Source organism: Mustela putorius, unplaced genomic scaffold (genome assembly GCF_011764305.1).
Source record: "Mustela putorius furo isolate JIRA1106 unplaced genomic scaffold, ASM1176430v1.1 tig00537291_pilon_pilon_pilon, whole genome shotgun sequence".
In the NCBI taxonomy this organism is placed as follows: Eukaryota; Metazoa; Chordata; class Mammalia; order Carnivora; family Mustelidae; genus Mustela; species Mustela putorius.
Genome location: NW_025422429.1, coordinates 420,605 through 492,360, shown reverse-complemented (window position 1 = coordinate 492,360; position 71,756 = coordinate 420,605). Strand labels below are relative to the sequence as shown.

General features: G+C 44.1%; 3 protein-coding genes and 1 pseudogene across 3 annotated transcripts; all 4 read left to right on the top strand.

Moving 5' to 3' along the window:
- Positions 1-5,192: 5,192 nt before the first annotated feature.
- IFIT3 (interferon induced protein with tetratricopeptide repeats 3) lies at positions 5,193-18,211 on the top strand. Its single transcript, XM_004780756.3, has 2 exons — positions 5,193-5,327; positions 16,284-18,211. The coding sequence occupies exons 1-2, from the start codon at positions 5,299-5,301 to the stop codon at positions 17,731-17,733; spliced, it is 1,479 nt and encodes a 492-aa protein (XP_004780813.1). The 5' UTR covers positions 5,193-5,298; the 3' UTR covers positions 17,734-18,211.
- On the top strand, positions 5,208-25,898 carry LOC101675223 (interferon-induced protein with tetratricopeptide repeats 1B). Its single transcript, XM_004780757.3, has 2 exons — positions 5,208-5,327; positions 23,256-25,898. Exons 1-2 carry the CDS (start codon positions 5,299-5,301, stop codon positions 24,673-24,675), a joined length of 1,449 nt encoding a protein of 482 aa, XP_004780814.1. The 5' UTR covers positions 5,208-5,298; the 3' UTR covers positions 24,676-25,898.
- Positions 25,899-37,416: 11,518 nt separating this feature from the next.
- On the top strand, positions 37,417-49,206 carry LOC101675733 (interferon-induced protein with tetratricopeptide repeats 1). Its single transcript, XM_004780758.3, has 2 exons — positions 37,417-37,531; positions 47,462-49,206. Exons 1-2 carry the CDS (start codon positions 37,527-37,529, stop codon positions 48,903-48,905), a joined length of 1,449 nt encoding a protein of 482 aa, XP_004780815.2. The 5' UTR covers positions 37,417-37,526; the 3' UTR covers positions 48,906-49,206.
- Positions 49,207-66,371: 17,165 nt separating this feature from the next.
- LOC101676027 lies at positions 66,372-70,859 on the top strand (annotated as a pseudogene).
- The last annotated feature ends 897 nt before the right edge of the window (positions 70,860-71,756 follow it).

Sequence of the window (71,756 nt, the reverse complement as noted above, 5' to 3'; positions counted from 1 at the left end):
ATCAGGCTCTCTGCTCAGCAGGGAGCCTGCTTCCTCTTCTCTCTCTGCCTGCCTCTCTGCCTACTTATGATCTCTATCTGTCAAATAAATAAATAAAATCTTTTAAAAAATAAAATAATGACTGCAAAAGCAAACATTAAGAGACCCTAACAAGAAAAAGAAGGGCATTACCTAATGATAAAAGGATCAAGTCAACAAAAGGATATAACAATTGTAAATATCTACACACCCACTGGAGCACCTAAATACATAAAGCAAATATGAATGGACATAAAGAGAGAACTGATGGTGATATAATAACATCAGGGGACTTTAACACTCCACTCACATCAAAGGATAAATTGTCCAGACAGAAAATCAATAAGGAAACAATGTCTTTGGATGATAGACATATTATGTCACATGGACATAACAGGTATATACATACAGAATATTCCATCCAAAAACAGAAGACACATCTTTTCAAGTGTACATGGAACATTCTCCAGAATAAATCATATGTAAGGCATTAAACAAGACTTGATCAATTTAAGAGGACTGAAATCATACCATACACTTTTTCCAACCACAATGGTATGAGACTAGAAATCAATCACAAGAAAAAAGCTGGGAAAACCACAAACACGTGGAGATTAAACAATATGACACCAAACAACAAATGAGTCAATGAAGAAATCAAAGAAGAAATAAAAGAAATACATGGAGACAAATGATAATGAAAACACAGTCGTCCATAATCTTTGGGGGATAGTAAAAGCAGTTCAAGAGGGAAGTATGTAGAGATATAGGCCTCCCTCAAGAAACAAGAAAAAACTCAAATTAAGAATATAACCTTACACCTAAAGGAACTAGAAAAATAAGAACAAAACCCAAAGTAAGTAGAAGAAAGGAAATAATAAAAATCAGAGTGGAAATAAATGACACAAAGACTAAAATGACAATAGAGAAAATCGATAAAATTAAGAGCTGGTTTTTCAAGAACATAAACGAAATTGACAAACCCTCAGCCAGACCTATCAAAAAGAGAAAGTACCCAAATAAATAAAATAAAAAATGAGAGGGACATCATGACTCACATCACAGAAGTACAAAAGATTATAAGAGAACACTATGAAAAATTATATGCTAACAAACTGGACAACCTATTAGAAATGGATAAATTCCTAGAAACATACAATCTTCCAAAACTGAACCAAGAATAGAAAATCTAAACAGATCAATTATAAGTAACAAAATTGAATTGGTAATCAGAAAACTACCAATAAGTAAAAGTCCAGGACAGGATGGATTCAGAAGGAAATTTACCAGATATTTAATGAAGAATTAATACTTACTCTCCTCAAACTATTCCAAAAAAATAGAAGAGGAAGTAATGCTTCCAAATATATTCTATGAGGCCAGCATTATCCTGACACCAAAGCCAGAGAAAGACACCACAAAAAAAAGAACACTGTAGGCTAATATGCCTTATGAACATAGCAGCGAGAATCCTCATCAAAATATTAGCAAAGAGCCTACAACAATACCTTAAAAAGATCACTTTCCATGAGCCAGTGGAAGTTTTTCCAGAGAGGCAAGGATGGCTCATACTCAGAAGTCAATTAACACCACACACCATATCAACAAAATGAAGAATAGAAATATCTGACCATCTCAACAGATGCAGAAAAAGCATTTGCAAGATTCAACATCCATTCATGATAAAAACTCTCAACAGAGTGTGTTTGGAAGGAATATAGCTTAACATAGTAAGGGCCATATATGAAAAATCCATAGTTTGCTTACATCATACTTAATGGTGAAAAACTGAGAGCTTTCCCTCCAAGGTCAGGAACAAGACAAGGATGTCTACTCCCACCTCTTTTACTTAACATAATACTGGAAGTCCTAGCCACAGCAATCAGACAAGTAAAAGAAATGAGGCATCCACGTTGTTAAGAAGAAGTTAAACTGTCATTGTTTGCAAATGACATGATACAATACATAGAAAATTCTAAAGACTCTGCAGAAAAACTACTAGAAGTAATCCACAAATTCAGTAAAGTGGCAGGATATGAAATTAATACAGAAATGGATGGAGCTTCCACACCCAAATAACAAAGTAGCAGAAAGGGAAATTAAAAAAAAATCTAAAATTGCATCAAAAAGAATAAAATACCTAGGAATAAACTTAACCAAATATATGAAAGACCAGTACTCTGAAAACTATAAAACACTGATGAAAGAAATTGAAGATGACACCAACAAATGGAAAGACATTACATGTTCCTGTATTGGAAAAATTGACATGGTTAAAATGTCCACATTACCCAAAGCAATCTACAAATTCAATGCAAGCCCTATCAAAATATCAACAGCATTTTTTCTTTCTTTATTTTTTTTTTAAGATTTTATTTATTGGGGCGCCTGGGTGGCTCAGTGGGTTAAAGCCTCTGCCTTCGGCTCAGGTCATGATCTCAGGGTTCTCGGATTGAGCCTCGCATTGGGCTCTCTGCTCAGCAGGGAGCCTGCTTCCTTCTCTCTCTCTGCCTGCCTCTCTGCCTACTTGTGATCCCTATCTGTTAAAGGAATAAGTAAAATCTTTTAAAAATATATTTTATTTATTTATTTGAGAAAGAAGGAGGGAGGGAGGGAGAGAGAACATGAGCAGGGGAGGGGCAGACGCAGAAGCAGACTCCTCACTAAACAGGGAGCCTGACACTGGGCTCTATCCCAGACCCCTGGGATGATCACCAGAGCCGAAGGCAGACATTTAACTAACTGAACCACACAGGTGCATCCCCCCACCAAACGGCAGCTTTTGCAAAACTAAAATAAATATTACTAAAATTTGTTGGGAACCACAAGAGACTCCAAAGACCCAAAACAATCCTGAGAAAGAACAAAGTTGGAGGTACCACAATACCAGATTTCAAGATCTACTATAAATCTATAGTAATCCAAAGAGTGTGGTACTGTCACAAAAATAGACACATAGGCCAATGGAAGAGAAATGAGACCTCAGAAATAAATCCACAATTATATGGTCAATTAATCATAACAAAGGAAGCAAGAATATTATAAAATGGGGAAAAGACAGTTTCTTCAACAAATGGTGCTGGGAAAACTGGATGGCTACTTACAAAAAAGTGAAGCTGGACCACCTACTATATACAAAAATGAACTGAAATTGGATTAAAGATCTAAAGGTGAGATCTGAAAACATAAAAACCCTAGAACAGAGCAAAGGCAGTAGTTTATCTGACATCAGCCACAGCAACATCTCCTTGATATGTCTCCTAATACAAGGGAGACAAAAGCAAAAATAAACTCTTGGGACTACATCAAAATTAAGAGTTTTTAACATAGCAAAGGAAACCATCAACAAAACAGAAAGATGACCTACTGAATGAGAGAAGATATTTGCAAATGCTATATCTAATAATGGGTTCATATCCAAAATATATAAAGAACTTACACAACTCAATACTGAAACACCACACAATCCAATTAAAAAATGGTCAGAAGACCTGAACAGGCATTTTCCCAAAGAAGACATACAGATGGCTGACAGATACATGAAAAGATGCTCAACACCACTAGTCAGGGAAATGCAAATCAAAACCACAATGGGAAATCACCTAATACCGGTTAGAATGGCTAAAATCAAAATGACAAGAAATAACAAGTGTTGGTAAGGATGTAGAAACAAAGGAACCCTTGTGCACCGCCGGTGGGAATGTAAACTGGTACAATCACTGTGGAAAACAGTATGACATTTCCTCAAAAAATTAAAAGTAAGATAGTATGTGATCTAATAATTCCACTGCTGGATATTTACCCAAAGAAAATGAAAACACTGATTCAAAAAGACAAATGCATCCCCGTTCACTGCATCATTATTTACAATAGCCAAGATATGGAAGCAACCTGAGTGTCCATCATTAGAGGAATGGATAAGGAAGATGTGTACCCGCACACACACGCACACACACACAGAAGAATATCACATAGCCACGAAAAAGGATGAGATCGTGCCACCCGAGACAACATGGATGGACCTATAAGGTATTATGTGAAGTGAAATCATCAGACTTAGACAAATACCATATGATTTCACTCATAAGTGGAAACTTTAAAAAATGAACCAATGAGAAGTAGAATCGGGACTATCAACACAGAGAACAATTGATGAGATTGTCAGAAAGGAAGGAGGTAGGAGGTTGGGCCAAACAGGTGGCGGGGAGAGGGAGACACAGCCTCCACATACGGAATGCCTAAGTCATGCGAATAAAAAGCAGAGCATAAGGAATACAGTCAGTGACTTAGTCATGCAAGTTAATGGGACACATGGAAGCCACACTTGTAAGCATAGTGGAATGTGTGCATTTGTCAAATCAGAGTTGTACATCTGAAACTAACGAATATTGTGTGTCAACTACACTAAAAAAAAGTTTTGGGGGTCCCTGGGTGGCTCAGTCGGCTGAGTGGTCGACTCCTGACTTCGGCTCAGGTTATGATCTCGGGGCCGTGAGATCGAGCCCCACGTGAGGCTCTGCACTGGGTGTGGAGCCCAGTGCTCAATCTCTCTCTCTAGGGAAAAAAAAAAAAAAAAGTTTTTGATTTTGAGAGAAAAGTCAATTGAATATGTCATGTTTACAAAATGCCTTGAAAGTAATACCTTGGTTGGCATATGATTCAATACTAGGGATTCAATGCTACGGATAGTCAAGGTGACACACAAACACCATAAGATTTATATTTTGTGATTCCTCATTCTAGGTTTTTCACTAAATTTTTCTTTTCATTTTCAATAGAAAAACAAGTTATTTAAAAAACATTTTTCTTGTGTCTTGTACCTGTATGATTTTATTGTATTTAATGTTTTGTTTGTTTTCAAACAAGGTAAATAAAACAAAGTGTTCACCTGCAAGAAAAAAGCCGTTTCCTGGGACTTGCCCTAGATTTACGCTCAGATTCCTGGGAGTGCTTTCACATTCTCTCCAACTGTAAGTTTCAGGGTCATGTTTCGAAACGACATGCTTTGACTGAATCAGCCCAGATTTCCACATTAAGTTTTCTTTTCCTCCTCTTGCACTCAGTCAGTTTCACTTTCCATTTCCCCTCCCTGTCACTGAGGTCATCGCTCAGAAGCCCGGAGAAAACATCAGCTGAGGTCCCTCCCACCCCCACCACCCCTCACTACCGCCACCACCCCTCACCACCCCCAAAGTCCTTATATAGCTCCTTCAGCATTGACTTCAGGCAGACGCTGAAATTTTCGGAAGAACGAATCAGCTGGGAGCTCTGCTTTTCAGAATGGAAGAGGAGCAGGTTGCAGACAAGAGGTCAGTGACAGGAACGCGTCAGCATCCTTGATCTTGCATCCAGCTTGTAAACCAAGCTTCTCGGTGCAGGCAGGGTCTGTGTGGTCGGGCTGCTCACAGATGAAACATGCACTTTCTCTTTCTGTGTTTTTTTCTGGTGGACATACTCAGGCTCTCGGAACTTCTCGAAATGCTCCCCTAGCTAGCTGGGAGCCCAGACCAGCAGAAAGGTTTGGCAGGACTGTTAGACCCACTGTAGCACAGTCTACAGAGTCAAAGTGTGACCTCGAGGGAATTACTCATTATGAGCTTTTGATGATTGTTTACTTTTATTTTTTATTTTTTTATTTTTTATTTATTTTCAGCATAACAGTATTCATTGTTTTTGCACCACACCCAGTGCTCCATGCAATCCGTGCCCTCTATAATACCCACCACCTGGCTTCCCCAACCTCCCACCCCCGCCCCTTCAAAACCCTCAGATTGTTTTTCAGAGTCCATAGTCTCTCATGGTTCACCTCCCCTTCCAATTTCCCCCAACTCCCTTCTCCTCTCTAACTCCCCATGTCCACCATACTATTTGTTATGCTCCACAAATAAGTGAAACCATATGATACTTGACTCTCTCTGCTTGACTTATTTCACTCAGCATAATCTCTTCCAGTCCCGTCCATGTTGATACAAAAGTTGGGTATTCATCCTTTCTGATGGAGGCATAATACTCCATATTATGCCTCCATCAGAAAGATATCAGAAGATATCTTTCAGATATCATATCATATCAGAAGATATGTACCAAATCTTCCTTATCCATTCGTCTGTTGAAGGGCATTTTGATTCTTTCCACAGTTTGGCAACCATGGCCATTGCTGCTAAAACATTCCCTATGACCCTGCAATTGCACTACTGGGTATTTACCCCAAAGATACAGATGTAGTGAAAAGAAGGGCCATCTCTACCCCAATGTTTTTAGCAGATGATTGTTTACTTTGAAAGGACTAAGAGGTTAAAACCTTCTTGCCGTTTAAAAGGAAGCATTTCTTTTCAGCAGATATTAGTATAGCTGGAATTGGTAGTGCAAACTCAACTCCTTTTGTCCTGAAACGTATGATCAGTCTAAGGTGGGAAGTGGAAGAAACAATTCTTACAGATGGGCATTTTTCCAGAAATCTTATATAAAAACAAAACAAGAAGCTTAGGGTTTGTTTTCATTTCTGTGGTGAGAGCTGGGGAGCAGCAAGCAATCTCCCTTCAAAATATAATGACCTAATCTCTTTTTTAGTACTGATGTCATCTCTAGTGATGGAAAGCAGGTCAGTGGCTTCCCAGGGTGGTGGAGGCCAGTGGCCCTGGTCAGGAGGGCACACTGGGGAAACTTTGGGGATGGGACTGAGTCTCTAAGGAGCAAGTGTGGTGACTGCTTGGGTGTATACATTGGTCCAAATTCATCAAACTATACACTTCAAATTTTATTGAATGTAAAGTATAGTCTTAGCAAACTTTTTTTTTTAAAGATTTTATTTATTTTTATTTATTTGAGAGAGAGAGACAGTGAGAGAGAGCATGAGCGAGGAGAAGGTCAGAGGGAGAAGCAGACTCCCCATGGAGCTGGGAGCCCGATGTGGGATTCGATCCTGCGATTCCGGGATCATGACCTGAGCCAAAGGCAGTCGTCCAACCAACTGAGCCACCCAGGCATCCCAAACTTTTTTTTTTTAAATGCATGTAGACATGCTTAAATTCTGTCATCAGATAGAGCTGAGAAAAGAAGCTGTTCCCATCAAATACTCATGGGGAGGGAGGATCCCAGTGACCACTCAGGGAGTGAGGAAAGAAAGAGCAACACCCCACCCCCAAAAGGCTCTGCATGCTTGTACTTGGGGATAGGCTGCGTTAAGGACAGTCACTGCCGAGTGCCTTTGGTTATGCTTTTCTGTCTCTATGAGTGGGGCTGATCAGAAAACATGACCCTGGCCAGTGCCTTGTTATCCAGTTTGCCCAAGAGACTTTACAGAGGCCTGTGCTTGGGTGTGTCCAGAGCCCCTGACTGGAGGAAGCCTGGGGGGCCGGGGGCTCTGTGGACTCTGCTGGACTGATGCCCACATCAAGCTACCCAGTTCCCAGAGGCTGTATGGACAGGGCCGGGTGGGGCTGCTCCTCACCAGCAGGGCTTAAAATTGCCAAAGCAGCTGGGAGGGGGGGAACCCCTAGTTCCTGGGGGCTGGCTGATGGGCGCCCTCCTCTGCCCCACGAAAAATTCACTTAGAACTAGGACACTCATATGCCGGCGATCGTGGCGGTCAGCAGTCGGTAGTGCTACTCTGTTAAGTCCTTTTCTTGTTCATATCATGTTCCCAGTATCCCGAGGAAGGAAGAACTGTGATTTTTTTTATTAGCCCCATTTTCGAGATGAGCAAAATGAGGCTCAGAGGGTGAATTACTTGTCCAAGAGAGTAGGTGTCATTAGTGCTGACCGTCTGGCCGGAAGGGTGGAATGTCTTCAGGCTATTAATTATGCTCCTGTTGGAGAGAAGGGGCAGGGCCAGAAGGACTCAGCTCTCAAAGCCACACGGAGCCACACCTTAGGAGAAGGAAAGGTGGACCTCCCCAGGGCATGGTTTCCTATAATTTGGATGGAAGGAAAAAGGAAATTCATTCAGGAATAATTTGAATGTAAGGAAATGAGGCTTAGTAACATGATTTTAAGAAATATTCCAGAGCAGATCAGAGAGAGAATAGAAATCTGGGTGTCTTGCGGTCATTTCCCTCTGTTCTAGATTGCCTGACTCGTTGGTTGATACATTCTCTCTGACAAGTACATGGGAAACTGCTTTCCAAAATCCCTCTGGAACAGTGCTTCTCAAAATGGGGAACAGGGAGGGGCTTCTGCAGGTACAGAATTCCCAGGAGGCTTGTACAGATGCAGATCCCTGAGCCCAAGCCCACCCCCAGATTGCAACAGGTGCTCTGGGACTAGGGCCTGTTTCTAGAATGCCCTTTTCCAACCCCCCAAACAGTTTGTGTGGAACCCTGCTCCCAGCAGAGGGTGACCTCAGCTCTGACACATTCAATTTCAGCTTCTCCTTGGAGAGGACCTCCTCGATAGTATGACATCAGGCTCATTGTCCTTTCCCATTTGACAAAAGCACAGACCTCAAGGCTAGCTACCCCAGGGGTGGAGATGCGGGGGTAGGGAGGTAGCCTCTTCAGCATTTGCTTCCGATCCACCATCCACGGGCAGAAAATAAAATCAGCCCAGACCCCAGCTTTTCAGAACTGAGAGAAATAGCCATCATGAGGTAAATCTGCCCAACTTTTCTGAGAGGAAGTTGGGAATTTCTCACAAATCTTGTTCCTGCGAGCAGCTTCCCTGAATGATGCCGATTCGGTGTTTGCTTATGGATTAAATTCACATTGATCCCATTCCGTCATAAATCTACCTTAACAGTTCCAGCATTCTTATGTCTGTGGCCGGTTCTGATTTAAAGACACTGGGGAAAGTGCTCCCAGGGGAGCTGGACCGGGCAGGTGGGCAGGGGGAGGAGTTGTTGCGAGAGCCCTGAGGGAGATCTTTCGGGCAAAATCCTGTCTGTCAAAAGGGCTGGGGCCTCCCTGCATCTGTTATAGGAGGTCCTGACCCCTGTTTTGTCTCTTGTATGAAAAGACTGAGTCCGTGAGGTTTGTCTTGGTGGTTGTGGTTATTTCTAAAGTGTGCTTCCTTCTGTGCAAAGGTGCTGAGGCCCAAGTCTGAGCATGACACAGCTCTGGCTCATAACGAGGTTGCCCTTCCCTGGAAATCTACTCTTTAAGAACTGAGTAAATATGTCGAAGGGGAGGGAGAAATGCCGGCCCAAAATGCGCCCCTTTGGACTGGAGGTTACTTCGAGCCAAAGGCAATCAAGACCCAGCAGGCTCCAGAAAAACTCTGGCCTCTCCCTTAAACGCCTGACAGATAGGCCCGCCCCCCAGAGGAGCTGTGCCCAGAGATAACTTTTTATCTGAAAGACTGGCCTGCACAGCAGGGCAAAGGCTGGTCACCAACGCTGTGTGCTCATCTTCCTGGGAATGCTTCCCCACTGCCTTGAAATCCCAGGCCCCCGTCCACTCCTCAGCTGAAGGTGGCCGTGAGCCCCAGCGGCCTGCCTTTAGGTTTTATACTTTATGGGGCTCCTGCACATATGAAATTGAAGTTTTTCTCCCTGTTCATCTATCTTAGGTCAATTTAATTACTAGACTAGCCAAAGAACCTAGAACAGTTCTGAGTCTACCTGAGGCACCCTCTTCCTGACCTGCCATCATCCCCTGCGGACGAGGAGCAGGGAGAAAGTGTGCAGTATCTCCAACTGCAGCAGATGGCGGGTATCCCAGCCGAGCGAGGGGGGGGAAAAAGTATTTAAAGAGGACCATGGGTATTTCACCTACACAAGAAATGCTCCTTGCACCATACTTATGTGCAAGTGCAAGACACCCAGAGTGGGTGGGGAGTGGGTGGCCCAGGAAGGACGTTGATACAAAGCATGGCTTGCCCACTGAAGGGGTGTTTGCAGGTAAGAACCTGGTGATTGGAAATCTCTGCCAAAAAGGGAAATCTTCCTGGAGCCTCACTACTCCTGCTCACAGTGTGGTCTGAGTCCGACATCCCTGGAGGTTGTTAGAAAGGCAGCACCCCACCCCTGCCGATTTCAGATCTGCATTTGCACAAGGTCCTCGGGTGATTTGGTCCCTGTGCACATCAGAGGGGGAGCAGAACGGCTCTGGAGAGTTCCTTGGCTCACTTTGCAAAGTGATGGGCTCCCCAAGTGGTACCTGTTCTGACCAACTAATTGGGCATGAGACCTGCCTGTCCCTGCCCGCGGTCAGCGAGACTATAACCAGAGCCTCCCAAGTGACAAGCTGCCTCAGAAATGCCCTGGAAACTCCTGCTCTTATCATTATGAGGTTAAGAGTCTCTTTCTGAACATTTCAAGGTTCTACTCTAGTGATGGCTTTGACTAGGCCTTGGAAAGAGAAGTGGCGTCTACACTGGGGTCTGTGGGTCCCGCCAAAGATGGTCACCATGCAGGAAGATGGGAAAGAGAAGCAAGGGGTGTCAGTGGGTTAAATCTGGGGATTTCCTAAGGACTAGTACTGCCGGTTTCACCTGCTTTCCTCCGCAAAACCTCACGGCTGCAGCTGGAGGCTGTGAGGAGTCTCTTCCTGGGCCACAGGGCCTGCCCCCTCCCCACAGTTTCTAGTATATGAAGGGCAGGAGGGAGGGCATTCAACTACCCTTGTTTCACGTGAACTTAGACGTTTTCTTTATCAAGTTTCTGCAGCAGTCATCCTACCCAATTGCTTTGTTTTCCCCTTTAAATATCCAGATTTAATTATTGCTCAGTAATTTCACAAATTGCACACATAAACATATAAGGAACATTTAGAGCCACTTTCTAAAACACATATGAGCTAAACTGCTAAGTGAGAAAGGCTGACAAATGGGTATTGGTTTTTGTTTTGTTTTGTTTTTAAGATTTTATTTATTTGCAGAGAGAGACAAATCACAAGTAGGCAGAGGCAGGCAGAGGATGGAGGGGGAAGCAGGCTCCCTGCAGAGCAAAGAGCCAGATGTAGGGCTCGATCCCAGGACCCTGAGATCATGACCTGAGCCGAAAGCAGAGGCTTAACCCACTGAGTAACCCAAGTGCCCCTGGGTATTGGTTTTTAAAAAAGCAATAAGTAGGGGCGTATGAGTGGCTCAGTCGTTTGAGCATCTGACCCTTGGTTTTGGCTCAGCTCATGATCTCAGGGTTGTGGGATCGAGCCCTGCATTGGGCTCTGTGCTCAGTGGGAAGTCTGCTCGAGATTCTCTCTCTCCCTGTCCCTCTGCCCTTCCCCATACATGCTCTCTCTTTCTCTAAAATAAATAAATAAATCTTAGGGAAAAAAAAGATAAGATGCCTGATATGACTTCAGTCTTCTTAAGTTTTAAGATTTGCTTTGTGGACTAACATATGATCTATCCTAGAGAATGTCCCATGTGCACTTCAGAGGATGGTGTATTTGGCTGCTGTTGGCCGGAATGTTCTGTAAACATCTGAGTTCGTCTGATCTAAAGTGTTGTTTAAGTCCGATGTCTCCTCCTTCATTTTCTTTCTGGACGATCTCTCCACTGTTGACAAAGGGCACAGAAGTCCCTCCCTGCTGCCGTACTGCTGTCTGTCCCCTTCAGGTCTACCAGTATTTGCTTCACATAGTTCAGGGCTCATGTGTTGGGTGCATAAACATTTAACTATTCCATCCCATTCTCCGATCGACTGTTTTGTCATTACATCGTGACTTTGTTTCCCTCTTTGACTCGAAGTCTCTTTAGTCTGGTGTGAGTAGAGCCACCCCTGTTCCTGTCGGCTTGCCTGGAGCATTTGTGCATCCGCCCACTTCAGTCCATGTGTGTCCTTGAAGCTGGAGGCAGCACGTGTTCTTACATCCATTCAGCCCTTCTATGTCTTTCTATTGGAGAATTTAGTTCGTTTGTATGTGAAGCAGTTTTGGACGGCTATAGGCTTCCTATGGCCACTTTGTTCATGGTCTTCTGCCTGTTTTATAATCCCTTTGCTCCCTTTTTAGTCCCGTGCTCTCTCCCTCTATGATTTAATGCTTCCCTGTAGTAGTGGTAGCCTTGTGTCCTTTTCTCTCTACCTCATGGTGTATTTACTACAGGTTTTTTCTTTGATGTAACCATGAGGCTTAAATAAAACATCTTATATTTTCAACAGATTATTTTAAGGATGTAACTTAAGTTTGAAGGAGTCCTTTCTACTCCGCCCTCCCCCCACATTTTATCTTTCCGATGTCACAGTTTATATCTTTTTTTTTTTTTAATTTTATTTATTTATTTGACAGAGAGAAATCACAAGTAGATGGAGAGGCAGGCAGAGAGAGAGAGAGGGAAGCGGGCTCCCCGCTGAGCAGAGAGCCCGATGCGGGACTCGATCCCAAGACCCCGAGATCATGACCTGAGCCGAAGGCAGCGGCTTAACCCACTGAGCCACCCAGGTGCCCCAGTTTATATCTTTTTTACCTTGTCTTTACATTAACAAATTATGGTAGTTATAGTTATTTTCTAAAACCTTTGTATTTTAATCATTATACTACATTTGGAAGCAATTTACCTACCAAGACATCAGTGTTTTAAGGCAGATCTCCTGGATGCCAGCTCTAAGTTTTATGTTTCTTCTTGTCAAGATACCAGGACTCCCAGTCCCATATACTTTGCTCCAAATTTTACTTCAGGGGGATATCAGGTATCAAATATCTAATCAACTTGGAAACCTACAGAGGAAGGTTTATGAAAAACCAACAGACCTTAGTTCCAGTTTTCAATAGACCTTATAATTATGAAGCCACTTACGTAGTTGGCTATCTTCCTGAATAAACTGCCCTTTGTTACCATAAATGTCCTAGCATGGCCAGCTCAAGCACTGTGAAGGAGTGGTGTGATGGGATAAGCCAACACGTTCTATCCTCTCAGTCCTCTGCTGGGGTCAGGAATGTAGAGTGAGTTTTTCTGCCTGTCCTACACTTCATGACATCTCCCAGAGCTTATATATGACAGAGTTGGAATATGTTTCATCTTGGAGAGAGAATCTTTATCAATAAGTGCTTAAAAATGTAGTCTGTTGGGGCACCTGGGGGGCTCAGATGGTTAAGCATCTGCCTTCAGCTCAGGTCATGATCTCAGGGTCCTGGGATCAAGCCCGGCATCGGGCTCTCTGCTCAGCGGGGAGCCTGCGTCTTCCACTGCCTCTGCCACTCCCCCTGTTGGTGCTCACTCTATCTCCTTTCTCAAATTAATAAATAAAATCTTTTTTTAAGAAGGTAGTCTGATAAGCTCTCTCTGGTTTACTGATATGTCAGCCTATATCACCTCCACAGGGGGAAAAAAAAAAAGAAAGAAAGAAAGAAGGAAAGAGTGTGATCCAACTGGCAAAGTGGCTCCTGGTTTTGTTGCGGCAAAGACCTCCAAAGTCTCCTGCCCTTCTCTAGGCTCACTGAGAAGTTGGATGAACACTCTCTACCAATCCTTAGAATGTTCAACCTATTATTTCCCGGCACCTATATCTATGGATACATTGTACTGATCTGAAATTGCTGCCTGCCTTCCTCTCTCTAAATGTCCTAACTGGGCAATCAGCACAGGTAACCAATGTCCAAACACGGAAATACCTTTATCACTTTATCAATTCCTTGATCGCATAACAGTTATAAATATATGTGCTCAGTGAGCATCTTTGTAACTTGCCCTTAATATTTATTTTCTAATAATTGCTACCCTGAGTTATGATCTGTAGTCCTTCACACAGGGCAGCTAGAATCACCAGATGAAGCCAGATTGGAAAACCCTACAATGGAGACAAAAAGACATTGGCATTGCGGGGCTCTAGCCAGGGACCCAAGGAATGGAAAAGATTGCCAAGAACAGAGGCCCACACCTGAAAGGCTGTCTAGAGAGACAGCAGCCTCCCCCTCTTCCCTGGGCTTGGCTCGATTCCCTCACCTCTGCGTCTCTCACTATAAAGCATTTTGGCTGCAACCACATCGGGTCAGCAATGGCTCAGCTAGGACTTACTGGAGAGACAGAAGCAGCTAGAACAGAGCACTCGCAGCCATGCGTGTGGGCTGGTGCTGGTCCACATGGGAAACTGCAAATAAAGTCAGCAGCTCCTCACTGAGTAAAATTGTATTTTGACTAAAGGACTTCCCTTGATTCTGATTTTATCTTTCTTCCTTCTTCAGTAAAGATAAAAATGCTTCTTTTCTTCCTCTTTGTTTTAATACAGTATTGGTAAGCATAGGTGGTTGGTGTCTTTGGGGTTACGTTTTCCCCCCAGTGAGTTGGCAACTCTATTTGGCTCATAACCTTTTTCTGATACTGTGCTACTCCGTGGAATCTGAAACTATGGACAATAACTGGGTTTCATGATTTCTGGAAGTTCTTTCTGAGCTCATGGAATCTACTGGTAGAAAGAAGGAACACAAACTCAGTAAAACACCCACCTAAGCCCCCAGGCAAATATCGACATGAGAACACGCTTTGAGAACTCCATAACTTATTGAACTGAATAAGGCAAATGATCTCCCTTGGTATCTTCCAAACAAACAGTTTTGTTTGTTTCTCAAAATACATTGGTTCTGTCTGGGGATCTGGCCTGTGTCAAGGATTTTGTCTCAGTGAGACTGACCCCGAGCCTCCGGGGGATCTGTGTGTGTGATACAGGGAAAAGTTGGAGCAGCTGAAGGGAAAGATTTGGTCGCACAGCATGGTAGCAAACACCCCTGGGCTTTCGATTCTTTACGTGGCTCCTTCAAACCAGTGTGGGAGATCGTAGGCCAAAGAGGGCCAGGATATCTAACCTTGATTGCTCTTAGCATCCTTTTAAACTAACCAAGTGATGCAAAGGCATAGCCCTGTAAAGGGTCATAGGATGGCTGAATCAACATTGCCCAGAATGCGAGGACTCAGCCTGACTTCTAGTGGAGCAGAACAAGAGATCCCAGCTCCTGTCCTCTCATCCATGTCTGCCCACAGGGTGGAGGCACCTGCTCCATGGATTCTTGTATAGACCACAGCTAGAGGAGATGAAGCCAGGAAGCAAGAGGGAGGGTACCTCCTCTTCTGTCTAGAAAAATGTAGGGTGTGGAGTACACAGGGCTCACCAGAGAAACAGAACTGGTAGGATATACATATACATACATAGAAGTTGCTGGGTGATGCCAGGCCCCACCCACCAAGGCTGCAGGCATGTAGCAGGCATTTGCTAAAGGGAGTTGTTCCAGGTTCTTCCCTGTGTTCGCTCACCGAGAAGTAGACAACTCTGAGCACCATAATAGAGGAAATTCAGTCAGCCCACTCCAGAGCTCAGGCTTCACTAAGGGCTTTTAGTTCAGGTTCTACTTGAAGGTTAAGACAGGATGGACTCCGGGATGGAGAACACTTGGCTGTCCTGCCACCAGCTCAGCCTTGCCCCGGAGCCGTCAACTTTGATCAGATTGAAAGTAGGCAGGTACAAATAGTGAACTCACAGCATTTGACCTCAACTGGTTTTTCTGTCACCTTGTATATTTGTCAACAGCAGAACCAAACTGCATCTTCACGGCTTTATTCCCATTTCTTGCAAGGGAGGAGCCTTTATACAATTGGACATAGTTTTTTGTTTCCCTCACTGAGAATTTTAACCCTCTTTTTTAGCATTCTACAATAACTTCTAAGCATACTTATTTTTACCTACTTTTTTTCCTACTCTCCAGTAAAATCAAGCTTAAGATAAAGATCCTCACCTACTGCTGCTTTAAAAAATATGTATGTGTGTATATAGTACATATACATTGTATACTATATATAAAATGTATATATACTATATAATGTATAATATATATACACACACACAAAATGGAAAAGAGACAGATTTATGATCAGAAATTGACTCACATGCTATGGAAGCTGAGGCTCATAACTACGGTCCACGGGCCACAAGCTACAGACCCGGGAGAGAGCAGGAGCATGATTCCAGTCAGAGTCCAAAGGCCTGAGACCTGGAGGGATAAAGCCAGAGGCTCCGGTCCGAGTCTGAACACCTGAGAACCAGGAATGCCGACGACATAAGCTCCAGTCCAGGGAGAGGAGAAGGCCAGTGTCCAGCTCACACAGACAGACAGACAGACAGACAGACAGAATTCACACTTCCTCTGCCTCTGGGTTCGACTGGGGCCCTCAGCAGACGCAGGAGGCCCGTCCACACCGGGGGAGGGTGGTCTGCTTTCCCTGCCCACCCAGTCAGCGGCTCATCTCTCCTGGGGACACCGTCACACACACCCAGACCTATCGTTTAACGAGAGGTCGGGCACCTCACAGCCTGCCGAGCTGACACAAGCTGTCACCGCGTCCCAGGTGCCGTGCCTCGCAGGTGCGTGTCCCAGTGACCGTGTTTATTTTCTCCACAGTGAGGTCAATAAGGATGCTCTGGAGAAAAACCTTGCACAGCTGAAATGCCATTTCACGTGGAACTTACCTAAGGAAGATGGTGTCTTAGGCGATCTAGAAGATAGAGTGTGTCACCAGATCGAATCGGTAAACGCTGAGTGCAAAGCTACGATGTACAACTTCTTGGCCTACATAAAACACCTGCGTGGTCACCACGAGGCGGCGCTGGAGAGCCTGCGGCGGGCGGAGGAGCTGATCCGGCGCGAGCACGGGGAGCAAGCGGACACCCGAAGTCTGGTCACCTGGGGCAACTTCGCCTGGGTCTCCTGCCGCCTGGGCAGACACGCAGACGCGCAGATGTATGTGGACAAGGTGAGACGAGTCTGCGAGAAGTTTTCAAACCCATATAGTGTGGAGTGTCCTGAGCTTGACTGCGAAGAAGGGTGGACATGGCTGAAGTGTGGAGCACAGCACAGCGAGAGGGCCAAGGTGTGTTTTGAGAAAGCTCTGGAGGAGAAGCCCAACAACCCGGAATTCTCTTCAGGGCTGGCCATCGCCACGTACTGTCTGGATAATAAACCACAGAAGCCGTGCTCCGTGGACGCTCTGAAGCAGGCCCTGGAGCTGAATCCCAACAATCAGTACATCAAGGTGCTCTTGGCTTTGAAGTTGCAGAAGATGAATGAAGAAGCTGAGGGCGAGCGGTTGGTCCTGGAGGCCCTGACCCTGGAGGACATGCCTTGCCAAGCAGATGTCCTTCGCAGTGCAGCCACGTTTTATCAAAAAAAAGGTGATCTAGACAAAGCTATCGAACTGTTTCTAAAGGCATCGAAATCCATTCCAAACAATGGTTACCTCTGTCACCAGATTGCGTGCTGCTATAGGGCAAAGGTCAAACAAATTCAGAATACAGGAGAATCCGAAGCTAGTAGGAATGGAGAGAAGATTGGAGAACTAAAGAAGTGTGCTATTGACTATGTGATTAAAGCTATTGAGAAGGGAGTAGATCCGCTGTATGCATATTCTGATGAGCTCCTGGAAACAGAAGACTACCATCAGCTAGCCTGCAGTAAGGAGCTCCCCGGCACCTGGAGGCAACAACCCCCCCAGCACTATCACAACTTTCAGGGGAATCATGCGAAGTCTGAAGACACTGCTACCCAACATGATTTTGAGGGTTTGCCCACAAGTGCAAAATCATCGGAGGAAGGAAAGACAAAATACTCACCACAGAACTTGGCTGGAAATCAGCCTCTGAAAAATGCACCGAATTCTTGGTATCTCCAAGGATTAATCCACAAGCTGAATGGAGAGCTGCTGCAGGCAGCCGAATGTTATGAGAAGGAGCTGGGCTACCTGTTAAGGAGCAGCCCCACAGGTATAAGCAGCTTTTTCCTGCCGCTGGCTGAGCTTGAAGAAGGCGGTGAGGCCTCGGGCACAACCCCACTCCCAGAGCTCCTGAAAGCCTGAGCTGAAACGCAGCGGAGGCCCAGGAGCACAGACAGGGAACCCGGGACGCCCTGGGATGGCTTTAGGGTATATTTGTAGGGTTGCTTCCTCGTATCTGCTTCCCATTTCCATCTCAGCCACACACACTCCTCTAGCCTGTGGGCCTAACAGTGAAATGACCTATGGACACAGGGCTTCGGGCCTGCGTGGGGCTGGCTGTTTCTCAGTTCGTGCTCTGCTCATCAGCTCTCCCTGCTCTGACCTCCTCACCGAGGCTCACCGCGGGCTGCTGCCTGCCAATGGCTCTCCTGGCCTCTGGCCCACTGCCATCTCACCTTCCGGAGCCCCTGAAAGACCACCTTTGGACTAACCCTAGAATATTCCTTGTCTTCCTCTTGGCTTTAGCCCTGTGTTTATATACATTCTCGATCGCAATACTCCAGTAAATATGTGTTCTTGATAGTGATGTTATAATAAAATTTTTTTTTTTAAATTTCAACTCAGGATTGAAGTAAGTGTGTGGTTTGCATGTGTGACTAAGGGTGATACTCCTTTCCCAAGTTTCTCTTCAGGACAGTACCTAGGAACAGTGGATAAATGATACAGTCGTACTGTACTATTTTCAGCATGCCCGGGGTAGGTCTGAGGAGGAGCTGGCCTGCCCTTGAGCCTGTTCCAGGCCAGGTGCTGAGCCCAGGGCCCAGTCAGCAGCTGCTGCTACTGAACAGGGTGGTTCTTCACCCAGAAATACGTGGGCAGTGGCCTCCCTGACTGTGTGTAAGAGGCACTAGTACGAGGCTGGAGGAGGCCAAAGATCTTCACCCTCCTGAGTGAATGAAAATATTCAAATAGTCACATCCCAGCTGGGAAGCCCATAGTGTCATCTTCCATGCAGCAACCATCCGGCTCTTCTCACCCACTCCAAGGCCCGCATTCGTACGCTTTCCTTGTGGTCTCATCTGATTACCTGTGTGCAGAGGAAGACTGTTGGCTATGCCAGTACCCAGACAAGACAGAGGGCCTGGCATTCCCATCTTCTTTGTGAGTGGAGGGTCAGAAACTTGACTCTTTCCTCATGCAGAAGGGGAATTCTGGGAAGGCGTTTCATAAGCTACATTGGCTATAAGAGCAGCAGACTTCAGTGAGGTGCCCCCCCCCCAGCCCTGAATTGTCTGCTGGTTCCCGCAAAGCTGGGGGTGCAGCTGGGTGCCCAGCACTGAACTGTTGACTCCTGGCCAGCCTTGGCCTGGAGTAGCACTGCCTCTTGTGTCCAGTTCCAGAGGAGTGGCTGGGCCCAAATACAGACTATTGCCATGGAAACCAACATTGAGAGTGTGGAAAAGCATGGGGTCAGGGACAAGGTGGGGACTGGCTACCGCTACCACTGGGGGGCAGTGTGGTGTGGAGTGGCCCGCCATATGCAAACACACATCCTCAACGTGGTTTCCCCAGCAGGGGTTTCCACCCAGGCTGTCCTTCTATGCTCTGAGTCCCATCCACCTTCTAGACAGTGTTGAGGCTCCTGGAATTTCTATTGACTGGTCCCGACCTACACATGTAAACTGTGATGTATTTTGCTGCTGGACAACTTTATTGAAAAGATGCCTCTCCATTGTCTGAGGGAACACCCCCAGTCCACTCTTTCTGGTGTGTGAGCCTGACCCCGCACAACTCTACCCCTGGAGACCCAGAGGGAGTAACATAAACTGTTGGTTTCCACTGACACCCTCTCTTCCTTACTACCTGGGGCCATACCCAACCTCACCCAGCTAGGAACCCAGTGGGGATTTTGAGCTCCGAGACCCAAACCATTTTGCCACCGAGGCTGTGGGGCAGGCTCGACTGGTGACCACACAGCATGTCCCAGCAGATTCCTGGGCTGTCCACGAAAGAGACAATTGGAGGAGCGCAGGGGTGGGGCGTGTCAGTCTCCCCAGGGGAAACCATGGGCTCCTCCCCTCAAGCTTACCAGCTCCGGGGAGGCAGAGACTCTAAGTCCTCTGCTCACAACTGTATGCTGGTCCCCAGCCCCATAGTGCCTGGAATGAACAAGGCTCTCAAAAAAATTTTTAAGAATATAGGAACATGTTGTCTCCACTGAGAACTATGACACTGCCATTATCATCAGCTCAGGGATCACATCTTCCACAACGACTTCCCTGAATCCTAGAGGAGGGTGCTGGGAAGAGAAAATAGTAAGTGTCCTAAACTATAAAATAGTAACAATGAAACAAGTGCGGGTTGACGTGCTGGCCTCTGAACTACTTTCCAGGATCTGTGCTCAGCCCGTTGCTAGCATCTAAATCTGGTGTGGAAAGGCGCTGTGGAAGGTAGGAAGCTCAGAAAGGTTGGCTAACTTGCCCGAGGCCGCACAGCTAGGGAGAGGTCTGACTGGCACTTGAGCCTGTAACTGTATGAAACCAAAGCACTCTGCTCCCGTGTATTTCTGTGCATTCTGAGATGCTATGTCCTGATTCTGCTGGCACAAGCTGAGAGGTTTCAGGCTCTGCTACAAGGGAAGCTCAGAGCCCCGATTTGTAGATTTCTACTACACTCTTTGCCTGTCATGTTCTCTGCTTAATCCAAACTCCCCATCCTTACATTGACTCCCGTGTGTGATTCCTGAGTGTTCTGGCTCTCCATCTTCCTCCTCCTTCTCACCGTGTTTTGCAATCTAGTCTCGGGTTTTTAAATTCATCCTGATCCGGCCAATTCACAGGACCCGACAGTGGTAATGCTCCTCAAGCTACATGCAGAGAAATTTAGAATTATGTCCGTGCCGGGCTGGAACAGCCCCTCTAGAACACCAGCAGCTGACATGGGGAGCCCCATTTTGTCAAAGTCAGGCCTGGACTCCAAAGATCTCTTCAGCTCTCAGGAAATACTAGCCTTGGCCTCTAGGATTTTTCTCTGTGGTTCATTTTTGGTTCATTCTCATAGGAAATTGGGAAAGGTGGAGAGAGACTCACACTCAGCAATTCTTGGCCTGTCTTCCCTGTCCTTTGCTCCGCTGGATGGAATTACCATTCTCTAATAGGCTGCTACATTGTGTTTTCCAATGAGAATACTAGGAAGTTGGCATCAGGAGTCCCCAAGACACACCTCTGGGTCTGGTGATTCAGTAGAAGGACTCACAGGACTCAACGTACAATCCTGCTCGTGCATTAGACTTATTACAACAAAAACAAACTCAGCACAGGGAAAGAGAACATGGCAGTGAAGGCAAGAGAAACTCAGGCACAAATTCCCCAGAGTTCTGTCCCAGTAGAGTCTTATAGGATGTGCTTAATCCCTCCAGCATTGAATGTGACCACACCTCTCAAGCTAGTTGGAGCCTCAGTGCCTAAGGGTTTTACTGGGGACCCATCACAGGAGCACCCTCTGCTTATTAGCACATATCAAAATTCCAGCTCCCAGGTGGAAAGTAGGTGTCAGCATTAACCACATTTTGCGCATGAACAATTTGGGCATGGTAAGCCAAACTAACCAGTTAGGGAATGGTGGGAACATTCCAAAAATCCAAGTTGCCAGATGCCACCCAAGGGCAAACCTCGCAGGAGGGCCTTTCTAAGGATCGTAGTCTAGGCCTGATGTGTCAGCTCTTTCCTGCAGCCCCTCCCCTTGGTGTCTGCCTCCAATGACTGCACAGCCACCAGGTACCACGGGTACCTACCCCTTCGTCCTTCCTTTTCCCAAACAGTAGTCTCACCATGTTCTGGTGAGTGAGGGTCCTTCAAGCATGGAGTGAGGGGACCCACGACCACGACCCCCCTCAGGTTTGCCAATATGCTAAAAAGACTCTCGTGCTCAGCATGGTGTTGGAATTGAGTTTTATGACAGTGTAAGGGAGGAGAGGAAATCTTTTTCCCCTACACTCCTGGCCTATCATCCTACCAATTAGGCTGACAAGAGAAAGACTGGCAAGAGAAAAACAGCTGTTTATTAACTGGGACATCCGCCAGTACACCTGGGGGAGCTCAGGGATATGTCACTCAAAGGGGTGGCTGGAAGTGAGCTTATATAGTGCAGGCGAGCAAATTCTTTCTCCTTCGAACCCACTTTCAGTGGCTGGGCCCATGAATCCAACCGATCAGAGCCAGGTGAACAAGAGAAATAATAGTTTGAATTATATATGTCAATGGATTTTTCCTCTCTCTTCATTTTTCTTGAGGGTTTGTTTATTTGAGAGAGAGCATGCACAAGCCTCGGGTGGGGGCAGAGGGACAAGCAGATTCCCTGCTGAGCACGGAGCCGGACATGACATGGGGTCCTGAGATCATACCTGAGCAAACTCAGATATCCCCCTCCACATAAAGCATTGTTTGGCTGAAAGCCACTCTTCCCTTTAAGTGAACATCTGCTTCCACTGTGGGCCTTCTTGGCTCTGGTTCCCTTCCTTCTGCCCCCTGGGTACTCCCATTCTCCATTTCCATGCTCCCATTTTGCTAAAAGAGCTTTACTGCTACTTCTATCATCAGAGCATACTTAGGGAGTGGGACTGGGATTCTCTTTATATGGGCAGTCTTGAGACGTGCTGAGTTTGGAAGAAACACATAGATCGAAACCATTTCCTGTGCTTATAAGATGTTAAGAGGGCCTACATTGTTCCAGGAACTAGGAATGGGCAGATGTGGTCTACTGCAAATTGCCCAAGTCCCTCCCTGGATGAGAGATAGAAAGATGTCTTAAACTCATCCAGAGAGAGATCTTATACTATGTTCCTTCTGAAGTATACACTTTTCCTAAAAAACAAACAAACAAAAAAACAAAAAAAAACCAACAACAAAAAAACCCCTTTATACTGGAATGCATGAAATAGACACATTTCCTGTCCGATATTCTTTTTCTGGGTAATCCTTCTTGTCTATATAACCTTCAACTTAAGAAATGTCAGGACACCCCTCTGTGTGCTGAAGCCACAATGTAGAAGTTCCTTGAAGAGAAAGAAGAGAGAGCCCCCACCTCTGGGAGCCACCCCACACCATCAGCCAGGCCCTGGTGCTGCTGGACAGCGACCCACAGCAGGAACCCGAGTCCTTCCACAGCACCTTCGCATGACCTCAACACTAGACTGGGAACCCTGACGCCAGGACAGATCACGACGACCAGGCCACTCCACAAACATGTCTGAATGCAGACAAAAATATGAAGGCCCTCCAGCAGGGTCCAAAAATGGCCCAACACAAGGGGGCGCTGTCTCCACTTCTCTTCAGATAGCCTTAGGGATGTATCGCAATGTTGAGATGGGGCAGAGGGACAGAAGGGTTTTGTAGTGTTGAGGGTGGGGCTAAAATGATGTTGATATTAGCAGAGTTAACCTCTTTCAAGTTGCTTCTAGAGAACACATACCCTACCTGCTGGCACCATGAAGGAATTAGCATTTCCTCAGGTTTTCATGTCAATGAATACAGAAGCCAGAGAGGCAACAGATACTGGGAAGGAAAGAACAGTGGGGGTGGTATTTGACCAGTCAAAGTGATGGCTTCGTTTCCATTACACTGAGCGCTCCTAAAGTTGCAAATAATTGTCCTCTATGTTTTCAGTGACAAATCCGAAGGGAATCTCCTTGAAGAGAGCCTGGTTCAGCTGAGATGTCACTTCACGTGGGAGTTGCTAGTGGAAGCCACCGAGCTGCCCGATTTAGAAAACAGGATCTTGGATGAGATTGATTTCCTGGACACCAGATACAACGCGGGGATCCACAACCTGCTGGCCTACGTGAAACACCTCAAGGGCCAGAACCAGGAAGCCCTGGGGAGCCTGCGGGAAGCCGAAGCCTTGATCCGGCAGGAACAGGCTGCCCAGTCAGAGGTGAGAAGCCTGGTCACGTGGGGCAACTACGCCTGGCTGCATCACCGCATGGGCAGGCCGCAGGAAGCCCAGGCTTACCTGGACAAGGTGGAGGACGTCTGCAAGAAGCTCGGGGCTTCCTCCCGCTACAGAGTGCGGTGTCCCCAGATGGACTGCGAGGAGGGGTGGGCCTTGCTGAAATGCGGAGGGAAGAACTATGAACGGGCCAAGGCCTGCTTTGAGAAGGCTCTGGCAGTGGACCCAGAGAACCCTGAATTCAGCACTGGGTATGCGATCTCCACCTACCGCCTAGACAGCTTTAACAAAGCAACACAGGTTAGCGAGGCATTTTGTCTGCAGGCCCTAAGAAAGGCCATCAGGCTAAACCCAGAAGATGCGTATGTTAAGGCTCTCCTTGCCCTGAAGCTCCAGGACGTAGGCCAAGAAGCCGAAGGAGAAAAGTACATAGAAGAAGCACTTGGCAACACATCCTCACAGACCTACGTCTCGCGGTACGCAGCCAAGTTTTACCGAAGAAAAGGCTGTCTGGATAAAGCTCTTTGGCTCCTAAAAATGGCTCTGCGGGCCACCCCGTCCTCTGCCTTCCTGCATCACCAGGTAGGGCTTTGCTACAGAGCACAGGTGATCGCAATCAAGAGAGCTGCCAACTGGCAGCCCAGGGGACAGGACAGAGAAAATGTCCGCAGGTTGGTTCACTTGGCTATAGGTGAAATTCAAAAGGCTTTGGCGATAAAGCCCACATTTGAGTTGGCTTACATCGACCTGGCTGATCTGTATGCAGAAATAGGCCTATACGCAGAGGCGGAGGACGCTTTTCAGAAAGTGCTGTGCAGGGCGAACACCAACGATCAATTACAGCAAGTGATTCATTACCACTACGGCCATTTCCAAGAGTTTCACAAGAGATCTATAGATAACGCAATCACCCATTATTTAAAAGGTCTCAAAATCAAAACAGCTTCCTACACCAGCGAAAAGATTCTCACTGCCTTAGAGAAGCTGGCAAAGAGATGTGTTCGTCAGGATGTCCGTGTGGTGGAAAGTTTGAGCATCCTTGGATTCATCCACAAATTGAAAGGGGAAGTGAGCGAAGCCCTGCAGTGTTACGAGAAGGCTCTCAGGCTGGCCGCCGACCTCAACGCTGCCAGTTGAACTGGAGGTCACCGTTACCCGTTTAATGTGTTCATAGGAAATAGAACAAACATTTTTGCCGATCGCCTCTTTCAGAAACCTAGAACATCCTGAAATACAGAACAGTTGATAGAACACAGACTCAGCTGCCTGCTGACTCCCTTCTTTCTTCCTCCCTAACCCCCTCTCCCCCTTCTTTCCCCTTCCGTCCATGTGCCTTTGAAAGGAGCATCCGTTCTTCTGTAACCCACCCCTGTACTCATTGGCCAAGGCTGATGAATGCTGCTTGGGGCACCTGTGACCTGCTAGACCAACAAGAGCCCTTTTCCTTCTGGCTTTGCATTTGGAACGGGCGGCTTCCATCCTCAGTCTGCCTGGTCTCCTGCACAGAGGAGTCTTAAACAGGGAAGATTTCAGTCCCTCCTCGGCCTGCACACTGGTCACATGCCGGTGTACCTGCGTGCGCACTCCCGTGTATCTGCAGACACGCACACACAGGACACCCATGCATCCGTCTAAAGACCCTCCCGTGGCTTGGTTCACACACTCAAGGCGTGAATTCCCGGAGACTGTGATCCTGAACCAAGGGCAGAGGCTGCTCCTGTGCACATGCCTCACGCATCTCTCTCCACACACGCTGACTCCAGAGCTCACACAGGCACACTCCTGCATATTGGTGCATGTATGCATTCTGTATCTGGAAGATATTCGACCATCCACTCAGAAGTTAAAAAGCATAGAAAACAGAAAACAAAAACAGAAAGGATTTCTTTTTCATCGTGGCCAGGGGTGCTGACCTACCAGATCTGAAGGCAAAGCGAAAGAGCAAAGATGAAAAAGAAAAAAGGAGAAAGGACTGCAGGGGGGTCACTGCCATGTTCCGGCCCATAGGGCCCTTTTCCCAGGGCCCTCCTGCAGCCAAGACCCCGTGCTCAGGAGGCCAAGTCTCTAACCTCAGAAGAAACTCAAACCCTGCTGTATACGGTTGTCCAGCCACCGGCAGTCACAGAGGATCTCTGTGCTCCAGACATGCAGCTGGACATGACCTCACATCTACGAAAAACTAAAGTGTACTGCAGGAAAGACAAATTAGGGAAAAGCCTATTTCCGAGTCACCAGCTAAACGTGACAAATACATGAAGGTTTTAACTGCTGTGTGGGGCAGGATATAATCTCCTGTTTCTTAACCAGAACATTCTCTCCCAAAACATTCAGTAAAATAAACCTGTTGATAAGCTAACAAAGTCCTTGAGTGCATTTTATGGATGAGATTTTTTTAAAAAGACGTATATCCTCTATTTGGGTGGAAGTTGAAAAACACAGAAGCAACCTCTAGAGCAGTAGAAGGTCAGACGTGGGAGAAGCCTTGGGAATACAAACACTACCGAGAATCTTTTTTAAATATTCTACAGGCCACGGAACTGTAAGGCTGGTTTTTTTCCTGAGAGCGGGAACTGACTGGTGTTGGGGGTGGTCACTTAGGGGACATCCACGGAACAGACAACACGTCATTATCATCCTTTTCAACTTTGTTTTATTATATTTAACCTGCCAAAAACTACTAGAGCAGAAATACTTTCTTTTTCTTGTAAACAAGATGGGATTGAAGTCATCACGGTATGCACACTGACGTGTTTTATCAGCTAATGGTACTGACTGCTTTCCCACACAACAAAAAGAAAGATAAACTAATAGACAAAGACCTGATGGGTGAAAACATATGGAATTGAGCAAATACAGTCAAATATTACCATAGAATCTAGGTGCTGAGTGTATTGGTGTTTGCTGTAAAGTTCTCTCAGCTTTTCTCTGTCTGCTGATGCTCAAAACAAAACCATTAGGATAGAAAGGTTTAAAAAGGCCCTCTCTAAAAGGGACACCAAAATGAGGCACGGGAACCGAAGCATACACAGGCTAGAGGATAAAAGTGCATGGAGAGAAAAGAACCCAAGTGATTTGTTTGAAACGCCGGGTGTTTCTCTTCCCCACGCGTGGAACTTTGCAGATACACACCACACACAGGCGTCGGCACCCCGGGACAGAGCCGCACCCCTGGCTCTCAGCCCTCGGCCTCATGGCGCCAGATGGGAGAAGAGGATGGCTTCTCTCTCCTGCTCTGATTGAGGACTGAGGGGACCCACCTCTCCCCTTTCAACCAAGGAGAAACCACCTTGGTCCCCTGTGTCATGCTAACCATGACAGCACGCGGAGAAAGGAGAGGCCGGTCCCAACTATTACAGGGCAAGGGGTAAAGATAAAGAAGGGGGGTACGGTTTGGATTAGGCCACGAGAGGGGGCAGGTGAACCATCCAGAAGCATGTGCAGTTTTGGGGGGCAGTGGGGTGCACAGTAAGAGGGTCTCTGAGCTACGCTGTCTCTGGCCGAGCAGGAAGAGTGGGGAAGCAGATGGGGTGCAGTTTGTCATGGATGCTGTCCCCCCGTTTGGGCTTGAGGAAGCCGCCCACAGCCGGCTGGCTTGCCAGCTCCTTGTAGCTTGCTCCTGTCCCGGGACCTCCAGAGATAAATGCGACACTCCGAGCCATGGCATTGGCCACGTGAGACGTAAGCCAGCCCTGGAGCATTCCGTGTACTTCCTGTGGCAGTCTGGCCAGTACCCGTAGCCCACATGGGCTCATAGGCCTGGACAACCTTGCTCCAGTTCTTGGCATTAGCTATGGTGGCCTTGGTTTGCTCAAAAGTGTCCTACTCAGTGACGCCAGATTCCCTCTCATGCAGCTTCTCCCCAGTGCAGGAGATTATGTCCTTTGGCAAGGGTGTGGGCCCCTTTCTGCTCATCTGAATTCCCAGAGACAGGCCTATCTTCCAAGCACCCCAGGACGGCCAGGGGTGATCCCCCGGGGAAGGCCCTGTTTGTCACTGGGCACCAGTTCTCCCAGCCACTGCAGTGCTGGGGTCTTGCTTCTGCCAGGCCAACTCCACGTGACGGTGGGGTACACACAAACTTCCTAGGTGTCTGCCCCAGCTTGGCGGCATTCAGGGAGGTGATGTGTTTCCCCAGACTCTTCTTACAGTTCTCCCCACCACGAAGAACTTTCTGAGGGCACCACGGTGTTGGAACCAACACACTAAAGGTCAGTATCACATCCCCCCAACCCCCAGTGAGTTTTCAGTACTCGGCAATTGGACACAATTTTTAGAAGGATCTATCTTATGGACAAAAAGAAAAGCAAAAAAAAAAAGAACAAAATCTTAAACTTTACCCAGCCATGGTTTTGAAGGTTGTTTTGTTGTTTTTTGTCCTTACTCTGAGGCTGTTGTAGTGCATTGTGGAATAGATTGTATGAACATCAGCATCACTTAGACATTCCAGATAAGGAGAAAAAATTCATAATTAGATTAAGTAAAAATCTTAAAAATTTGAATTTGTAAGATGAACTCATGACCTATTTTATCTTTAAAATATACACACAATGTTGGGGGCACCTGGGTGGCTCAGTGGGTTAAGCCTCTGCCTTTGGTTCGGGTCATGATCTCAGGATCCTAGGATTGAGGCCCAAATTGGGCTCTCTGCTCAGCAGGGAGGCTGCTTCCCCCTCTCTCTCTGCCTTCCTCTCTGCCTACTTGTGATCTCTCTCTGTGCCAAATAAATAAATAAATAAATAAATAAAATAAAATCGTTATATATATATGTATATGTATATAAAACGATTTTATTTATTATATATATATTTATTTATTATGTGTATATATGGTGTATATATATATATATACACCATATATACACACAGTGCCAATGTCACTTCCCCGGTTTTGACCCTGTACTATAATCATTTGGAATTAGCCATTGTGGTGGGGTGGGGGAAGTGGAGGAAAAGGCATACAAATCTCTTCCTACAACTTCCTATGAGCCTGTAACAATTTCAAAATAAGCCTGAAATGTCAAAAAGGCAATGATAACAATTCAGTTAGTACTTGAAAATGTTGGAATAGGCCAGACTGGGGGTCAAGGTGGACTGAAAGGACACATGAAGAGCCAAAGAAGTGAAATCCATCAAACCATTCACAGCAAAGGATTTCTGTGTCTTTGAGTTCTTCTCCACATATGTGATTGCAAGTACGTGGGAATAATCCCAAAAGCCAAGAACATGCTTTTCATGCAGTGGTCCAGACACTCAAAATTCCATTCTTCTTCCATGCCATCCTGCGGACCAGGAAGACTGTGGAGTTAATTGTCCACTGTGCAGGTGGGGAAATAAGGCAGAGTGATGAAGACACTGAATCTGCCACACAGAACAGGAGGCAGGTCTGGGATGGAGTCCCAGGTCCCTCAGAGAATCCCAGTTATACAGTAGATTGCAGGGGTCATCTAGGCCCTGCTTCCTGCCCAAATATTCATCAAAATCACCCCTGGATTTCTATTTAACACAGACACTGGGGTGGGGGCCCATTCCCAGACATGTACTCAACTAGCCTGGAACAGGGCCTAGTTAGCATTATTCCTTACCCCCCCCCCCACCAAAGATTTTTTAATTTATTTTTGCAAGAGTGAGCGAGAGAGAGAGAGAGAGCGAGTGCACAAGGAGGGGGAGGGGCAGAGGGAGAAACAGGTTCCCCATTGATCAGAGAGCCCAATGCAGGACTCGATCCTAGGACCCTGGGATCATGACCTGAGCTGAAGACAGACACTTAAGCCACTGAGCCATCCAGGCACCCTAGTCAGCATTCTTTTTTTTTTTTTTTTTTAAGATTTTATTTATTTATTTGGCAGAGATCACAAGTGGGCAGAGGGGCAGGCATAGAGAGAGAGAGAGAGAGAAGGAGGCTCCACATGGAGCAGAGAGCCCGATGCATGGCTCGATCCCAGGACCCTTGGGTCATGACCTGAGGCAAAGGCAGGGGCTTTAACCCACTGAACCACCCAGGCGCCCCCCTGGTTAGCATTCTTCTTAAAACTCCGTAGATGCTTCTAGCGTGCAGGGCGGGCTGAGATCCAATCATCTATTCCAAATCCCTGTTTACCAGCAGAGGAGCCTGAGGCTCATGGAGGTGAAATGACTCATCCCAACTGGTCAGTCACTCAGGACTCAGGGAGCTAGTCCGAGACTCCTGGTAATGGACTCTCCACCTAGTGATGAAATTTCGTTTTCTGAAAGTTTTGTTTTCTCCAGCTCTTGTTTTCTTTCTCAGCTGTAAACACACACACACACACACACACACACACGGGCGTGTATGCGTGTGTCCTTTGTTGGCTGTTTCCTCTCCGCTCTCTCTAATGTCACTCATGGGCAAGAGTCTGAAAATCTGTTCATTCTGAGCCAAAGCCTCTTAGAACTGGGACAGCTACCAAACTCACAATAATGACAGACATTCTGTGTGCTTCTCTGCATGCTATCCGGTGCATATGAAAATTAAAAAACCCAGTTGCTTTTCTTTGCAAGAATTCCAAAGACACTTGTTTCCCAAAACAGGAGAGCTTTTCTAATTCCTTTTGGCATTTGCTTATGGCCTGAGCATTTGTCTGAACACGTGGATAAACCCATCTCAGGTATTGAGAAGAATTTATTTACGCAGAACTTTTTGGCTAGTTCAGGATGCCTCTGAGGAAGCTTAGATGGGCGGTGAGCTGGGCACTCTTACGTCAAACCACAACACTTTGATCTTAATTCCTGCCCAAGTGCTCTTGATATTTGGCTCATTTCCTTCATTCCTGAACCCGGTGGCTTGTTTATTTCTGTCAGATTAAAACCAAAAGTAACCACCAGAATCCTTACCATTTCAGTAAAAGTGGGGTTTTATATATTACAGTTGATTCCTTCTATAGTTAGGATGCTAAGTGACAATGGGGCTGCCTCCTTTAATCCTTCCTTCCACACGCAGCCATCTAGAATCCAGTCACCAATCTCCATGACGGGCAACAGTGGGCTGAAGCTCTCCTGTAGGGTGTGAGGCAGATCTGGCAGTTACTGTGTTTTCACACCACTCGGAACATCCCTCAGTACAGTGCCAGGTCCACAGCCACTGTGGACTGTTTCATTTAACTCTGTACTCACATGGAGACCCCACAAGATACTGCACACAGTCCCTATCCCTTGACTCTGAATGGTGAAGCTGTGGACGAAAGGCATCAGAATCTTCCATCTCTTACCTCAGTTCTCTATTCTATCATCTCAACCACTTCCTGTTCTTCTCTCTCAATAACCTTCTTCTGTTTTTATTATTTTCAGGCCACATGAAAAAACATGGCTGACACTGCTACCCAAATGGCTATGGTACAGGTCCGACATCCCCAGATTTAGCTTTCCAGGGAAGCAAGTCTGTGTCCTCTTAACAAAAAAAAAATTTCTTAAGGTTTTATTTGTTTATGAGAGAAAGAGAGAGTGAATGAGCCTGAGTCAGGGGAAAAGGCAGAGGGATAAGCAAACTCCCAGCTAAGCAGGGAGCTTGATGCAGGGCTCAATCTGAGGACCCCAGGATCATGACCTGAGCCAAAAGCAAACGCTTAATAGACTGAGCCACCCAGGTGCCCTTCCTCTTAACAAATTCCAAGCTGATGGGAGAAGAGAGGTATTTATCCATCATAGGAAGGCTCATTTCTGGTATGGCATGGCCCACAGACGAGAAAAAGAGGTGTATGCAGGAGTTGTTGTCCTAAGTGGCCACATTTGAGCAACAGGGAGACTCAGGGAAGTGGATCTTGGGCTTTGTCCTTAGCCAGATGTATCAGCCGGTCAGCTGAGGAAAGATGTTCAGGAGGGAAGGCTTGGCCAAACATTTCTGGTCTCTGAGTTACCATCAGAATATTTTGGGAAGAAACAGCAAAAAGGAATAAAATGCATGACACAAATAGTTTGAAGATGCTAAATAAGGCACAAATTAAAACTATGATTAATAGCACAAAAATTTGTAATCCTGAGTCCAATAGGAAGTCAGCTTAAAATAAACTAAAATCACAACATTGTGATGTAAAATGTGGATGTCTCTTTAAGGATTTAACTCATCTGAGGAATTTAAGGGTTCTGCTTCTACCTGTGAAGAAGTGTTTATCCTCGTACATGAAGTGTTAGCAATGGCACAGACCCTTACCTGAGCTATAGATAAATGCTATTCTATCATCAAGGATCACTTGGGCTAGGGAATCTAAAGATTTTCACTGGGTCTTAATGATTCAGGCAGTGGAGTGAGCTCTTTGGTTAACAGCTCTTGTGATGTTTTTCATCAGAACTTTTTTTGTTTGTTTGTTTGTTTGTTTTAAAATGTGATTTTTTTCAGTGTAACAGTATTTGTTGTTTTTGCACCACACCCAGTGCTCCATGCAATCTGTGCCCTCTATAAAACCCACCACCTGGTTCCCCCAACCTCCCACCCCCCACCCCTTCAAAACCCTCAGATTGTTTTTCAGAGTCCATAGTCTCTCATGGTTCACCTCCCCTTCCAATTTCCCCCAACTCCCTTCTCCTCTCAGAACTTCTAAGTCAGCCCTGTCTACAGCAAGCCATGAATTTATGATCCCGAGGTATAGGTTAAACTGATCTCCAGAATATCTGGAAGTAAGGTCACAGCCTTGGCTATGACCACAGCTGTTGTCTTCATATTCAAAAAGTTCCTCATCAGGGTAACCATCTATTATTGATAGAGTTCTTTTCTTTCTTAAGTGAGATTCAGGATTAGTGGTTGTAACCATTTTGAGAAAGTTAAAGAGGATGTTAAATGCCAAACACACACACACACACACACACACACACACAACACAAACAAAAAAAAAACAGGAAAAACACATGCCACCAAGGCCTTCTAATTATCAGACATTCATAAACCCAAAACTGATGCTCATATCTACAAACAAAAATATAGCCCTTGGGTGCATACATCAAACCAGTCTAGAGTCATTAACAGGCAATGAAGGGAGCTGAGCTCAAGCCAAGGGTCAGTTTGGGGGAGTGGCCCACAAGCTTCATTGGGCTGGCAAGTTTAGGGATGGGCAGCCATGGGAGAAAGGTTGGATATACGTAAAGATAGGGAGGGAAAAACAATAGGCATATAGATACCTTTAAGATTTAATTACCACCAGTGAAGAAGTCCTACTGAGTATAAAACAGCAAAAATCATAAAAATTCCTATACAAAGAAACAATAATCTCAAGATCCTGGTGAGAGTAGGAACTCCCATTAAAGTGTGTCAGTTATGAAAGAGTTATTGTACTGGTTTGGTCCTGACTCTTGGGAGAGTATATTCAGATGTCATCTGCTTCTTTTTCTAGGATGTGGTCAGTTTGAGGTTTTCTTTTCTTTTTTTAAATTTTGTTTATTTATTTGACAGAGAGAGATCACAAGCAGGAAGAGAGGCAGACAGAGAGAAGGGGAAGCAAGCTCCCTGCTGAGCAGAGAGCCCGATGCGGGGCTCGATCCCAGGACCCTGAGATCATGACCTGAGCCCAAGGCAGAGGCTTTAACCCACTGAGCCACCCAGGCACCCCAGCTTGAGGTTTTCAATTGATTTGATCATCCAGTTGGATGTTGGAGCCTTTTTAGAATGAGAAACATGAATCCATGAGTCAGTGCCTTCTAATTTTGTGCCGCTAGATGAAGTCTTTGCGGAGATGTCTTCTCCAATAAACCACATCTCCAGATTGGAGGCTATGATGGTCAATGTCTTCATCTCCAAGGGGAGCAATGTGGAAAGGCTATTCTACCAAAGTAGGATTATCCTCTATGGATTTGATTAAGCTTTTGTAAATTGAAGCATATCCCTTTTTTTTAAGGGATATAAGCTGTGGATTAAAGGAAGCAAGGCAAGCTACATCGAATGTCCTGCTACAAGAATAGTCTCTCAGTTAGCTGCCGTCAGAATGTTAGGAAATGGGGCACCTGGGTGGCTCAGTGGGTTAAAGCTTCTGCCTTCAGCTCAGTTCATGACCTCAGGGTCCTGGGATTGAGCCTGCATCAGGCTTGTGATCTCTGACTGTCAAATAAATAAAAAAAAATCTTTAAAAAAAAAAAGAATGTTAGGAATTTCATATAATTTTTTTTGGAACGTTACGTTAACATACTCCATGCAAATATAACATAAAGAAGGCTTAGCACTACTATTTTCTTTTTTCAAAGTAGGCTCCACACTGGGCTTGAATTCCTGACCCTAAGATCAAGACCTGAGCTGAGATCAAGAATCAGATGCTTAACCAGAGCCACTCAGGTGCCGAGGACTACTTTTTGACAATGCTTCCCATGTAATTTAACATATCAGATAAGAGTAATTGATTTAATAGATCATTGTCATGCTCCAGGGACCCTCTTCGAAAAAACATCCCAAGGGGAGCCTGGGTGGCTCAGTTGGCTAAGCTGCTACCTTTGGCAGCCGTCGTGAACCCAGGGTCCTGGAATTGAGCCCTGCACGGGGCTCCCTGCTGAGCAGAGAGCCTGCTTCTCGCTCTCCCTCTGCCAGCTGTTCTGCCTACTTGTGCTCTCTATCAAATAAATAAATAAATAAAATCTTTTAAAAAAATCCCAGGGGCACCTGGGTGGCTCAGTGGGTTAAAGCCTCTGTCTTCAGCTCAGGTCATGAACCCAGGGTCCTGGGATTGAGCCCTGCATCGGGCTCTCTGCACAGCGGGAAGCCTGCTTCCTCCTCCTCTCTCTGCCTGCCTCTCTACCTACTTGTGATCTGTCTGTCAAATAAATAAAATATATATATATTTTTAAATCCCAAAGTTTCTTCCAGGCCAAAAAGACTTCATTTAGAATTTGATTTGGGGAGGTTTATAAAGAATATCAGAAGCTTTGGACACATGGCTAAATAGGATCACAGAAAATTATGAGACGATACTTACTAATTCAACCAAAGTGACAAAAGGATTTCACGGACAATCTTGAAGAAGAAGAAGGAGCAGGGGAGGAGGAGGGGTTGTGGGGAGAAGAAAAGGAGGAAGGAGGAGGAGGAGGAAGAGGCGGAGGAGGAGGAAGAGGAGGAGGAGGAGATATAGTTACAAAAGCCTTACCTCTTTTTGAGGAGAGAAGACTTAAGTTTTTCTAAGTAATCAATGAGGTAATAAAGATGAAACCCAGAATCACTGCTTCCCAGGCAGATTATATTAGGGATAAAGAAACCTTTCTTACTAAGAACAGACCTACAGGGGGCGCTTGGGTGGCTCAGTTGGTTAAGTGTCCAATTTTTTATTTCAGCTCAGGTCATGATCTCAGGGTCTGAGATCAAGCCCCACACTGGTTGCTTGTGCTCAGCATGGAATCTGCTAGAGTCTCTCCTTCTTCCTCTCCCCCTCCCACCACTCACGTGTGTATGCATCCTCTCTCTCTCTCAAATAAACAAAGTCTTAAAAAAAAAAAAAAGAACAGACCTATAATCTAAGAAAATGTCATTCTTGGTAGTTTTATTTTTACATATATTAATTAGAATTTTTAACTCTTAGAATTCTTATTTCCTAGTGAAAACTAAGAAAGAATAATTCTGGCCTGGAAAATTTATAAACACATTTCATAACTTCTAGAAGTATAGTCCTCCTCATAAAACCTATTTATTGGGACGCCTGTGGCTCAGGGGGTTAAAGCCTCTGCCTTCGGCTTAGTTCATGATCCCAGGTTCCTGGGGATCGAGCCCCGCATTGGGCTCTCTGCTCAGCGGAGATCCTGCTTCCTCCTTCCCTCTGCCTGCCTCTCTGCCTGCTTGTGATCTCTGTCTGCCAAATAAAAACAAAAAAAACCCCTATTTATTAATAGGCCTAAATATATATAAAGTCTACACACACAATCTCTCTGTAAAAATTAAAAACCAAAAGAAAATAAACTTACATAGAGAGATTATATATAAAGCAAAAATTAAAAAGCCAAAAGCAAATACATTTATGCTCAATGTCTTAATGTATTATCCTATTAAGAAATGACTTATGGGCTCTCTGCTCAGCAGGGAACCTCCTCCCCCCCCCTTCTCTCTCTGCCTGCCTCTCTGCCTACTGTGATCTCTGTCTGTCAAATCAATAAACAAAATCTTTAAAAAAAAAAAAAAGAAATGACTTAAATATTTAAAGATTACATCACCTAATTTAACTTAGCAAAACTCTAAGGTTTTAAGTTACCAAAAAAGACTTGGGGACACTATTTCTGAAGACATTACTATTGTTGGGAGATTAATTTATAAACTTTATCTTACATCTATTTAATTCACTTGTTCTTAATAATTATGTTTAGATGAGTCATGAACATTTCACAAGACATTAAACAGCTGTTATCTCCAACATATCTTTCTTGCTGACAAATTCTGTAACAGAGGTAATATGACCTTGTATGATTAGTAAACCCAGGTAGAAGTTGTTGTTTATCTGTATTACATCTAATGCTGGTAACTCTGAAAACATGCCTCTTTTAATTAAATTCAGTTAGTTTTTATTCATTAAAGATTTACCATAGGGAGACCTGGGCGGCTCAGCCGTTTAAGTGTCTGACTTTGGCCTGGGTTCCCCCATTCTGTGCTCTCTCTCTCTCTCAAATAAATAAAATCTTAAAAAAAAAAAAAAGATGAACCTTAGGGCACATGAACTTGAGAATTATTTGGATTAATTGCTATTATATTTTTGAGAGTTGTTACGAATACTAAATCTATATAAGCACTCGATATTCTTTTTTTAAAGATTTTATTTTTATTTATTTGACAAACAGAGATCACAAGTAGGCAGAGAGGCAGGCAGCGGGCGGCGGGCGGGGGGGGAAGGCTCCCTGCTGAGCAGAGACACCGGGGGGCCCCCCCCCATGCAGGGCTCAATTCCAGGACCCTGAGATCATGACCTGAACCGAAGGCAGAGGCTTAACTTACTGAGCCACCAAGGCTCCCCTTAAAATTCTTTTTTAAAAAGATTTATTCATTTGTTTGTTTTAGAGAATGAGAGAGCAGGAGCAGGAGGGGCAGAGGAAGGAAAGAGAATCTCAAGCCGACTTGAGATTCGATGCCCATGGAGCCGGACGTGGGGCTCGATCTCACCACTCTGAGATCACAACCTGAGCCCAAACCAAGAGCTGTATGCTTACCCAACTGCACCACCAGGTGTCCTAGCATCTTTTATTGTATAAGCCAATTAATCAGAGCCACAGGCACCTAGAGAACTTGACAGAACTGGACGGGGCTCCTGCCAGCTCTGAGAGTCAGGTCTGAGAAAAAGAACACTTTAGACCACCAACCTGGAGAGCATTAAGGTCTAGTGTGTTCTGTTTGAAGTCTCAAGATGCTAGCACAGACATTCTCCCTGTTCCAATGAACAAGGACACAGGCCATGACTGTCCCTGGCCATTCTTTGGAAGGGTATGCAAGACAAACGCAGAGTAGAATTAGTGAAACAAAACCTCTTGGATAAGTGCAGCAAGTCTGGGGTGAGACTCCAGTTTGGAGATATATACACAGAATTTTATACTATGAAAGGGACACTTTCTTTCCAGATGAGCCACCAGAGGCACAGATCTGGGGCATGAGAACTTGGCAAGTTTGCAGAAGCTGATGTGCACAGGCATCCCCGGCTCTGGGCTCCGTGGACTCTACATGCCTGGCATCACCCCCTGCCCACTCCCCAACAAGGCCATGTGGAGCCTGAAAGAGGAATTGGGGTTATCAGTGAAACTGCTTTCACCAGCCTCTTCTCAATCCGGTTTTTCAAACAGAACAAAGAAAGCAATCCTTGTTTCATTTTCCCCAAGCAGGAACTCTGCTAACTAGTTTCAGTTTCCACTTTCAGTTCTTATCTTGGTTTCCAGTTTAATTTGGTAACAACACGCCCACAGTTGACACCATTAACTGTCTATCTGATAGAACCCTGTGTTGGGACTGAGTGCAGAACATCCTCAAGACTCGCCGGAATCTCAGAAGAGCCCATCAGCTCAGCAGAACACTGCAGAACCGTTGTCTGATTCATCACAGCCATGAGGTAAGGATTTCTCTGCTTCCCCACCTTTCAGTCTAAAGTTTTAGAAAAAATTTCATCAAAACCATCTCAAAAGACTTTGTTTCAGTAATGTTAAGTTTCCCTGGTCTTCTATCTGAGCATCTGCTTGTGGACTGAGTGTTCGCTAATTCAGGCAAACTCTTTTTTCCTTTGTTCCTTTGTGTTAGCATCAAGCTTACCTCATAATAAAGCCCAAAGAAGCAGAGGGATGCAGGAATAGAGTTTTTTAGGAAGGGAGAAAATGACCCCCAATCTCCGAAATTCTTTTTCCTAAACTCAGTACCATCTGACCTAGGGAAGGAAGGGACATTTGGTCTGGAAAAAGACAGTGCTTTCTGCTGGCTCATCACTGTGGGGGAAGAGTGGGACCCACACAGCTCTATGAGCCACAGTCCTGGGTTCTCTCAGATTCTTGAGGAAAATGCTGTGGGCATGGGGTCGCAGAAGCTCACAGCCTAGAGAAAAAGATCTTTCTCACTGTACTGCTGGGTTCCCATAGCAGGTCTTCTCAATCTGACTGGATTTAAGATGAGCAGATTACGTCTCCCCTAGGGAAGCCAGTGCTCCTCAGAGCCCTGATATCCTCCGGGCCACAGGGCTTGACCAGAGTTGCATGCTTGGGAACATCCACATCTCCCGTAGCTAAAGGCCCTCATGTGGGAATTGCTATGTTGTCCAAACTGAATCTTGATTTAAATCATCTTTAATATTAACAGACTAAAGAATTTTAAATAATATCGACTTGCAAATTTCCCCTCAGTGCTCCGGTGGACAAAATTTGAAGTGACGGAAGTTCCACAAAGTGCATAATTACAAGCCTATGATCAACCCTCCTCCCTGGTCCATAGACAGATAGAGGGGGTTATCACTGATAAAGGAAATAATAATAATGATGATAATATAGAAATAGCTATCGCTTCCTTGATGCTTATTAAGTACCAGCCTGGCTTCTGAAAGTATTATGCAAACTATTATATTTAATCCTCAACAGACAGCCATGAGGCAGGTACTCAGATCATACTGATTTTGCAATAATGAATCTCAGACTTAGAAACATTAAAGATCACACAGATAACAAATGATAGAGCTGAGACAGGAACCAGAATTTCTAGTCAGTGATACCTTATTTAACCTTTAAACCAATGTTTCTTTTTTTTTTTTTAGATTTGTTTATTTATTTTAGAGAAGTGGGGGAGGGGCAGAGGCAAAGAGAGAATCTCAAGCAGACTCCATGCTGAGTGCAGAGCCCAGCCCAGAGCTCCATCCCAGGACCCTGAGATCATGACCTGAGCTGAAGATGCAGATGCTTAACTAACTGAGCCACGCAGGTGCCCCTAAACCAGTATTTCTTTAAGTGTACCAGTGGGGGAGGTGCATGAGATCATTTCAGACTGCATACTTATCAGTTTTTATGTTTTAGTGCTTTTGTGTTTATTTCAACACGTACTAGAGAAAAATATGTATATATCACTTGTAGAATTTCTCTTGGGTGAGTAGCATGATTTTTTTATTGTGATAACATATATGTATGGTAAAATTAGCCACTGTCACTTATTTTCAAGTGTATGATTTTGTGGCATTTAGTACCTTCACGACATTGTCCAACCATCACCAGTATCGCCTTCAAGAATATTTTCATGGCTCTGAGGAGAAACTCCACACCCCTTAAGGAGTCGATTTCCACTCATCCTTCGCTCTAGGCTCTTGCAACCATTAATCTGCTTTCACTCTTTGGATTTGTCTACTGTGGATATGTCATATCAATGGACGCATGCAAGAAGTGGCTTTCTGAGGCTGCCTTATTTCACTCAGCATAATGTCTTCAAGGTTCACCCATGTTGTAGCAGGTGTGAGAATGACCTTTTCCATGTTCAGGCTGAACAATATTCCACTGTATATAGACTCCATTCATTCCTTGATGGCATTTAGGTTGCTCCCACGTTTTGACTGTTGTGAACAATGCTGCTATGAATGTAAGCATGCCAATACCTGTTCAAGTCTCTGTTTTCACTTGTTTTGGGTATACCCCAAAGTGGCACTGCTGACTCATATGACAAATCTAATTTTTTGAAGAGTCATCACCATTTTCCACAGCAACTGCCCCATTTTATATTCCCAGAATTAATGCACAACAGTTCTAATTTTTCCACATCCTCATCAACACTCACTTTTTTCTCTTTTGCTGATAGTAGTCATCCTAATGGATGTGAAGTGGTATCTCATTTTACTTTTTTTTAAAAAAAGATTTATTTTTTAAAAAGATTTTATTTATTTATTTGATGGCTAGAGATCACAAGTAGGCAGAGAAGCAGGCAGAGAGAGAGGAAGAAGCAGGCTCCCTGCTGATCAGAGAGCCTGATGTGGGGCTCCATCCTAGGACCCTGAGATCATGACCTGAGCGGCAAAGGCTTAACCCACTGAGCCACCCAGGCGCCCCCTCATTTTACTTTTGATTTGCATTTCTTTCATGTGTTTAAGGCAACCTGTTTATCTTCTTTGGAGAAATCTTCATTCCTTTGCCCATTTTTTAGTCAGTTGTTGTTTATTCTTGTTAGAGATTTATTTGAGAGAGAGAGAAAAAGCATGAATAGGGGGAGGGGTAGAAAGAGAGGAAGAGAGAGAATCTCAAGCAGACTCCCCAAAGAGCGGGGAGTCCAATGGGGGATTCAATCCCAGTACCCTGAGATCATGACCTGAGCCAAAATCAGGAGTCAGATGCTTAACCAACTAGGCAACTCAGGCACCCCTGTTGTTTGGTTTTTTTGTCGTTGAGTTACAAGAGTTGTTTATGTAGTCTGGATATTAATCTCTTATCAGATATATGATTTGCAAATAATCTCTCCCATTTTGTGGGTTGTCTTTTCATTCTGTCAGTAGTTCCCTTTGATATACAAACATTTCTAATTTTTATGAAATCCAATTTATCTCTGTTTCCTTGTGTTGCCTCTGCTTTTGCTGTCCTAACCAAGACAGCCAAATCCAACGTCATGAGGTTTTTTTCCTATTTTCTTCTAAGATTTTTGTAGTTTGGTCCATTTTGAGCTTAATGTTTTGTTTTGTTTTAGTATCTAGTATAAGGGTCCAACTTCATTCTTTTGAATGTGGCTATCCAGGTTTCCTGGCACTATTTGTTTTTTTGGGGGGGGAGTTGTTATTTTTTTTAAGATTTTATTTATTTGAGAGAGCAAACAAGCACAAGTCAGGGGAGGGGCAGGGAAAGGAGGGGAAGAAGAAGACTTCCTGCTGAGCAGGGAGCCGGATGGACCTAGGACCCTGAGATCATGACTTCAGCTGAAGGTAGATGCTTAACTGACTGACCCGCCCAAGTGCCCCCTGCAACCATTCGTTAAAACATCTTTCTCCATTAAATGGTCCTGGCACATGTATTAAAAACCATTTGGCCATTGTTATGGAATGAATTGTGTCCCTCTGGTCATATGTTGAAGGGTGGTTTTCATACGGGTGACCATCATATAGGTGGTCTCACGCCTACTGTGACTGTATTTAGAGATGGGGCCTGTGAGGAAGTACTAAGGGTAAACTGAGGTCATAAGGGCCCACCCTTATGGAAGAAGAGGAAGTGCACTCACTCTCTCTCAATCCATGCACCACAGAGGAAAAGTCATGTGGACACCAGTAAGAGCCCTTATCAGGAAACAAATCAGTAGGCACCTTGATTGGGGCCTCCCAGCCTCCAGAACTATAAGAAAATAAATATCTGTTGTTTAAGCCAGTCAGTCCGTGGTACTTCATTATGGTAGCCCTAGAAGACAAATGCAACCTTATACCCGAGTGTTTATTTCTGGGCTCTCTATCCTGTTTCACTGATCAATATGTCGTTCTTTATGCCCATACCCCCGTTTTGATTATTGTAGCTTTGTTGTAAGTTTTGTATGAGACCTCCAACTTTGTTCTTTTTCAAGATCATTTTGGTTCTTTGTGATCCCTTGAGATTCCATCTGAATTTTCAGATGGATTTTTCCATTTCTGCAAAAAACAAAGACAAAAAAACAAAAACAACCACAAAAAAACCAACACAAAACACCATTAGGATTTTGACGTGGATTGCACTGAGTCTGTGGATTGCTTTGGGTGGTATTGACATCTGAACAGTATTAAAGCTTCCCGGCCATGGACACAGGATGCTTCTTACTTTATTTGTGTCTTCCTTACCTTCTTTCAGCAGTGTTCTGTAGTTTCCAGTGTACAAAACTTCCACCTCTTTGGTTGACTTTATGCCTAAGTATTTAATTCTTTTTGATGCTATTATAAAAAAAATTGTTTTCTTACTTTGCTTCCTGGCTTGTTTATTGTTAACTCACAGAAACACAACTGATTTTTACATGTTGATCTTGCATGCTGCATTTCTGCCGAAATCATTTCTTAGTTCTAACAGGCTTTGTGTGAAATCATTAGGACGTTCTATGTACAAAATCATGTTATTTGTAAACAGAGATCATTTTACTTCTTCTTTTCCAACTTAGAATGTATTTTATTTCTTCTCTTGATTGACTGCTCTGGCAAGGACTTCCAGAACTACGTTGAAGAGAAGTGGCAAAAGTGAGCACCCTTGCCTTGTTCCTAATCTTAACAGAGAAGCTTTCAGTCTCTCACCATTGAGGGTGATGTTAGCTATGGAATTTCCTTTTTATGTTGAGGAAGTTTCCTTCTATTCTAGTTTGTTGAGTGTTTTTATCATTAAAGGGTGTTGTGATCCTGTTAAATGCCTTTTTTACATCAATTAGATGACCATATGGGTTTTTTTCCTTCATTTTGTTAATGTGGCATATTAAAATGAGTGATTTTCCTACATTGAATTATTCTTGAATTCCAGGAATAAATCCTACTTGGTCATGGTGTATAATCCTTTTCATATCCTGTTAAGTTCTGTATGCTAGTATTTTGTTGAGGGTTTGGCATTAATATTCACAAAGAAAATTGGTCTGTAGTTTAGTTTTGTGTTTTTGTCTTATTTGACCTTGGTATCTCTGTCATATTGGCTTCATAGAATTTATGAATTTGAAAGTGCAGTGTTTTTCCTCTTTCACTTTTTTGGGAGAATTTTAGAAGAATTGGTGTTAGTCTTTTTTTTTTTTAAGGTTTTATTTATTTATTTGACAGACAGAGATCACAAGTAGGCAGAGAGGCAGGCAGAGAGAGAGAGAGAGAAGGAAGCAGACTCCCTGCTGAGCAGAGAGCCTGATTCGGGGCTCGATTCCAGGACCCTGGGATCATGACCTGAGCGGAAGGCAGAGGCTTTAACCCACTGAGCCACCCAGGAGCCCCGGTGTTAGTCTTTTTTTATGAGTCTTCCAACTCCTGGTTAAATCTCCATATGTGTCCTGCTGGACAAAGGCTTCCCCTGACAGGCCTCGTGAGAGACGGCTGCCTCCCTCACCCCAGACATTGCACAGCCAGTGAAGTGCAGTCTCTGAAGGGAGCTGAATCCAAAACGCACACAGGACCTCTCTGGCTCATCATATCTTCACGTGTTTGCAGTTCCTAAGCTAGGACCCCTCATTCCGTAGTCTCTTTCTCTGAGGCCTTGGGTGGAGGTCCTCCTCCCATACCTCTGCTGAGACAACGTGACAGGAGGGTGGAGAGGGAAAACGGGAAGACATGTCTCCCCACTCTGACTCAGTATCCAAAACATGAGATGATGATCAGGTGACAATAGGTATGTGCCTCCATAAAATGTAAAAACTCTGCCAACAAAGAAAAATTCAGGACCAGATGGCTTCACTGGTGAATTCTACCACACTTTTGAAGTGTCAGGAGCAAGGTGGAGATACCAGATGTCAAGGGAGCTAACACGGATGGGCCCACATTTTTACCAAGTAAAAGGCCACTGTTTCGGACTTGAACTTGTTGAGCATCTTCTTCTCAATTCTCTTTCCCTGATGCTGAAGGCTGTTGGGCAGGGCTTGCCTGTGCAAGATGCTCTTGGCTGTCTTGTCCAAACACCAGCAGGATCAGTTCTGTATTGCAAGTCAGATCAATGCATCCCCACATCCCCCAATCCAACTCTACTGTTTGAAACCTTGGTTGGACCTCTCTATCCGGGAAGTCCATGTGTATCCTACAGAGAAAGAGTAAGAGGATGTGTCCTTTCCCTCACCTAACAAAAGAAATTGCCTTACCTACCGACCAAACAGAGAACACAGGGAAAGAACTCATGAACTTGAAGATAGAATGATAGAAATTATTCAATCTCATACTAACTTTAAGTAGCTGTGCAAACACCAAAAAGGATGAACCCAAAGACATCCAAGACATACTGCAGTGAAAATGTTGAAAACTAAAGACAAAATAATGGACAGAAATGATACCTTACCTTTGCGGGGGCGGAAATCCATAATTCTCATGCCAGCTAATTTCTCATTAGAAACCATGGAGTCTAGAAAAAAGAGGCACACCATTTTTCCAGTGCTGAAGGAAAGAAACTTCCAGCCCAGACTCCTATATCCAACAAAAATATCCTTCTAGAATGAAGATGAAATCAAGACATTCTCTGATGAGGGGCACCTGGTTGCCTTAGTCAGTGGAATGTGCAACTCTTGATCTCAGGGCTGTGAGTTCGAATCCCACAAATCTCTGTCAGGTGCAGAGATTACTTAAAAATAAAATCTTTAAAAACAAAAAACATTCTCAGATGAAGGAAAACTAAAGGATGTCACCATAAGATTTACCCTAAAGGGATACGTAAAGGAAGTTCTTCTCCAATAAGCAAAAAAGAGGAAGTAAAAGGCATATAGCTCAGAAAGGAAAAATAAAACTGTCACTGTTTACAGATGCCATTATGGTCTACCTAGAAAATCCCATCTATAAAACAACTCCTAGAACTAATGACTGAGCCCATCAGGGTAGCAGAATGTAAGACTGATGTACAAAACCCAATTGTATTTAGGTATACCAGCAATGAATATGTGGAAATTGAAGTTAAAATAGAACAGAATTTTAGGTTGCTTAAAATAAATACTTAATTATAAATATAACATAAAATATATAGGATTTGAATGCCTAAAACTACAAAATACTTATGAAAGGAATCAAAGAAGGTCTAAATAAACAGAAATACAGCATATAGAGATTAGAAGACTCAACATACCAAAACTGTCAATTCTCCCTTAATTGATATAAAATTCCTATCAAAATTCCAACAATGGGTTGCCTGGGTATCTCAGTCAGTTAAGTGTCTGCCTTCAGCTCAGGTCATGATCCTGGGGTCCTGGGATCAAGCTGCAGTCAGGCTCCCTGCTCAGCGGGGAATCTGCTTGTCCCTCTCCCTCTGCCCCCACAGATGTTCTGTTGCACACACACACACACACACACACACACACACAATTTCTCTCTCTCCCCACCAAATAAATAAAGTCTTTTTAAAAAGAAATATTAAAAAATCTCTAGCAAGGTATTTTATAAATATAGACAATATAAATCTAAAATTTATATGGAAAGGCAAAGGAACTAGAATAATAGTTTTTAAGAAGAATAAAGTGAGAGGAATCACCCTACACAATTTTAAGACTCCAGTAAGTGAAATTATATGGTATTGGTGTAGGGATAAAAACATAGCTCAGGGAAACAGAATAAGGAACCCAGAAATAATCCCACATAATTTTTGCCAACTGACTTTTCACAAAGGTATAAAAGCAATTTAATGAAGAAAGAAGTTTTTTCAACAAATTGTGATTGGAACAACCAGATACCCATAGGCAGAAAATGAGTCATCAAATTAATCTTCATACATTATGCAAAAGTTAACTCAAAATGAATCATAGATACAATGTAAAAAGTGAACCTATAAAATGTGTAAAAGAAATCACAGGCAGGGCACCTGGGTGGCTCAGTCAGTTACATGTCTATCTTCGGCTCTGGTCATGATCTCAGGGTGTTGGGATGGAACCTCCTGTTGGGCTCCCTGCTCAGTGGGGAGTTGGCTGCTCCCACTACCTCTGCCACTCCCCCAACTCATGCTTGCTCATTCTCTCTTGCTACGAAATAAATAAAAATCTTTAAAATAAAAAAAAAATTAATAAATTTAAGGGACGCCTAAGTGGCTCCATTGGTAAGCATCTGCCTTCAGCTCCGGTCATGATCCCAGGGCCCCAGGATTCAGTCCTTTATAGGGCTCCTTGCTCAGCTGGGAGTCTGCTTCTCCCTCTTCTCTGCCACCCCCCCCCCCGCTTGTGCTCTCCCCTCTCTGACAAATAAATAAATAATATATTTTTAGAATTAATTAATTAAAAGAATAAGAAATCATAGGAGAGAATCTTCAGGACCCAGTGCTTGCTACAGAACTCCTGGACATGATACCAAGAGCATGATCCATGAGAGACCAAAAAAAAAAAAAAATCAATAAACTATAATTCATCAAAAGTAAAAACTTGGGTGCCTGGGTGGATCAGTCGTTAAGTGTCTGCCTTTAGCTCAGGTCATGATCCTGGGGTCCTGGGATCGAACCCTGCATTGGGCTCCCTACTCAGTGGAAAGCCTGCTTCTCCCTCCCCCCCACTGCTTGTGTTCCCTGTCTCACTGTATCTCTGTCGAAAAAATAAAATCTTAAGGAAAAAAAGTAAAAACTATTGCTCTTCAAAAGACCTTATTAAAGGATAAAAAGACAAGCTACACCCCGAGAGAAAATATTTGAAAACCACACACCTCACAAAGGACTCATATCTAGAATCTATAAAGAATTCTTGAAACCTGACAATGAAAAAACAAACAATCCAAATAGAAAACAGGCAGAAGATATGAAGAGATATTTTGCCAAGGAGGATTTGTGGGTGATGAAGGAGCTCAGGAAGAGATTTTCAACAGCATTAGCCCTTAGGGAAGGGAAATTAAGCCCACAATGAGATATCCTATTAAGAGAGCTAAGAAGAAAACATTTTTAAATGAAAATTCCAAATGCTGTTAAGAATGCAGAGAACTGGATCCTTCATACATTCTAGTCAGAATGGAAAATGATATGGTCACTGTGGGAAATAGTTGGGCAGTTAAAAACATAAGCACATACTAACCATATAACCTATATGCCACTCCTGGGCATCTATCCCATGGAAATGAAAATGAATGTCCACACAAAAGTCTGTGCACAGCTCTTCACAGCACCTTGATTTGTAATAGGTCCCAAACCGAAAATTCTAGGATATTTCCTAGAATTCTAGGAAACATCCTAGAATAGATGCATAGGTAAACCAACTGTGGCATGCTCATGCCGCGGGATATCATTCCCCAATAAAAAGGAATGAACCATAGATAAGCTGAACAATGGATGGATGTCAGGGCATTATGATGAATGAAAAAAAAAAGTCAATCTCAAAATGTCACCTACTGTATCATTCCATGATATGACATTCTTGAAGTGACCAAATCATAAAGAAGAAAACAAGTGACCAGAGGCTAGGGATGTTTGGTGAGGAGAAGAGAGGGGAACAGGTGTGATTCTGAATAGTATAAGGGCAGCATTTGTGATGATAAAGTATTCTGCATCTTGACTGAGGTCGTGGTTCCATGGATTTACTCACGCGGTGAAATGATGCAGAACTGACAGATACTGTCTCACTGTCAGTCATCTTTGCTCTGGTACGATCATTCAGTAAGGTGCAATCTCCAGAAGAAACGGGGGGAAAGGCACGCCCGGACCTCTGTACTCTCTTTGCAAATATCAGCCAATCTATAATTATTTCCAAGTAATAAGTGCAGAGAAAGAGTTGGTTGAACAAATATCATCCCTCCTAGGTGGTCTTCATTTGTTGCAAAATCTACAGACTAAAGTCCTGAAGTGAATAACAGATATTGGGAAGGAAAGAACAGTGGGGGTGGTATTTGACCAGTCAAAGTGATGGCTTCGTTTCCATTACACTGAGCGCTCCTAAAGTTGCAAATAATTGTCCTCTATGTTTTCAGTGACAAATCCGAAGGGAATCTCCTTGAAGAGAGCCTGGTTCAGCTGAGATGTCACTTCACGTGGGAGTTGCTAGTGGAAGCCACCGAGCTGCCCGATTTAGAAAACAGGATCTTGGATGAGATTGATTTCCTGGACACCAGATACAACGCGGGGATCCACAACCTGCTGGCCTACGTGAAACACCTCAAGGGCCAGAACCAGGAAGCCCTGGGGAGCCTGCGGGAAGCCGAAGCCTTGATCCGGCAGGAACAGGCTGCCCAGTCAGAGGTGAGAAGCCTGGTCACGTGGGGCAACTACGCCTGGCTGCATCACCGCATGGGCAGGCCGCAGGAAGCCCAGGCTTACCTGGACAAGGTGGAGGACGTCTGCAAGAAGCTCGGGGCTTCCTCCCGCTACAGAGTGCAGTGTCCCCAGATGGACTGCGAGGAGGGGTGGGCCTTGCTGAAATGCGGAGGGAAGAACTATGAACGGGCCAAGGCCTGCTTTGAGAAGGCTCTGGCAGTGGACCCAGAGAACCCTGAATTCAGCACTGGGTATGCGATCTCCACCTACCGCCTAGACAGCTTTAACAAAGCAACACAGGTTAGCGAGGCGTTTTGTCTGCAGCCCCTGAGAGAGGCCATCAGGCTAAACCCAGAAGATGCGTATGTTAAGGCTCTCCTTGCCCTGAAGCTCCAGGACGTAGGCCAAGAAGCCGAAGGAGAAAAGTACATAGAAGAAGCACTAGACAACACGTCCTCGCAGACCTACGTCTTCCGGTATGCGGCCAAGTTTTACCGAAGAAAAGGCTGTCTGGATAAAGCTCTCCGGCTCTTAAAAATGGCTCTGCGGGCCACCCCATCCTCTGCCTTCCTGCATCACCAGGTAGGGCTTTGCTACAGGGCACAGGTGATCGCAATCAAGAGAGCTGCCAACTGGCAGCCCAGGGGACAGGGCAGAGAAAATGTTGACAGAATGGCAAGATTAGCCATATCTCATTTTCAGTTTGCTCTGGAACAAAAGCCCACGTTTGAAGTTGCTTACATACACCTGGCGGGCATGTACATAGAAGTCGGCGACTACGGGAGAGCGGAAGACACGTACCAAAAAGTGCTCTGCTTGAAATCACTCGAAGAAGAAAAACTGCAAGAGATCCATTTCCACTATGGTCAGTTTCAGGAATTTCAAAAGAAATGTGAGATCAATGCAATTATCCATTATCTGAAAGCAATAAAAATAGAGAAGGCATCACTGTTGAGGGATAAAAGTATCAATTCTTTGGAGAAATTGGCTTTAAGGAAACTTCGTAGAAATGCATCAGATGTAGAAAGCTTGAGCATTCTCGGGTTCGTCTATAAAGTCAAAGGAGAGATAAATAAGGCCCTGGAGTACTATGAGCGGGCCCTGCGGCTGGCGGCTGACTTTGGGAACTCTGAGACAGAACCCCTAGCCGTGGAAATGTGAACCTCGTTCACATTCTGTTTGACTTTTAGGTAACTCTAAACTTAAACTCTAAACTGTAGTCATTTTTTTCTGCTTGCTACTTTCAGAAACATATTAAGTAATTAAGTCATCTGCTATAGTGATAGAAGTTTTTAACATTTATACTCAAACCTTATAAAATATTGTTAGTAGTCAGTAGTGAGGAGTGAAACAGATATACACACATTCTGTTAATGTTATCTAGCAGAAAAGCAATTTTTTGAGTAGATTTGTAGCAAATATAGCAGTGGATTTATGTAAAATAAAATGTTTAATTCTTTCATTTTTATCAACAAATCATTGTCAGTGTTAGATACCAAATATGGTGATGTGGGGAAGGAAAAAAATCTTTTTACTCTACCTATCTTAGGTTCACTGGCCAGGACCCCACAGTGAGACTGGTAAGGACAGATGAACAAGAGAAAAACAGATTTATCAACACATGCATCTCACATATACATGGGAGCACCCAGCAATGAGTAACTCAAAGGGTGGTTTAAACCTGGACTTCCGGGGCACCTGGGTGGCTCAGTGGGTTCAGCCTCTGCCTTTGGCTCTGGTCATGATCTCAGGGTCCTAGGATCCAGCCCCGCATCGGGCTCTCTTCTCAGCAGGGAGCCTGCTTCCCCCGACCCACGCCCCCACCTCTCTGCCTGCTTGTGATCTCTCTCTCTGTTAAATAAATAAAATCTTAAAAACAAAACAAAACAAAACAAAAACCTGGACTTCCAGAGCATTCTAAGAAATGAACATTACATTTAGAGAAGGGATAAGGAAAAGGAAAAGAACCTTGAGTTTCTAGTGTGGCAAACTATAGAAAGGTAAATATATGGGGGAAATTAATGGAAAATAAGAGTTAGTTAATAAGGTCTGTTGTGTAGATTTCTCCAGTAGTGACTCTGCGCTGATAAAGGCCTAGGAGTTGTCTCAGGCAATCAATTCTCTCTCCAGGTGGAGGGGTCGAGAGGGTAAGAGGACACCTGCACAAAGGCATGTACTGCTTTTAGGCAGATAGGGGATGGCAGAAAGTGTTCCTTACATCTGCTTCTTCTCAGTTGCCTTCCGTTGAAAATAATCCACATACCAAGTGCCTCAGTGGCTTAGTCCCTTAAGCATTTGCCTTGCCTCAGGTCATGGCTTCAGGTCCTGGGATTGGACCCACATCAGGCTCCCTGCTCAGCGGGGAGCCTGCTTCCCCCTCTCCCTCTGCCTCTCCTCCTGCTCATGTGCCTGCGCATTCCCTCTCTCACTCTCAAATAAATAAAGAAAATCTTTAAAAATAGAAACAATAATCCATATGCTGACGGGGCCTATTTTAGGATGGCATATGCTGCTGTCCTTCAGTGAAGAAAGCAGACATTTTCCCAAACCTCCTGGAGTTCACAATCCAGACAGAGAAACAGTAAAACAAGTGCACAGTCAAGTCAAGGTCAATTTTCTCCATGAAGTTAATTTATTGCCAAATTGTTCCAAGCAGCTTCTCTTGTTTTATGCTTTTGTTTTTTTAAAAGATTTTATTTATTTATTTGACAGAGAGAAATCACAAGTAGACTGAGAGGCAGGCAGAGAGAGAGAGAGAGAGAGAGAGAGGAAGCAGGCTCCCTGCTGAGCAGAGAGCCTGATCCCAGGACCATGAGATCATGACCTGAGCCGAAGGCAGCGGCTTAACCCACTGAGCCACCCAGGCGCCCCTGTTTTATGCTTTTTGAAGCACTATTTATTCAGTCATTTTCTGGTCTTGATCAAGAAATTGGAAAAGGATACTAAATGATTTGAGAGACCATCAGTAACAATCACCTTTGAATACGACATTTAATGAAAGCGGTTGCACACCGAGCAGTATTTTTAAGAAGAAAAAAATAAGGAAACCACGTGATTTTTTTCATTCTTGTATTTATTTTGGGGGGAGGATATATTAATTTCACACTGCGGCTGTAACAAGTAAATAAAACTTGATGGCTTAAAATGACAGAAATGTATTGTCTTACAGTCCTGGAGGTCAGAAATTTGAAATGGGTTTTGTTGGACTGAAATCAAAAGTGTTGGCATGGCCATGCTGCCTCCTGAGGTTCTCAGGGACAAGTCCTCTTGTACCTTTTCCAACTATGAGAGGCTGCCTGCATTTCTTGCTGGGGACCCTGATCCACAGGAATACAAGTCCTCAAGGAATTCACAAACGGACTGCACAGGCCTTTGGATTTCTACCAGAATTCTATAGGAATTGAAGGGACAGAATTTTTATCATCGAAGGGCAGGCATCAGAGTTACAGAGGTGGAATATTCTCCACTCACTTGTAACTAAAACCAGAGATTTAGAAGAGCGAAAAAATGGCATCTTGTAGTGCCTATATATTTGGGGTAGGAGCCAGGTGGTGCTAAAAATGAGTTTGACCACTGCCAACTCTCCCAGACTGAGAAATACTCAGTGTAAAGAACTGTTGGATAATTGGCTGATTCTCGACTAGGCAACCCTTCCCAGGTATTGCTATCCATTGTTTGCTGCCCGAAAACAGAGCTCATTCATGCAAAATAAGTTTGGATTATGTGATGTGTTTATGTGAAGTGTGCTTGACAGTCTGCAGAGACCACAGTTATTAGAGTGTCTTTTAACTGAATACTATCTCTCTAACCCCTCCCTCCTTACCCTGGAGGAGGTCTCTGAACCCTCAGGGCTCTGTAGCTCTAACACGTGGAAGAGCCTGGATGCTTGTGGAGAAAAACAACAAGCAGCAAATCCAGAAAAACAGATGCTTTTTGGTATTGAAAACGTTATTGCCCAAATTACACATGACCATCTCCAGGCATTACCAAGAAGTCTCTAAATTGACAGCTGACTTCTAGGAGCTGGCTATTCCCACGGAAATGACTGGCAGAACCTCAGCTGCTGTGCTCATTTAGAGTTTCCAAAATTTCTCCAAGTGCCTAGGGAGTATCTTTCACATCCCCTAAATCACACCAAGCCACAGCTCCTGCTATTCACTACTGTGAAGGTGCCCTAGGCCAGATCTTTGCTACTGCTGTCTACACACCATGGCAAGCTTCAGTTCCTTGGGGACCCTCCCAGCCACCAATGTCTCCATTCTCCTGCTGCTGCTCGTGAGGGAACTGCATTGGGAATGGGGACCCCCACCCCGTAGCCTGCCCCAGCTTGAATGTCCCACCCTCACTCTGCATCCACACCTCTGTGGCTTATCCTCAGCCACACCAAATGTGCTAATAGCCACCTCCCAAGTCCCAACAGGCCTTCTCTGACATTCCCTGGATGTCCACGCCTTCACCCAGGCCTCTTCTTGAACTCCATCTCCAGCGGCTCTTCATCTGTGGTGAGCTCTTCCTCTCCTACCTGAAATCCAGCTCTCTCTCTCTCTCAAGCTGTGTTGCAAGGATAAATTCAAATGAAGTCAAACAAACACATGAGGGTGTTATTTATGGGATTGATTCTCAAGGAGGGAGGTGTGAGGGGAGAAGAGAAAGCTGCCTTGGGGCGGGGCGGGGCCGTTGCTTTTGGCAACTTACGATTTTGACTGTTGCACCTGCAGGGTGCTACTAGCATCTGGTGGGCACGTGGAAGGATGCTGCTTCCCATAGCTCAGGATGCTGGGCAGCTTCCCACAACACAGAATTACCCAGCCCAAGTGGCAGTAGCTCCAACATTGAGAAACCCTCTCCTACCACCTATTTCTTAGAAGAGTTACTACTTAAGTTTCGTTTCCCAAGGAGATTTTAGATCAACTGCCATGCTTCGCTTTCTATTTCCCTTTATCACTAGCTATTGTGTTTTACATGTTGATCAGAATGAATTCAAAGACAGGGCACTACTGATTTTCCCAAGAACACACCCAATCCAACAGTCTGTGAAAAAAGATCTATATTCAAATTCCATCTAGTAATTTTGATATGTTCAACATGCGCGGAACAGCCAGGCATGTTTTTTCTGTATCCTGAAAATGTACCTTCCTTTGAAATTTTTACAGATGGCTTTTGTGTTTCTGAATTTGAATTCCTAAACAATATAACTAGAAAAGCAGGATTTTTTTTTTCTGTTCATGTTTACCTCTGATTACTTAGTTGCTCTCCATCTAAATCGTAATAAGCAAAGACAATCTCTCGGCTCAGATACGGTTAAAAGAAAAGAAGGGAAAGAAGTAGGAATGAGCCAGAAAACAATCAATGCACTGAAAAAATTTTCAAGCACAGGAGTGCTATTAAATTTTTCTACATCCTTGGTAAACAGGAAAATATGGGTTTATTTTTCGCCCACAACAAGCTGTTCAGTACCTTTTCTAAAATGTGGCTTCCTGGGTCACCTGGGTGGCTCAAGCATCTGCTTGAGTTGCTTAAGTTGGTTAAACATCTGCTCAGGTCATGATCCCAGGATCCTGGGATCCCAAGATAGAGCCCTGTGTCAGGCTCCCTGTTAAGTGTGCAGTCTTCTTCCTCTCTCTCCCCCATTCCTGCTCTCTCTTTCTCACTCACTAAAATCTTTACAAAAATTAAATAAATAAATAAATAAATAAATAAATAAATAAAACATGGCTTCCTGCTTCAGTGAAACAGGCCCATGCCAGTACCTCTCTGACCTCATTTCTTATGACTTTTCCCCTGCTCTTGCTATTCTGACCACACCATCCATGGATGGCAAGTATGCTCCCACCTCCCAGGATTTGAACTTTCTTCCCTGCCCCAAAACCACAGCACTTTAAGCTTTCCCTGCCTGAACCTCCTTCTCTGGCCCCATAACCACAGTGCTCACTCCTGCACCTGCTTCAGCTCTTTACTCAAACGTCACTCAGTGAAACCTCACCTCCCGCACATATTTATAATGGAAATACCCTGCACTGTAACCCTCTCTGTAGTACCATCTGACACACTGCTGCTTTTTTGTGCATTATCTACTCCCTCCAGAAATTAACTCCATGAAGGTAGGTCCCTTGTCTGTTTTCTTTGCTTTATTGACCTTGTCTGGCACAATGCCTGGCTCTTAGAAGTTCAATATAATTTGTTGAGTCAATGAACAAATGATTGAAGTCCAAAGGGACAAAAATTTTGTGTATGGATATTTGGCACTTTCTGTTTAGATTCCCAATACCACCCCTATCTTTATTAGAAGTCTACTAAGCAAGCACAGTTTCCAAGGGCACATAAGACAAGCACTGTCACAACTCTGGATAGGGGTGTGGGAATCTCTCGGGAAAGCCATTCGGCAACAGTTACCAAATTTTTAAAATATATATTCATTTTGATTCCAAAGTTTCTCTTAACTTTACCCAATGGGAATAATGGCACAGGTGCTCAGCCGGGCACCTCTATTGTCTGTTGAATCAAGACAGGAAGCAGGGACGTCTCTCCCCTTAGGATGCAGAGACACAGAGCATCACGGCCACCCTCACAACAAAATAACAGGAAACAATCTCCTGTTGTGTGCTTTTTAAAGATTTTATTTATTTATTTATTTGAGAGCGCGCCCGCGCGGAGCGAGGGGGAGGGGCAGAGGGAGAACCAGACTCCCCGCTGAGCAGGGTGCCCAGGGTGGGGCTCCATCCAAGGAGCCTGAGCCAAAGGCAGATGCTCCACCGACTGAGCCACCCAGGCGCCCCTCTCCTGTCATTTTATTAAAAAAAAAAAAAAAAGTTACTGGAGTGCACGCAGACTCGGCGAGGCAGGTGAGACCCCAGACCAAGGTCCAGAGGCCCCGCCGCAATTCCCAACTCCGAACCACACCCCAGCTCCTCAAACCTCTTCCCCAGGATCTTGCAGAACCTTGTTTCTTGGATCTGGCCTCCGCCCAACCCGGGAGCAGGGTGACTCCAGGGTTTCATTTTCCTGCGCGGGTGTGGCTTTTATAAAGGCCAAGGCCGGGAACACAGACTCACGCAGCAGACACCTGCGGAAGCGCACTCCCGGCCCCGCCCCCCAACCCTTCGTTGGGGGGCCCCCGCCCGCGCCCCACTAGTACCCCTCGCTCAGCAGCCCGGGCTCCCCATCCTGAGCAGAAAGCCCGAGCAGATGGCCGCCTCCCAGGACGGCGCGCCACCACCATGAAGTGAGGATTTTCTCCGCGGCTGCTCCCAAACTCCGCGTAGGCCTCGGACTCTGTGGCCCGCGCTGCGCGGTGCCCCTTCCAGAGGCTGAGCCCTGGGCGCCCCGCAGAAGGCGTCGGGTTGGGGCGCCCCCGCGAACCCGGGCTCTGCCGGCGCTGGCCTCCCGCTCCCTCCCGGGACTGTCGCTGCGGACTTGTCACGTGGACCTGCCTCTACTGCCTGGTGCCTTTCTGACTTCGGGGTCTCAGCTCATCCCCTGCTGGGAGCTACAGATTCTTGCTGATCCGCCTCGATTTTGTCTCCTTTACGAGCTTAAAGCTTTGGGCTCCTTTTCTCACCCGGTTTGTATGCCCAGGAGCTAGGGCCCTACCCTGCACCTGATTAGTGAACCGTCCGCGTTAAAGAGCTGAGCGATTAGAGGCTAAATTCTTGTTCCGAGTCCTAACTCTGAACACCTACTGGTTGGATAACCCATAGCAACATTTCTTAAACTCTGCGAATCCGTTTCTTATTCGTAAAAACGAATGCCATCCAGATTTTAGGGCTGTGGAGTTAATCGACTGCTTAGCACGTTAATATTTGCAAATGTTGATTCTATTATGTGAAGTAAAAAATGAAATTAATAAGTGCCCCACCTCTAACATCTGTAGGAAGGGAAGGAGGTATCAGGAAGGAGGAGGACAAAGGGGTGCACTGTATGTGTAAGCAGGGTGGCCTGGAAGCCAGTGGACCCCACTGTGGACTGTCCCCCAAGAACAATGAATGACTGCACCTTCCTGGTCAAAAATCAAAATTGCCTAAAGATGAATGTTGCCTCTTTCAGACACAAGAGCCTCTCTGTGCCAGCTTCCAAGAGACAAACTTTAAAAATTAAGTGGACAAAGTGTAAAACTTACCATGGCATCCAGTTGTGTAAAATTCCAGAGTCTGGGCAAAGCACTTCAGTGGCCAACTGAATGTCCCTTTGAGACCTCACGGCCACATTAATATTCCCTGGGACAGCCCTTCTCTACCTCCTTGGGCTGGGCTGGGGTAGACCTTCAGAACAGAAGCAGAAGGTCACTGTACTGTGTGGATGGGCAGGGGGCTGGGCAGGCTGTTAAGGGGTTGTCTTGCCATGATTCTGGTGCGCTTGCACCAGAGAAAGAAACCACTAACCACCAAGGGACAATCATACCAGGTTTCCCAGTCAGGACCATAGAAGACAATCCAAAACCTATTTTCAGAATCCAAACATAGGGCCAGACAGAGAGCATGCCAAAGATATAAAGCCAAGTGGAAAAGGGAAGACTGAAGTGGGAAAAAATTTGGAGCCATCGGCAGGAAGGGAAGAATTAGCAGGAATTCCTCATCGAGAATCCAGGTGCTTTTTATGCTAAGCCTAACCCCAGGGCTAGATGTGCCAGAAGCTGCCAGTATATATCCACATTTTCATTCATTCAACAAATATTTATTTACTGAGCTTCCACTATTTGCCTAGAATAGTAGATGCTGTGGACCCAGAGGTGAAAAAAAAGAAAATCACGGTAAGGTCTCTATACTCATGGGGCTTATATTTAAATGGGAGGAATAAACAAGGTATATGAGTAAATAATCAGCATAATTCAGAAAGTGGTAAGGGCTTAAAGGAAAATAAAATAGTGTAATGGGCTAAGAGAGTGATCTAGAATAGAGTGGGCCATTTTAGATAGTTCTGCCCCAGCAGCCTCTTGGGTAGGGTGTGCTTAAGCTGAGTTACAGGAAAGAGCTAGTCGTGCAAACATTTAGAAGCAGAGCCTCCCAAGTAGAGTAAAAACAACAGGTATAAAAGTCCATAAACTTGATGTGTTTTAGAGAGGAAGAAAAGTCAGTATATGTCAAATACCATGAATGAGGAGAGTAGGAGGAAAACGGTTTGATGGGTAGGAAAGGCCGGGTCCTTTAGGGACTTGTGGGACGTGGCAAGGGCTAGACTAGTATCTAAGGGTGTTGGGTAGCCATTGGGAGATTGTAAGCAGGAGACTGACATGGTCTGGCTTACAGGTTCAAAAGTTTACTAGGAGTGTATGGGGAATTAAGACAGGAAGCAGGGAGACCAGATTTTTGCCCCAGCCCCAAGGAAAGGTGATTGTGGTTCAGACTAGAAAAACAGCAGTGGAAATGCAGAAAAGTGAATGGATTTGAGATATGGTAGAATTAACACTTTGTACTGGATTGGATGAGGGGTTAAGACGAGAGGAATGGAGGGATCAAAGATGACTCCGAGGCTATTTTCCAATCAAGATGGGGAAGACAGGAGGAAAAGGATCAAGGAGTCCGGTGTCCGTACTGGATATGTTTATTTCAGATGCCGACTGAACTTCTAATTGAAGATGTGAATGAGAAGTTCCTGGAGTCTGGAATTCAGGGGAGAGATCAGAAGTTGAGGAAGTATGTTGGAAGGTCATCAGGGTATATGAGCAAGTCTCTATTGGACTGTAGGAGTAAAGTATTTTAATTCATTTCCTTTAATGATAATTATATCTTTGATAATTAAGATCATTGCCCTTCCTTCAGATCACTTTTTAATAAATATTTTATTTATTTGACAGAGAGAATGTACAGCAGGGGAGTGGCAGGCAGAGGGAGAAGGAGAAGCAGGCTCCCCCCTGAGTAGGGAGCCCAATGAGGGGCTCAATCCCAGGACCCTGGGACCATGACCTGAGCCGAAAACAGACACTTAACGGACTGAGCCACTCAGGCGCCCCCAGATCACTTTTAATACATATTCACCTAGCTCTTTAATTGTTTGAGAAAGCCCAATAATGCTTAAAGAAATAAACACCGCTGCCACTTCTTATCTGAAGCATGTACAGCAAGTCCTGGTGAGAAGTGGCTGCATCTCAAGCAAGCGCAACAATGTAGAATGTTGGGACTTTGCACTGAGGGCTTGTATTTGAAACCATTACTTTCTTAACCTGAGACCTTTAAGTACCTGGCTTGTCCTTCCCCCCTGGGCAGCCACACAGGAACTGCAATACCAGAAACAGAATTTTCATCCTTAAGAGAACCCTAGGGATGCTGGATCTCTCTCCAGAGTTCCAGAATGGAGACAGTCCCAGAAAGGGATAGAACCTGGCTTGTCCTTCCCCCTTGGGCAGCCACACAGACCTCTTAGTTGTTCTTTCGGCTGCTCTAAAATCCCTTCCAATTGTCTTTTTAGGTCCTCCCCAGGCAAAATGAATTTTCAATATGTTACATATATCCTATATTTTAAAATAAGCTACTCAAAAACCAACTTCCAATTTTTATGTTAAAGAGGTAGTATGGTTGGAAGACATTAGCTTAAAAAAAAAAAAAAAGGAAAGAAAGAAAGACATTAGCTTTAAACACCGAGTCAGGCAGAACGAGGTCTGAATCTGTGCTCGGCCACTTTATAGCTGAGTAAACTTGGATGTGCAATTTAAACTCTGTCCCCCAGTCCTCATCCATACAACTGTGAAAATAATAAAATGTTATAAAAATTAAATGTCATTTGGAAGTGCTTGGCACACTGCGTGGCAAGCATTTAAACTAGCAAGGAAAGGCAGCTTCTGGTTTTATTTGGGTTCCTTTTGTTTTGTTTTGCTTTTAGAGTACTCATCTGCTTAATTCTGGATAGAATATTATAAATGGTGCAGCATTTACATTATTGAACCAACTCTGCAGTGAACCCAGGTCATATGTACAAAGTTTTTTTTTAAAAATCTAATCTTGATTTGCCATTTAATTTAGCTCTTCACCTTGAATAAAATAGCAAACAATTTTAAGTTAAAGGAGAGCTCTAACCTGTTATGCTGGAGACCTTTTATTCTATGCAGCCGGACAGGCCCAGTGTCTCCAGTGTCCTGTCTCATACAGGAGCCACAAGTCATATGTGGTTACTTAAATTAATTAAAAGTATGGGCACCTGGGTGGCTCAGTGGGTTAAGCCACTGCCTTTGGCTCAGGTCATGATCTCAGGGTCCTAGAATCGAGTCCTGCATCAGGCTCTCTGCTCAGCAGGGAGCCTGCTTCCCTCTCTCTCCCTCTGCCTGCCACTCTGTCTACTTGTGATCTCTCTCTGTCAAATAAATAAATAAAATCTTTTAAAAAATTAATTAAAAGTAAATAAAATTTAAAATTCAGTTCCTCAGCCATCGTACCCAAATTTCTAGCTATAAGTGTTCACTTGTGGCTAGTATCCTTTGTATTGGACAGCACAGATAACATTTCCATCATGGCAGGAAGTTTCTGTTGGCAAGACTGGCCTAGAACCTACAGTCACTAAAAGGTGGCACTTGTAGATAAGTGCATATGCATATACACATAGAGAATGAAAATATGAAAATTATAAATTGACATTCATAATTTACAAATTAACTTAAATGTGTACTAAAGATTAATACTGTCATTAAGGTTGAAATTTAGTTTTTATAGAAGTTGGAAGGCAATTCATGGAGTAATAGATTAGATTATAAGTATGAAGTGGTTTTATTTGTCCAGTTACTACTACTAGTTGTGCAACTAATCCAGTTCTCTAACTCTTGTCACTTTTTGCTATTAAGACAGCCTTTTCTCTGTCCTAAAGACTCAGTCCCAACCAGTTTAAAACCTCAGTCTCACATGTTATTCAAAGCACTCTTCTCCTTCCCAGCTTCCAGCAAAGATTGATGAGTGCTTATGCAGGACAAGAAAATGAGATATACTAGATTTTAGGATGACTGGCAAGGTGGGGGTGAAGCATTAGCTAGAGAGGCCAGGGGTACCCCTCTTTGAAGAGCTGATATTTGAGCCAAGACCAGAATTACAAGAGTAAGTAATCCCTAGAATTCTCATAGGAAGGATACACAGAGTAAGGGTGTGAAAAGCAGGTGCAAATGCCCTGAGGTAGATAGATTTGGTAGAGGAAAAAAACTTTTTTTTTTTTTTTTTTAAGGCCAGTATGACTGGAGCACAATGAATGAGTGCAGATTGTACAAAATGAGGCTAGAGAAATAGACATGGGCCAGAGATGGAGGGCATGGCAATCACGGTTCGGAATTTGAGGCTGGAATTAAAAGATTTGAATATTTGCAATGTATAGCTTCACTTCTGCTTCAAGTTCCACCTTCCTTGCTGTTATCCTCGCCTCTCTCCCATAGACATCACTTCTTCCTTTGATATCGGATCATTCCCACTGGCATATCATTAAGTCATTAAAAATTTAATGATTAAAACTTTTTTTGACAGTTCCCCTGGCCTCCTTCCAGATGGAGCTCTGTCTATTCCCTTAATAGTAAAATTCCTTGAAACCCTCCTACACTGTTGGTGGAAATGCAACTGGTGCACCCGCTCTAAAAACAGGATGGAGGTTCCTCAAAAAGTTGAAAATAGAGCTATGACCCAGCAATCGTATTACTGGGTATTTACCCCAAAGATACAAATGTAGTGATCCAAAGGAGCACATGCACCTTAATGTTTATAGCAGCAATGTCCACAATAGCCAAACTATGGAAAGAACCTAGATGTCCATCAACAGACAAATGGATAAATAAGATGTGGTGTGTGTGTACACACACACACACACACACACACACACACACACAGTGGAATACTATGCAGCCATCAAAAGAAATGAAATCTTGCCATTTGCAATGATGTGGATGGAACTAGAGGGTATTACGCTGAGCGAAATAAGTCAATTATCATATGATCTCCCTGATATGAGGAATTTGAGAGGCAGGGTGGGAGTTTGGGAAGGGAAGGAAAGTAGGGAAGGAAAAAATGAAACAAGATAGGATCGGGAGGGAGACAAACCATAGGAGACTCTTAATCTCACAAAACAAACTGTAGGTTGCCAGGGAGAGGGAGGGTGGAGAAGGTGGTTGCATTATGGACATTGAAAGGGTATGTGATATGGTGAATGCTGTGAAGTGTGTAAGCCTGATGATTCACTGACCTGTACCACTGGGGCAAATAACACATTATATGTTAATAAAAATAATAATAATAAATTGCAAAAAAAAAAATAGTAAAGTTCCTTGAAAAGAGTGGCCTGATTTCCCCATATCCACTTTTTCACCTCCCATTGTCCCTCCAGCCAGAATGTTTTCATCCCTGCCTTTCTAGTAAAACACTCATCAAGGTCCCCCACAGCTTTGCTCCAGCACAAGCGGCAATCTCTTCTCTGTCCTTGATCACTCGACCTCTTAAAGTCATTGTACATATTGATATCCATCTGTCTTTCCTGAAATAAATATTTCTTCCTTAGGCTTTCCTGACATCATGGATTTTTCTTCTTCTTCTTCTTTGTTAATCTACTCCACCCAGTCCCTCATCCACCTCCCCTCTAGCAACCACCAGTTTGTTCTCTGTATTTAAGAGTCTGGGGGTTTTGTTTGTCTCTTTTTCTTTATTCATTTGTTTTGTTTCTTGAATTTCTCCTATGAGTGAAATAATATGGTATTTTTGTTTCTCAAACGTATTTTACTTAGCATTATAGTCTCTAGCTCCATCCATGTTGCTGCAAATGGCAAGACTGCATTCTTTTTTATGGCTGAGTAATACTCCATTGTGTATCTTGACATCTTCCTGATCCATTCATCTATCGATGCATTCCTGGGCTGCTTCCATAATTTGGCTATTGTAAATGATGTTGTGATAAACATAGGGATGTGTCTATCCCTTTAAATTAGTGTTGTGGGGCACCTGGGTGGCTTAGACAAGTGTCTGCCTTTGGCTCAGGTCATGATCCCAGGGTTCTGGGATCAAGCCCCACATCAGGCTCTCTGCTCAGCAGAGATCCTGCTCTCCTTCTCCCTCTGCCTACCGCTCCCCTTGCTTGTGCTCTCTGTCAAATAAATAAATAAAATCTTTAAAAATAAGTAAGTGTTCTTATATTTTCTGGGTAAATACCCTGTAGTGGATCATATGTTAATTCTATTTTAAATTTTTTCAGGAAACTCTGCTCTTCTCATTTCCCTGATTAGTGTTATTAAGCATTTTTTCATGTGTCTCCTGATCAACTGTATGCCCTCTTTGGAAAAATGTCTTTATTAGGTCCTCTGCTCATTTTTAATCAGATTATTTGGGTTTTTTGGTATTGAGCTCTATAAGTTCTTTATATATTTTGGATATTAACCCCTTATCAGATATATCATTTGCAAATATCTCTTCCCATTCAGTAGACTGCCTTGTCATTTTGTTGATGGTCTCTTTTGCTGTGCAAAATTTTTTATTTTGGTGTATTTTGCTTTTGTTTCCCTTGCCTGAGGGGACATGTCTAGAAAAATGTTTCTATGGCTGATGAAAATATAGGCAAATATAGAAAATATAGGCAGTAATTTCTATATTTCCTTCTACGTGTTTCATGGCTTCAGGTGTTACATTTAGGTTTTTAATTCATTTTGAGTTTATTTTTTAAATTTTTAAAGAGATTTTATTTATTTTTATTTTTTATATTTTATTTATTTTTTTATTTATTTTGATACTGGAGTATTCCCACTGGCATATCCTTAAGTCATTAAAAATTTCATGATTAAAACTTTTAATTTTTATTTATTTAATTCTATTTATTTATTTATATTATTATTTTATTATTTTATATATTTTAAATTTATTTTGATTTATTTCTTTAGAAAGAGAGAGCGCACCCAAGTGTGTGAGAGAGGAGAGGTGCAGAGGGAGAGAGACTCTCCAGCAGACTCCCTGCTGGGTGCAGAGCCAGACATGGGGCTGGATCCCACGACCCTGAGGTCATGACCTGAGCCAAAACCAAGAGTCAGTCATTCAACGACTGAGCCACCCCGGCACCCCTATTTTGAGTTTTTGTGTATAGTATAAGAAAGTGATCCGGTTTCATTCTTTTCCAAGTAGCTGTCCAGCTTCCCCAGCACCATTTGTTGAAGAGACTGTCTTTCTCCATTTGTATATTCTTGCCTCTTTCATTGAAGATTAATTGACCACGTAAGCATGGGTTTATTTCTGAGCTCTCTAGCCTGCTCCACTGATCTCTGGGTCTGCTTTGTGCCAGTGCCAGACTGTTTTATGACTACGGCTTTGTAGTAAACCTTGAGATCTGGTTTTGTGGATAGCCAAGGTTATTGCTTTGGCTACTCAGGGTCTTTTTTGGTTCCATACAAATGTTATTATTATTTGTTCTAGTTCTGTGAGAACTGTTGGTATTTGGGTAGTGAATGCATTAAATCTGAAGATTGTTTTGGGAAGTGTGGATATTTTAACAATATTGGCTTTTCTCAAGATACCAGTGCTTTCCAGCTCCCACACTCATTGCTCCTGCTTGGCCTCTTTTCCTGCTCTTACTCTGCTTGACCTGGAGTGTAGTACGGTTTCGTTTTGACCTTCTTCTCTGCCTAGGTGCTCACTCCCAGGGTTATTTCATTCTAGAACTCACAGTTTTAAAGTTGATGTGCACGCCGGCGACTCCCCATTTTATATCCATAATTCTAACTCCCCTCTCTTCATCCCTATTATTTTCTTAATTAATATCCAAGTTCATACATGACCTCTTCCCTTCAAGGTCTAACTGACATGTCAGAATTACCATTTCCAAATAGCCCTCTCCAGTTACCCACTCAGTTTCTAAAGTCAAAGTGTTAAGAGTTACCCTGGATTCCCTCTTCTCCTTCTGTTTTATCCCCCACCCAACCCGTTAGAAAGACCTGTCAGCTCTGTCTCACACACAACCACCCAGACCTCACTAACCCCTCACTGCAGCCCCAGCACTGGCTAGCTTGCTCTCCCCTCGGATCCCCTTCAATAGCTGCTCTCCCGCTTTTCAGGAAGATTGCTCTGGCCATGCTATTTAAATTTTAATGACCTATCTGATCCCCTGCCAGCCTCCCATTTCTCCTTTCCTGCTTTATTTTTCTCCCTTATTACTTCTTACCCATCTCACATACTCTATATTTTCAATTATTTGGGGGTCTTCTTATGGCACACCCTCCCCACCCCTGGCCCCTCATTAGAATGTAAGATATATGAAGTCCGGCCTTTTTTCCCTGTTCTGTTCACTGCTGTATCTCAACTTAGAACAGTGCCCAAATGGGGTGCCTGAGTGGCTCAGTGGGTTAAGCCTCTGCCTTCAGCTCAGGTCATGATATCAGGGTCCTGGGATCGAGCCCTATGTCGGGCTCCCTGCTCAGCGGGGAGCTGGCTTCCCCCTCTCTCTACCTGCCGCGCTGCCTATTTGTGATCTCTGTCAAATAAATAAATAAAATCTTAAAAAAAGAAAAGAACAGTGCCCTGAATAAATGCTCTGGATAAGTATTTGTTGAATACCTACTTCTCTGTCAGATTGCCAACTTCCTTTCTTGAGCCCCCCATGGTCCATTCTCCACAGAGCAACCAAAGGGAGTTTTTTAAAGACTGTATCAAACATTCTCGTTTCTCTAGTGGTTTTCCATTATAGTGAGAGTAAAATTAATATCCCTTATCACGGACTGCAAGCCCCGCACCTCTGTCCCCGCTGCCACCGTGCCTCATCTTCCACTCTTCCCCTTCACTGTGCATGCCATGCACTTGCCTTCCTTCGGTCCCCTGAACACACAGCGGCTGTTCCCACCTCAGGGCCCCTGCACCCGCTGGTCCCTCAGCCCAAACCAGGGTTTCTCAACCTCAGTATGACTGATATTTTGGGCTCGATAACTCGTGGCGGTTGGGGCCTCCCTGTGTGTGAATAAATTATTTAGTAGCATCCCTGGCCTTGACCCAGTGGGGGTCAGTAACGTTCCTCCAGTGTGATGACCACAGCTGTCTCCAGGCATCAGCAGATGTCTTCAAGCGGGCTAAAGCACCCTGGCTGAGAAAAGTGGCTTAGACCATCCTGCCCTCAGGCTTTAGGACTGAATCTTAAATCTAGTACCTCCTCGCTCCCACCATGTTATACCATTACTCTGATTTTTTTTTTTTCTTTTTAACACTCCTCACTTTTCTTTTTAACACTCCTCACTATTACACTGTCCATTTGTTTCCATATTGATTTGTTTCCATATTTCTTTTCTTTCAATTCCTTTTGTTTCCTCCTCTCCCAGAATGAAATTACCATCAAGAAAGGGCATTTTTCGAACTTAATTGCTCACTACTTTATCCACTTCAACTAGAACATTGCCTGGCGTGGATGACATGACATGGTCGATAAATGTTTGATGGAAGCAGTACTACAGTTCCCATAAGCACTCACATGAATACGTGTCAGTGTGGGGGCTCTGTGTGCAGTGGAAAGGGAAACATGCATGCACATTCCACACACAGTATATCCTGTTCATTATATAAGCAGGGCACTTCTCTGTTTGAAAGAAGCCTTAAGGGATTTTTTTTCCTATATATTTCTTAATTGTGACTAGTGGGAGATTGAGAAAGTCTGCCTCGCCACCACCATCAACAAAACAAACAAGTAAAAGGAGGAGTATTAATCTGGGCTTTGTCCATTGCAGATAATAGACACTTAATTCAAACTAGCTTAAACAAAGAAAGAGCGAGTTATTTCTTCAGGTGAAGCGAAGTTCAGGAGTAGACAGGGTGATCCAGGCAAGGCTGTTAGGTCACTATCTTGGGCATCCTGACCTTCTGCCTGTCGAAGCTCCACTTTCCACTCTGTCAGATTCCTTCTTAGGCAGGCTGTCCTCAAGTTTGGGAAGATGCCCACCAGCAAATCCAAACTGATATTCTACCAGCTTAAAAGTTTTAGAAGGAAGAGACATAGTTCTAGCAAGTCCCATTTCAGCAAAATGATATTTTAATGGAATTATCTCTGAGTAAATCACTGGGACCAGGGAATGGCAGGGAAACCTGGTACCTTCCCAGACTGGAGTGAATGGTAGACAGTCCATCTCAAATCATATGCACTGAGAGTAGAGGGAGAGGATGTTCCAGAAACGAAATTCAAGAGAAGGGATCCTCACCAAATCAAAGCCATTGATGTCCATAGCCCTGGACTATGTACACTTTCTGGGTCACTTCCATGGACCTTGGTTGAAATGCTGAGTTGTCAGTGACTATGTATGTATAAGCTCTGTACAAGCAGGGCTTTGTCTCATTCATGATTCCATCCCCAGTGTTATTTAGAAGACCTTGCACATAGAAGGCCATCTGTAATAAATATTTCCTTTCGCTTCCTTTCCCCTTCATCTTCCTAGCTTCAGAGATCTGGTTTCCAGTAGGCTCTGCAGAAATTATACTGGGTCTCGCACAAAGGGAGCTCGGCAAATATATGTGAAGTGAATATTAAGGGCACTGATAAGTTTGTAATAGGTCTTAGCCTTTACTCCTGACCACAACCCCAGAGGACAGAAGGACACGGCACTTATAGCAAAGCCTACAGAGCTGGTGTGCCTGGGTGGCTCAGATGGTTAAGCGTCTGCGTTTGGCCTCAGTTATCATCTCAGGTTCCTGGGACCATCGACTCCTGGCTCAGCGGGGATCTGCTTCTCCCTCTCCCTCTGGCCCTGCTTGTACTCTATCTCTCTCAGATGAATAAATAAAATCTTAAAAAAAAACCCCTACTGAGCTTATTACTCAGCCTCCTTTTGCCTTTTCCTTATCTTCTTTGAAATCTGTTACTCTCCTTTTTATCTACCTCCAACTTCTGCTTTCCCCATCTCTTGGTAAACCTGTTCCTGTTTCTGTGCCTTTTCTCTCTGTGAGGTTTCCTTCCTCCCTCAGCAAAAATGATATATTGGTGCAGCTTCTGTATCTCCGTCAGTGTGTTCTTTTTCTTATTTTTCACTGTTCTTCTTTTCCTTCCTACTCAAAATACAGAAATGGAACTTTTATGTTTGTTATTGACTTTTATGTTTGTTTATAGATCTATGATTCTTAATTTTCAAGGCTATTAAACAAAACATTTAAATTTCTTTCCATAAAAATAGGTGGTATTTGGCAGTTAGTGACTGCCAAAAGGAAACTGATACCCTGCCATCTTTCTGGAACTGGCTTTGCAATAAATAATGAGAATTTAATGAAATACTTCTAGGATATAGGTGTACACAGAGGAAGCTAATATAAAGTTAGAGGGGCCTACTGCTTCAACTGTAAATTCCAATCGAAAATCAGTTTGGTTGCTGAGCAGAGAACAATTGTTTAAGGTTTAAAAATGGACTTGTTTCTTCAAAACTTTAAAAAGGATTTTATCTTCAACAGTGAAATTCCCAAGGGTCCCTTGAAGGCCATTCTGTTGGACTTGGAATGTTACTTTACGTGGAATTTACTTAAGACATTCTGTTTGATGTAGATGATACAATTGAGCAGCAGCTTGAATTCGTCACCAGAGAATCCAGACTTATTCTTTATAACCTACTGGCCTACGTGAAACACCTAAAAGGCCAAAATGAAGATGCCCTAGAATGCTTGGAACAAGCAGAAGACATAATGCAGCGAGAGCACTCGGACAGAGAAGTGCGACGTCTGGTCACTTGGGGAAACTATGCCTGGGTGTATTATCACATGGATCAGCTTAAGGAAGCTTGGAAGCATTTAGACAAGCTGTAGGGACTGTCTGTAGGAAACTGTCCAGTCCTTATGACTACAAGTTGGAAATGCCTGAGACTAACTGTGAGAAAGGGTGGGCACTCTTGAAATTTGGAGGAAAGTATTACCACAGGGCAAAAGCGGCTTTTGAGAAGGCTCTGGAAGCAGAACCTGACAATCCAGAATTTAACATCGGCTATGCCATCACAGTGTACCGGCTGGACGATACTGACCGACACGGGTGTATAAAGAGCTTTTCTCTGGGCCCACTGAGGAAGGTTGTCACCCTGAATCCAGGTAATGCCTACATTAAGGTTTTACTGGCACTGAAGCTTCAAGATGTACAAGCAGAAGATGAAGGGGAAAAGTATATTGAAGAAATTCTGGACCAGGTATTTTCCCAACCTCATGTCCTTCGTTACACAGCCAAATTCTACAGGAGAAAAAATTCCTGGGACAAAACTCTTGAAGTTTTGAAAAAGGCCTTGAAGGTGACACCAATGTCTTTGTTCCTCCATCTCCAGATGGGACTTTGCTATAGGGCGCAAATGACTGAAATCAAGAAGGCTACAGACAACAGACCTACAGGGGAGGATAAACTGAGAATGGACAGGCTTATTACAACGGCTATATCTCATTTCAAAGTAGCTGTGCAACGAGACTCCAAGTTCCCATTTGTCTACAGGGACCTGGCCAGCATGTATGTCGAGGCAGGCCAGTGTAGCAAAGCTGAAGAGGTATTCCAGAAACCCCTTCATCAGAACAGAACCAATGATCACAAACATCAGATCCACTATTAATATGGCCGCTTTCAGGAATTTCACTATAAATCAGAAAGTACTGCCATGTGCCATTATTTAGAGGACTTAAAGATCAGCGACTAGGAGGCTCCTGGGTGGCTCAGTGGGTTAAAGCTTCTGCCTTCGGCTTGGGTCATGATCCCAGGGTCCTGCGATCGAGCCCCACATCGGGCTCTCTGCTTAGCCGGAGGCCTGCTTCCCTTCCTCTCTCTCTGCCTGCCTCTCTGCCTACTTGTGATCTCTGTCTGTCAAATAAATAAATAAATAAATAAAATCTTAAAAAAAAAAAAATCAGGGGCACCTGGGTGGCTCAGTGGGTTAAGCCGCTGCCTTCGGCTCAGGTCATGATCTCAGGTTCCTGGGATCGAGTCCCGCATCAGGCTCTCTGCTCAGCAGGGAGCCTGCTTCCCTCTCTCTCTCTCTCTCTCTGCCTGCCTCTCCATCTACTTGTGATTTCTCTCTGTCAAATAAATAAATAAAATCTTAAAAAAAAAAATCAGCGACCAGTCATCCCTCCATCCCAAACTGATAAATGTTCTGAAGAACCTGGCTGTAGAGAGACTTGGTCATGATGCTTCAGATGTGCAGAGTTTACGTGCACTGGGGTTTGTTTACAAGCTTGAGGGAGCCCCAAGGCAAGCTGTTGAGTACTATGAGTAGGCCCAGAGGCTAGATCCAGAAAATGCAGAGTCCCTTGCTGCTCTCTGTGAGGTTCGACTTTCTACTTAAGTACATGCTCTAGGAAATTGCTTTTAAGCATTTCTTCCCACTTTGGGCTCATATATTTTCATTGTTAATTATGGAGGCAATTTTTGCTGAATGTTTACTGTAGACCAGGCATCATCCCAAATGGGATGAACCTTTGGATTTTTTTAAATTAAAATACTGTAATCCATTTGGAAACAAAAATATACCAGATGTTGTGTCTTTCAAAAATGGTATGGCCATTAGGACTATATCCCCTTTATCTCTGTTATTTATAGTAATTTTCTGATTAGGGGCACTTGGGTGGGTCAGTCAATTAAGTGTTTGGCTCTTGATTTCGGCTCAGGTCAGGATCTCAGGGTTACAGGACTGAATCCATGTCTGGCTCTGAGTTCAGCTCAGACAGAGTCTGCTTGTCCCTCTCCCTCTCCTTCTGCCCATTCTCTCCACCCCCATAAATAAATAAAATCTTTAAATAATAATAATTTTCTGATTATATTTTGTCAAATTTCCCATATTGCTCACTTGGGCAGTAAGCATAATTTTGCATAAGCCTTTGATCCCTAGGTCAAGAACCCTCTTTCAGGAATGCAAAATTATATTAGTAAAGCTCTTAACTATGTAGCTTGCAAAAGATGGATCCTATGGGTTCCGACTCTGATAAGGATATTTAAGCATTAGCCTGATAGTCACTTAAAGATTCCCTTTTGTTGAAAGAAAAAGTTTGTAACAGTAAAGAATCTGCCATCTATGATGACTTCAATAAAAGGAGAAAAAAACTAAAACAGGGGGAAATGGATTTCTTTAAATATAGGACTTTAGGGCCCCATGAGAAATCAGAGATGTTATCTCCTCAAAATGTTCACTGCATAACTAGAAGCAGTTTTGGAAAAAAATGAACAATGGAAAATCATTAGTCTCAAGATTTTCTGGTCTTTTAACTAGAAGAATAAACCTAACCTAAATGGAATTCATTTTACTCCAACTAAAATTGCAGAATTTTTAGGTTAAAATTAAGACAGAAAGCAGATTGAGAAATTGCAAAAAATGATTTTAAAAAATGAGTAAAGTAGATGTCCCCATTCTACATCCATAGATTACCAAGGCTTCAGTGATTTGGTTTTGGGTCTGGGCTGGGTGGTTCTTGTACCCCTAATTTCTGGCCTTTAGTTAACTCCTATAGTATCCCAAACTTACTTCTGTGTAGCTTTTTCTTTTGCCTGAAGGTTTCAGACGAACAAGTTTTCCTGTAGATCTTCCAGGAACAGTTAAGCCCTGCTTTTGGTTTGAATATCCACCTTGGAGGGTCTACTGCTTAAGAGAGCTTATACCTGGGGGGCTTTTTAAATTGAGATCTTACTGAAAGTGGCTTCTCTGCCGTTGTTTCTTTGATCATCATCTACAATTATATTTACCACCACAGTATTAGTATAAAAGTGTACCATGTGACTTGATTCTCCACACTGCCACTGCCTTGATGCTATTATGTATGTATACTTTTTACTTATTGTTACTACTTCTATTTTTAAATTTCTATGGTTATATTACAAAAGTGATGAATTCTCATTGTAAAATTTTAAACAAACAGAAGCATATGGATTTAAAAATAAGAGCACTTCTCCTCACCCTAATCCAATTCCACACCCTCATGGCAACCTGTTAACAGTTTAATAGGAATCCCTCCAGGTATGTTTTCTATGCATATTCAAACATACATCCATACTGCAATGTATTTCATGAATTAAAGTTTTTAAATGTTTGATTTACTTAAGTCTCTGCTGTTTTGGTTTATTTTACTAATTTTATTTGTTCATTCAAGAGGGAAGAACAGGAAAGGGAATGGTCTTTACTCAAGTATTTCTGGAATTCAGGACTGAAGTCCTAACCTGTCAGAAGAAGCATCTGTGGGGCAGCTGGGTGGCTCAGTGGGTTAAAGCCTCTGCCTTCAGCTCAGGTCATGATCCCAGGATCCTGGGATCAAGCCCCGCATCAGGTTCTCTGCACGGCAGGGAGCCTGCTTCCTCCTCTCTCTCTGCCTGCCTCTCTGCCTGACTGTAATCTCTGTCTGTCAAATAAATAAATAAAATCTAAAAAAAAAAAAAAAAAAAAGAAGCAGCATCTGTCACATTTTGCAGCACATATATTATTTTGCAGCAAGTCATTTTCTCCTATTGGGAATAATGTAATTAAGGTTATGTTCCCAAGTAGGGACTCTACACATAATAAAATACAATTATGATATCAAAACAATAATATAGTTATAAGCCTCTTATATTTTTAAGATATTATTTATTTGTCGGGGGCGGGCACAAGCAGGGGAAGCTTCAAGCAGAGGAAGAAGCAGGCTCTCCACTGAGAAAGGAGCCTGATGTGGGACTTGATTCCAAGACCCCAGGATCATTACCTGAGGCAAAGGCAGATGCTGGACTGAGCCATCCAGGCATCCAAGCCTCTATATTTAAATATTAGACTTTACAGTCTATTAAACAACTTTAAAATTCACTAGATATTAAAACACTGAAGAACTGCCTCGCGCGATATGGAAGCTGAGGCTCATAACCACGGTCCACGGGCCACAAGCTACAGACCCGGGAGAGAGCAGGAGCATGATTCCAGTCAGAGTCCAAAGGCCTGAGACCTGGAGGGATAAAGCCAGAGGCTCCGGTCCGAGTCTGAACACCTGAGAACCAGGAATGCCGACGACATAAGCTCCAGTCCAGGGAGAGGAGAAGGCCAGTGTCCAGCTCACACAGACAGACAGACAGACAGAATTCACACTTCCTCTGCCTCTGGGTTCGACTGGGGCCCTCAGCAGACGCAGGAGGCCCGTCCACACCGGGGGA

Bases quoted from the DNA above. Each gene is read 5' to 3' on its own strand.
- IFIT3 (XM_004780756.3), top strand. From the start codon at position 5,299: ATGGAAGAGGAGCAGGTTGCAGACAAGAG. The intron at 5,328-16,283 runs GTCAGTGACAGG...TTTTCTCCACAG, and splicing joins GAGCAGGTTGCAGACAAGAG to TGAGGTCAATAAGGATGCTC.
- LOC101675223 (XM_004780757.3), top strand. From the start codon at position 5,299: ATGGAAGAGGAGCAGGTTGCAGACAAGAG. The intron at 5,328-23,255 runs GTCAGTGACAGG...CTATGTTTTCAG, and splicing joins GAGCAGGTTGCAGACAAGAG to TGACAAATCCGAAGGGAATC.